Consider the following 71,689-nt stretch of genomic DNA (forward strand, 5'->3'; position numbering starts at 1 on the left):
TACCAACCAGAGCACAAAATTCCTGCCATACCCATATCCTTCTGAAACTCTTGCTTCCACTGTACCAGCTGAGTCCACTACCTCCGTCTTCCTCCTGTGCCTCCTATTCTTATTGGAGAGGATCTAGGGGCCAAGGCTTCCAGGCCCAGTCTAGCACAACATTTAGTGAATATAAACCATGCGTAAGGCAATGAACTGGGGGACAGGCAAAACCCATGGTCCTTTGGTTTACAATCCACTATTCCTGTGTTAGTCAGCTAGGGCTGCCATAGTAAAATACTACAGACTGGGTGGCTTGAACAGAGATTTATTTTGTCGCCATTCTGGAGGCTGGGACTCCAAGGTCAAGGTGCTGGCAGGGCTGGTTTGTTCTGAGACTTCTGTCCTTGACTTGCCTTCTTGCTGTGTCTTCCTGTGGTCTTTACTCTGTGTATGCACTTGTCTGTATCTAAATTTCCTCTTCTTATAAGGACACCAGTCATATTAAATTAGGACCCACCCTAACCCAATTTCATTTGACCTTAATTACTTCTTTCAACAGCCTGCCTCCAAATACAGTCACATTTTGAGGTACTGGGGGTGAGGGTTTTAACATGTGAATTTCGGTGGGAAACAAATCAGCCCATAACACACATAATTGTGAAGATTTGGCAAGTCCAAAATCTGCAGGGGAGGCTGGCAGCCTGGCGATCCAGGCAAGCATCCGAAGGTGGTCCGCTGGAAGCATTCCCTCTTCTTAAAGGGATTTCACCCTTTTTCTATTAAGGCCTTCAACAGGTTGGATAAGGCCCACCCATGTTATGGAGGAAAATCTGTTCTTCTCAAAGTCTACTGATTTAAATATTAATCTCATCTAAAATATACCTTCATAGAAACACCAAAACTAATGTTTGACCAAATTATCTGGGTAGCAGGACCTTGCCAAGTTGATGTATAAAATTATTAAACATAATTGATTGTGTAGAGCACTGAATGTCAATACCTGTGTGCAATATGAGATGCTCAACTCAGGATAATTAGTATATTCAGCATTGCATAATGTAATCATTTTTTGTGACATAAAATTAACCATCATAGTCCCAATGGCTCCTTAGTGTCGTATCTGTGCCCACAGTCTCTCATTCAGAGCAGAAGAGCCCTGGTCACCTGGCATTTGGTAACTAATGACCTTCCGGCTCATACTCTCCAGTAGCTGAATCTGTATCAATTAGCCTACCTTATGACACCTCCTGTGGCCTCATAACCTGAATCCTAAGATTAGAATTCAGGTCTTCCACAAAAGATCTTTCCCCTTGTGGGTGACTTTCTTCACATCGTTTCTGGCTACAGAGTCTTCAACCCAGCCAAGGCAATCCACTTGCCATGCTTCTCAGGTAGGGATTTATTTCCACCTAAGCCTCTGGTTCTATCTGGCATGTTCTTCTTTTGTTTTGCCAGTCTGTATGTCAACCATCTCAGAGCCCTACTCAAAAAAACCTCTTTTCCCCACTCTTTTGATCCAATCACCCTGTGACTCTGTCCCTTCCTCTCTTTAGTCTTCTTTCCCCTTATATCCTCCCTCTGAATGTGTTGTAACCTCTATCATCTATGCATGTGTACATATGTGTGATTTGTCACATAGACCACACACTCCTAGAATAGCTACCTTGTTTTCTCTTTCTAGTCTATCCCCCATCTACACCCAGGTCCATACAGAGTTTTACACATGGAGATTCTGCAATGACTGCTGCAGAGCAGCTCACTGGAGCTTACTGCTGATGGTGGACACACATTTAGTGTGTTTCCACAAGTCGGAGAGACAAAATCTACTCAAGGTCAGATGCTCAGTCCCTGGGCATTGCTCTACATCCAGAGCAGTCGTCAGAAGGTTGGTGGGTAGAAGAAAGAATACGGTGGGTTGTGCAATATCAAGTCATCAGTCCTAACGCTGCCGGCAGAGCACACGAGAGTCCAAAGCTATTTGCTCTAGGAACTTTTTCCAGCACTAAAATTGCCTTTTAAAAAAAATCTGCCCCCCTCCTTCCCCCGAAGAAAAAGAATTTAAATTCAAACAGCCTTTACCTGCATCTTCCCTCTCTCATTACCTCCCAGTTAGTGCTCAATGCCAATTGTCCATGAAATTCCACTGCTGCTGTTAATGAAATGAGGAACATAAGAAGTTTGTGAACAGGAAGTGTCCATGCAAACCTCCACCTGTTTCCTTTCTCAGTTCCTACTTTCTGCTACTGGCCTCTGCCTCGATGTGCTCACTTAGCCTCTGTATTGATTCCAGCTCTCTCTACCTTCTCCCCCAGTTATGAGAGGAGAAAAAGAGGAAAAGGCCTGCAGTGAGCTCCTCACTGTGGGGTCTCCCTCCTTCCCAACAACGTCTTGGTGAAAGTGCCAGCTTAAGAGGCAGAAGAACTGATTTTGGTGCTGGCTCCATCACTATCTAGCCAGGGGACCTCGAGATTAACTTTTCAGACTTCAATTTACCTTATTTGAGATTGGGGCTGTTTATACCCATATCACAGAGTTATGAGGATCAAAATGAAGCTATGTACTGAACACCACTTTGAAAAGTAAATAACACATCACAAAATAAAGACCTGCCTTCTATCTTCAGGTGGATTTCAGTTTTGGCTCTTTGGTGTGGGGTCTGATTTCCAGCTACCTATGTCAGAGTCCAGTCATGGGCTTTGGTTTTACCCAGTAGTACTTTTATTACAGGATCCAAAGGCCATGGGCTGAAGCTATTGCATGCCTCTTTGCAGAGGGACTTGAGTGGTGGAGGGTATCGCCATTCCACTTCCCACACTAACCTTCATTCCACTCCCGTGTTGCATCACCCAGGCCCTTTCTGTCAGCCTCTAAGTAACAGCCCGTTAGGAATGAGACCTGGCCACTGAGCTAGTCCCCAGTGTAGACTTTCTCTGTCTAGTGCCAAGTGGCCCTGATCTCAACTGGCAGCCAGGCACTCCTTCTAAGCCCCAGGGTCAGGTCTGCATCCTGAAGCAATGGTGTTATTAACACATGGCACTACAGACCTCCTCTTGGAATAGTGTCCCTCTGCAGTGGAGAAACATGGGGTGCCAGCTCTCCTAATTTACAGAGCATCCTTAGCTCAACCCTTGCAAATGTTCATAAGTTTTATGATTCCTGTTTCATAGAGGAAGGAAACTGGGGAACAGAGCAAAAATGGGATTCTCCCAGCTGTGAATGCTCCTACCATCTGCTGTTTCCCAGAATCTAAAGTAGTTTCAGCACCCACTAAGAAAACTCCAGTGCTGGGGACTTCACTGATGTCTAGAACAATGAGTTAGTTAAACACAATCCCAGGTTGGCCAGGCAGCCCTCAACTTATCATTTGTGTCTCAAGGTAAATTCTGAGTGCTGCTATGATGACCTGCCTGGGCCTCCGCAGTCAGGTGGCCGAGGGTCTTCCTTTCCTCTGCAGTTGTCCTGGAGGAGTAGGCACCGTCCTGGTAAAGAAAGCTGGGCCTCTCACATCTTAAATCTCTATGCCACAGCAAGTCTCCTGTAGTCTGACTGTCAGCCTGGAGGGGTCAGAGCCAGGAAGCAAAGGAAAGAGCCGCCATAAGGGGAAGCAGTGTGACATGTGACCCTGATAGAATTAGTCCTTTCAACTGAGCCTCAGGGTTCCCCAGATCCTCTCACTTCTCAGGGATCTAACTATACATCTAAAGGCAAGGTTAGTAAACGTGGGTGGAGCTTACATTTTGCTTTAGCCTGTGGCTCTGAGGCTTCTAGAAAACTTCAGAGCTGGAGTTCCTCCACTAATTCCTGGATGGCGGATGGTCACTCCAGGGTAGAGACCCCAGTTCCCGTGTTCCCTCTGGAAGGCTGGCCCTTCCTCCCTGCAGCCCCATCTGTGCCCCCAGGCCCCATCTCAGTCAAGATCACCTCAGGGAGATCCCTGTCAAGCTTAGTCTACCTTCTCCTGTTCCCCGGCTCAGATTCCATGTCAGCAGCTGGAACAGCTCAGTCCCGAGTTACTTACCTGCCGAGACAGTAAGAGCTTCATAATTAGCTGATCAACAGCATGGAGCCATTTATGAGCAGCCACGCCCCCCACCACACTCTGGAGTCCATAATTGAAATGACCCATGCCAGTGAGTAGATTAGGGGCTGAGGACGCCCAGCACGCCACCCCCAGCTCCTCCCCAGTCCTGTCGGGAAGGCGATGTAGTTAAGTTTGTGCTTCATTTGGCAGAGGCTATAAAGCAGGAACGCTTTCTGCAGGGGCTAAAAGGCACTGCTGGGCCACAGGCGGGCTCTGTGTCAGGCAACAGACTCCAGGTCTGAAGGGGAGGGAGGCCCTTCCTCAGCCTTTACGTCATCCTCTCTGTCTCTCTACCTCTCCCCTGATCTAGTGCTGGGCTACGAAGACCTGCAGCCCACACCAGCCTAGTGGGATTATCAGTCCCCCTCAGTATCCCTGGGGACCAGTACTGCATGGGGACAGCCAGCCCTTGATCAGACCCTGTTCCTGTGCCCCCTGCTCATCCTCTTGGAGAACTCCAGGCCAAGAGCAAAGGGAATCAGGTGCTGTTGGCAGTTCTTTTTCTCCCCATCTCCCTGCCTATTCTGGGCTTCTCAGCTCTTCCCTGCAAAAGCCTCCTCCTCTACCCCAGCCCCATCCTCCTGCTGCCTCCTCCCAGCACCTGGTCCTCTGAGCACCCACAGTGAATTTGTACAAGAGCTGAGGATGGTCTAAATTTCTTCTTGCTCCTTCCTCCTCCCCAGCCACATCTACTCCAGGCGCCTATGTCACCACAGTGCACAAAAGCTCCCTCACTGCTGTGTTCTTCCCACATCTGCCTTCCTGGACATTATGCACAGAACTGATCTGAATCCTTCCACTTGTGCCAGCTCCTAGACAGTTGTTTGAAATTTATCTTCATGTACAGATTGGTGACACGAGTTGTGAAGGTTAATTCTAGGTGTCAACTTGGTTAGATGAAGGAATGCTGAGAAACCTGGTAAAGCTATCTTTTTAGATATGTCCGTGAGGGTGTTTCCAGCAGAGATTAGTGTGAGAGTCTGAGTGGCCTGGGTGGGAAAGACCCACCCTCAATGTGGGCAGGAACCATCCAATCCACTGGGGGCCCAGAGAAAAAAAAAGAAAGAGAAAAAAGGTGAATCTCTCTGTATCCACTGCAGCTGGGATACACACTTCTCTCCTGTCATGGACATCAAAACTCGAGACTCAGGCCGACCCCGTGGCGCACTCGGGAGAGTGCGGCGCTGGGAGCGCAGCGACGCTCCTGCCACGGGTTTGGATCCTATATAGGAATGGCCAGTGCACTCACTGGCTGAGTGCCGGTCACGAAAAAGACAAAAAAAAAAACAAAAAAACAAAAAAAAACTCGAGACTCTTCAGCTTTTGGGTTCTAGTACTTACATCAAGGACACTATTGGCTTCCCTGGTTTTGAGGCCTTTGGACTTGGACTGAGCCACGCTACTGGCATCCAACTTGCAGATGGCCTATCATGAGACCCCTCAGCCTTCACAATCATGTGAGCTAATTCCCCTAATAAATCCCCTCTAATATATTTATAACATATCCTATTCTGTCTATCTGGAGAACCCTAATACATCAGTTTATGCCAAATTTTCAATCTTGGGTCCTTAGAGGGGTTCAGCAGTGTGCCAGGTGTACTCAAAGCCCCCAAATGAATATGGCTCCTCTTCCAGAGCATTCATTTTACTCAATGGTGTGTTGTTAGGAAAATTATTTACTTTCCTATGAAAATAAATACTGATATATCTTGGTGAAGAAGCAAAAATTTAGAATAAAACTTTAAAGATAAAACTTTAGACTTCATGGGGTTGGGGGCCACTCTTTGTCTCTACCCCTGCTTTAAAATATAATGCACTAATAGAAAATTTGAGGTATAGGAAAGCTAACGGATCTGGAGATGACTGCCAGAAAAAATAATTTATTACTCACACTTCCCAAGGGAGGCAGCAAAAGCCACACCATAGGAAGGGGGGCTGTACACCAGAAAACACCAAGGTTGATCACAGGGCTGGGGTGTCACGGGAGGACTGTGAGCGAGAGCCTTGACTGTGGTTTCTGTGGGAGCAGGTGAGGCAGGGTAAGCAGGCATAGGGTTGGATAGTTTGAATAATTTCAGTGGGATCCAGGGCACAGAGGTTCTCCCTAGTTGTCTGGTACCTGGCCCTGGGATTAGGGCAGATAGTTAGTGGCCTGAAGTATGAGAACCTGATAAAAGGAGGTTGTTGGGGGTGTAGGCTTGGGACTGGTTGATTTCTATTTGAAAACTGTGCTTGCAGGCAAGTTGTTTACTGTCTCTAGGAGGTAATAATAATACTACGGTTATTATGAGGATTATATATATTATGAGGATATATATATAATGAAATCTCATAACTTATATAATCCTAAAAACAACCCTAGTATTATCTTTTCCATTTCACAGTTAAAAAAACTGAGGCATGGAGAGGTTTGGTAAGTTACCCATGATCACTGAACTAGCAAGTGACAAAACTAGGATTCAAATCGAATTGTTCTGGGTTCAGACTTCATGATCCTGAACAGTCTGCCATACTCAGGCACACTCTGACTCCAGAACTTCAACCCTTTACCTTTACTTCTTGAAAGCATCTCATATTTACCATCTTTACATGTCAGGAGAGGAAGGGACTAGTATTAGGATACGTGAGTTTGATTTCCAACTTCACCATTCATTAGGTTTGTGACCCTGGGCATGTTGTTTAACTATCTCAGAACCTCAGTTTTTTCCATCTGGAAATTCTAGAAAAAGCTCTTTTGCTGGGGTGTTAAGAAAATTGAATGAGTTAAGATTTACTGAGTGGCAAGCATAGTGCTTTACATCAGAGGCATTGAGAATGAAAGCAATCATTATTTCCCACCACCTTATCGCCGGGCTGCCGGGCTGTTATGAGAGATTGTGGAGATTATACACACGAAAAAGCTTTGCTAACTCTAAAGGTTTGCTACTCAAAGGGTGGTCCCTGGATTAGCAGCATCAGCATCACCTGTGGACTTGTTAGAATTGCAGAATCTCAGGCCCTCTCAAGCCTCCAGAATCAGAATCTGAAGTCTTACCAGACCCCCAGGGGGTTCATTTGCAATTGCCTTTGCAGAAGCAGGGATCCAAGGAACAACGGAGGTAAAGGGTGACAGTGGAGCTGGGGGCGGGGGGGCAGGGTGTTCAGGGGCAGCATACGGTCCCACAGAGCCCGCCCTTGCTTCCAGGGCAGCTGGGTCCACAGGGCAGCTGCCAATCACTGTGCTGCACTCACAATCTCCCCTCCTCACAATCAGAGCAGTCAAGCCCCCAGTGCAGCTGGGTGGCTCAATTACAGGCTGTGGGCAGATGGCGGAGATGGCTCTGTGTGTGCCATTCAAGGAGAGAGCGAGTGAAGGGTACAGGAGGCCTCTTCTATCAGCCTCCTTCCCCTGACAGCAAACACCCTTTTCTGGAGAATGAGGCTGGCTGCCAGCACCAGCGATCAGGCACCCTCTTCCCCCAGAATCCCCGACTGCCCTGGGTCCTCCTGCCTGCTGAGTCATGGCCATAGTGTCTTGAGGGTCCCTCTGCCAGTGCCCTCAGTTGTGTTAGTTCCTCTCCTTGAGGCAAAGCTTCCTTTCACTGACTGGCGCTGGCAAATGTAGCCCCTTTGTTCATCCAATCCCTCCTCTGTCACCAGAGCTTGAAACACCAGAGCATCGGGTGGAGGTAGAGCTGAGATGGGAGGGACCATGTGGCAGTCCTCCTTCCAGCATTTGATACAAAGGCTGGCATGGAGCAGGGCACAGAGTGTTAGCTGAGGGATTCCCATGCCAGCTTCCCTGAAAGGCACAGGATGGGCTGCAGTGGGTGAAGTGCCTCGAGCCATCTCACATCAGGGCATTGGGTGCTGGGAGTGAGCGGGAAGAATCCCAGGTGACAATTAGGCTGTGCTGCTGTCACTGCTCATTCCCCTGCCTCCCAGAGGTGCCACCCTGGGACAAGGCATCACCCAAGTGGAACTGATGCTCTGTCTTCCCTCCCAGGTCCCCCAGGTGCTGAGTGGCCTGTTCTCCCCGCCACCGTGTCTCAGCCCTGGTCCCCGGGAGGGATGAAAGCACTCTCCATCTCCCAGACTTTCTCCTGTGGGTGATATTTCAAACACCCATTAGGTTTTATGGGGTGCTGCTTCCAGGGCTACAGGAGATGGCTCTGGGGCTGCACTCCCTGAGGTCTCCCGACTGCCTGCTGATCCTTCCTGCCATTTGGCCCTCTCCCCCTCACTGTCTGCCCCTTTTCCTTCAGCCTCTACGCTGCCACTCTCCTGCCACCCTGACCTTGACTCAGAGGGCACTGGGCAGAGCCCAGGCTTGTCATAGTGGCTTTCCAGGCCTGGGGTCCCCTGCTCTCCTCTTTGTGCAGCAGAATGTTTGTGTGTGTGTGTGTGTGTGTGTGTGTGTGTGTGTAATTGAGGCAGTCGGGTGACAATCTAGACCAGCTTGTGGAAAGCTCTCGTTCTGCAGATGAGGCTGGGAGAAAATAACAATATACCCAAGATAATGATAAAGATGATGATAATGGTGCTGATTACTGACAGCTGCTACCTATGGGACACTTACTATGTGTCATGCATTGCATGAGAACTTTCCATATTGTATCTAATCCAATCCTCATGCTGATCTTACATGGAAGGGTAAATTTACAAGTACAGAAACTGAGGCCCAGATGATTAAGAAACCTGGTTGTCTTCACACAATGAGTAAGTGAAAGAGAAGGATTTGATCTCAGGATCATCTGCTTTAACATGTGATGGTGTTAGTATCTTCAGCCGGAAAGAGGGGTGACAGGGATGATAGCCCATGCCCTTCCTCTCCCAGGGAGCTGCAGAGGCATTAAATGAGCCACAGAGACATTAAATGGGAGTGAAGCTGCAGAGGTAGGGAACTGTTTTTCCCTGCAGTGTTTCCTGCTGGGACAGGGGCCCCTGCTCCAGGTGTGAACATGCACACTCTGCCTTGGGCTAGAATTCTGAGGATCCCATGTTCTTGCCTGTTTGGTTGGTTTGTATTTGGAAAATGTGCTTGCAGGCAAGTTGTTTACTATCTCTAGGAATTGGCTCACTCTGGGAGGGGCAGTCGCTCCAGGACCAGCAAGGCCCCTGATGTCAAAGCATCAGAATACAGAAAATAAGAGACGTGGATATGACAGCCCCTGTGAGAATCCCAGCAGTATGAAATCACCTTCTTCTGTGTTTCTGGGTACTTCTGGGGAAACAGGCAACATAACCCAAAGGACCGACTCTAAAGGTGAGAATGTCGGGTACTGCGGCAAGCATGCAGGGAAGATATTTGAGGAAGACCGCTCCTGGGAAAGACATACTCCTTGCTGCATCTGTTCACCTGCCCACTCCCTCCCACACTGAAGAGAAGCAAGTGGGAAAGGCAGGAGAAGCATCAAAAATGGGGTCGGGCCACTGCAGGTCAAGTTGGGATGGGAAGGTCCTGTAAGGAGCAGGCCAGAGAAGGCTGGCATTTTGGAGCCCTGGGAAAGCAATGTGGCTGGTTGGAGGGTGGGGTAGAGGAGGCAGGGGTTCAGGAGGGGATTATGTGCCCAGCACTGGGGAATTCACTTCCAAGGAAGATAAAGAAGATGATGGAGAGAAAGTCATCCAGTCCTAAATTCAAATCCTAGTGCACCATTTAATAGTTTCATGACCCTGGACAAGTTAAATAACTTCCCCGAGCCTCAGTTTACTCATCTGTAAAACAGAGATAATGATGGCCAATACCCAGAATGAAGACTCTCTGAGTATATAGTATAAGACATATAATAGTTACTCAAAAATTCAGTCTCCTTTCCCTTCCTGGACCCTGCCAATCACTTCTAACTAGAGGGACTTTGGGCAATTTACTTAATATCCTTTATAATAATAACAATAATAACAACAGTAACCACAGCTTCCATTTACTGGGCACTTACTATGTGACAGACATAACACTAAGACCCTTACTCATATCATCTCATTAAATCCCCCTCAAAACTCCATGGTGGGTGCCATGCTTCCACCCTCCCAAGCCCAGAGAGGTTGACTGACTTGTCCAAGGCCATGCGGCTAAAAGTGGCAGAGATGACATTTGAACAAGGTTAGTCAGGACAGACAAGATTATACTCTGGTAACACACGACCCCCAAGTCTCAGTGGCTTCCAACAGCGTGCTGTGTGCCCACCGCAGGTCAGCTCCAGCTCTGGTCTATGTCCTCACTCCGAGATCCAGGCCAATGGACCAGCCTCCATCTAGAACATCGCCAGTCATCAAGGCAGAAAAAGAGACCTTGTAAGGGTCTCGCCTGGCCTGGAAGGCACAGTCATCCCTTCTGTTCTCCACTCATTGTCTCATTGTCCTTGTCGTGCAACCCACCCAACTACGACGAGGCCAGGAGTTACGATCCTTACACATGCCCAGAAAAGGGGAGAACTGGAATTTTTGGAGCACAGCACTCATGGTTATCACTGTGCTCAGCTGATTCCCTCAGCATACTGAGCCTCAGTCTTCTCATCTGCAAGGTGGGAATAATAATTCTACCTTTCAGGATTGTCGTGGTGAATAAACAATACAATATACAAAAATCTCAAGTCTAGGAACACTGAATTGCAGCAATCCGTGTTCACGTGTGAAGTTCAGGAATACTACAGGGCTGGTCAGGGCAGCCTTTGATCAGCGGGATGACAAATCAAGCTATAGGATTCAGAAAATTCCTGTGAAACAGGAGAACACGCTTTGGAAAGAACCGCTGCTCTCAGTGCATGTGAAACCACCTTGTGGGAAGCCAGAGGGGAAAGAAAGTTTCCAGGACGACAAGTCATCGACGACAGCAAATGTGCAAATGTGATTATGTCAGCAAATGTGTAAAGTGCTTTGCACTTTTGGAGGACTCTTCATTTAGGACTAATTAAATGCTTGGAACAGGAAGATTGAGAGGGCCCTCTTGGGGAAGCTACTTCAGGCCAGCAAGACACTTCAGGGTCTGTTTCTCCAGAGAAAGAGGAGGAAGAAGAGGATGGTTCAACTCAGAACACTCCGATTTGTGTTCTGTCATCATGTGGCCTTCTCCTCTCCCGTCATCAGATATCCCTCTGCCCCCACTTGTGATTATATATAGGGCTGACCCTGACAACCCAGGATAATCTTCTCATCTCAAGATCCTTAATTAATCCTTAATGTAGTGACATCTGCAAATTCCCTTTTGCCATATAAGGTGACATTCATAGGTTCCAGGATTAGGACCCGGGTATCATGGAGCCTCTGTGGTGGGCTGAATAGCAACAGAGGCAACTGTGAGCCCAACTTATCCAGGATTTCCCACTGAGGCCTGGTTTAGGGGGCACTCTCCAGGCCATGGCCATGGGTGGGACCTCTGTGGTGACCCCAGAGAGCCTGTGTATACTCCTCTCCCTTCAGCCATATAGCCAGTGCCCAATACACAGTGCTACAGGCCAGCAAAGACATGTCATGTAGTCAAACAATCTATTAACAAATATGGATTCAGCATCTATTGCATCCTCTGGGTAATGATTCAGACCCGGGGCCCTGCTGGGTTCCCTGAGTAGGAGATCCATTCATCAAATATTTATTGAGCCTCTCCTATGTGTCAGGCACTGTTCTAGGCACTTGGGATATATACATCAGTGAGCAAACCACACAGAGATCCCTGCCCTCAGGGAGCTAACATTCCATTGGTGGAGATGGACAGTAAGGAATCAACTTATGTCAAAATAAGCCATTCATGTAGAATGTCAGGAGATGATGAGGCTGTGGGAAAGCAGGGGAAGGAAGATCAGGTGTGCCAGGGCAGGTGAGGGTATTAAGTGGAGAAGTCAGGGTAGGTCTCATAGAGTGGATGAGGCTTAGGCAAAGACTTGAAGGAGGGGAAGATATCCACCAGGTAGACATTCCAGGGGAGGGAACTCCAGGCAGAGGGAAGATCAAGATCAAAGGCTCTGAGGTGGAGCACACCTGGTGTGGCTAAGGAACAGGAAGGAGGCCAGTGAGGCTGGGGCAGAGCCATGGGAAAAGTCGTGCAAGTGAGGACAGAGAGATATCAGGGCCCAGACAAACTAGGAAGAAGCCCTTTTGTGCAGCCTTTTGTGCAGCCAACCAGGGCAAACCCAAAAAGAAAAGCAAAGACAAAGCCAAACAAGTCTCCAACCACTCTGGTAGGAAACTGGAAAATCCTCTGAACTGGGAGCTAGTTCCTGTGTTAGGAGTTGGGTGACCTTGCTCAAGTCACTTTCCTCTCTTATAGACTGAGAAGCTTGCACCAGATTCTTTCACTCATCCATCCATCCAATGCACTCTGTCAAGCACTTATGAGGGCCCAGGCACACGGCGCGACACTGCAGATGCCAAAGTGTGTCTCTATTCTCCCTGTCCCGAGTGCTTCCAGCTCTAACCCCTGGTGCTGAAGGAATTGAGAAGAGAAGCCCTGACGTTGTAAGGACTTTAGTATCAAAAAGGAATTAGCTCCAAGGGATAGGATTGGGTGGGTGGAAGTTTTAGAGAAACATCTTTTGGTATCAATATAAGAAAGAGTTCTCCAAAAATGAAATGGGCTATTGTGGGAGGTCTCCCCATCACTGGAGGTCTGCGGCAAAGGCTGAAGATCATTTGCTGGGAATGTCATGGAGATTTGAGTGCTGATGGAGGCTGGACTAGATGCTTTTTTTTTTTTTCTTTTTTTAACAGAGGTACAGGATTTTCTTTCTCTATCATGCATGCAAGCTTACAAATATTTGCACTGTTTAAGAACAGAGAAATAATAGCATTATTACCAGGGTGTCAAATTGTCGATATGACAACCAGTTGCTGATTACTTTGGGGAAGTTACTTTCACAGAACACAACAACAACTTCCAAATTATACTTCTAAGATCAGAGTTAGAGACCAGGACAAGCTGATAATACTGAGTCATACAAGTCTCCAGTTACATAGGAAAAAAAGATTGATATTCTGGTGCAGGGTCTCATTTAAGTACCTTATCATATCATAGTCTTTGAAAGAGTTTTACAGCAGAACAGTCTCTCTGTCCTTTTGTGGATGCAGGGGAAAAAGAGTATCTACTTCATCTCTTTTTGAGACTCGTTATTAATTCAGAAGACTTTATTCCTAAGGCCTATCTCTGGAACTTCATTAGTTAACATTAAAAGCAAAAAGCAGAGTTGCTGTGATAATGATAGTGCACCCCACTACTATCATCACCAAAAGAGAGTATCAGTCTCCCAAAGTATATATTGGCATACGGTTGCATCAGCTTAGAGCCTTGGTCTTTTGATAAACAATACAGGTGGACAGAAGGAGATACAACTGAAAGGAAGTTGATCATAATTGATAATTAATGTAACTAGATGATGGGCACACGGGGTCCAGGGACCATCCTTTTGACTTCTGTGCATATCTGAAAATTGGACTAGATGCTTTTAAGGCCCAAGGAAGTTTTCTCTTGTATCTCTATCTCTGGAGGACTTTGATACAAAGTCAGGTTTGTGTCTGTTGGAATGTGTTGAGAGTCTTGACCTGGGCTGGGAGACAAACTGCTCTCCCATAATCCCAAGGTGAATGATACAGTGCACCCTGGGGCAGGAGGGTCACGTGACCTCCCCAGCGAGTCCTGCCTCTCCACTGGGTGGTCCAGGCAGAACCCTCCTCAGCTGAGTCCTCCTGCGGGGCCTCACTGACCCCTCTCTGTCTCCCATGGCTGCCCTCTTCCTATTGTCCAATTTCTCTGTCTCCTCACCCAGAATTTTAGGCTCTATCCCAAAGTATTTCTTCTCTTCAAGTAATAGCAGCTTGGAGGCCCAAATGCTCCTCATTCCAAGAAATGCATTACTGCACAGGCTACCCAGTGGCCAGTGAGTCCCATCATGTCACTACCCAAGAGACAGCAGACCAGAATCAAGGAGTAGTGGGACCATGATTGGCTGCTCAGTGCATTGCCAGAACCAGTGGAGGCAGCCAAGGAGCCCAGCTCTGGGGTTGATGGCATCCTTCCTAACTCAGTTGTCAGGCCTCCCGAGGAGGTGTGGAGAGCCCCAGACACAGCACAGGTGGATTCCTCTAGATCCCCCCATTTATCTTCCCTTCTGCTAATGTCGTTCATTCATTCACTCATTCATCCATGCATGGATACATCCAACAAATATTTATTGAGCATCTACTATGTGACAGATGCTCTTCTAGGTTCTGAGAATTCAACAACCATCAAAATAGATAAAAATTCCTGCCTCGTGGAGCTTACATTTTACTGGGGGCTGGACAGGGGGCTGGGGGGGGTGCACAGATAATAAACAAGATAAATAAGCCAAATATATAGCAGAATATATAGATCATGGTGACAAGTGCTATGGAGAAGGAATATAGAGAGTATTAGGGGCATAATTTAGGTAAGGTGGTCAGAGAAATTCTCACTCAGAAGCTGACCTTTGGGGAAGATGATGGCCATTTGGGTCACACATAGCTGTTGAATCAGATGATGCTGATATTGCTTTTCCCACTCCAGATTAATAATTAGTGAACTGTATTGTATTACTCTCAGAAATTCTGCTGAATTTGGAAGACAAGTGAATCTAGTAGGCAGGGTGATTATTCCCATTTGATAGGTGTTGAAACCAAGGCACAGACAGTTTAGTTGGTGTGCCAAGGTCACACAGATAGTCTATGATGGAACCAGGACTAGGACCAGTCTGTATTCCCTTCTTCCCATTGCTTCTTTTAGAAACTTATTTAATTTTTTTGAAGAGGTAATATATTTACAATTTAAAGGCATTACAGGGTGGAGAGTGAAAAATAAGTCTCCCTTCCTGCCATGTTCCCCAGACACCTTCCCACCCCCTGGAGGTGACAACCATTACAGTTTGCTGTGTTTCCTTCCTCTTTGCCTCTTACCTCAGTGGAAAGACAGAAGACAGAATCAGATCTTCAGGAGTGCTGTTCTAGCTTGGCCTAGGGTTCTAAACCAGGCTGGGTCACCTATGAGCTGAGTGACCTTGGGCAAGGCACTTAATATCTCAGAGTCATAGTCCTCCATCTATAAAATGAAGATAAGATCACCTACCTACCTCAGAGTGTTATGATGAGTTCAAAGACAGAACATGCATGAAAGCCTCTTATAAGCCATGCAGTACGGTACAAAGATCAGTAAATGTTGTTATTCTCTGCTGTTTTCTTCTCCCTGGAAGAACCCATGAAGGACCATTATGTTTCCACTGCTCTTAGAGACTGTGGAGAGGATGGATGGGAGATGGGACTCATTTCTACAGGACGAAAGGAAATGATTCAAATTGTACCAAGTGCACTTAAAGTTAGATATTAGAAGAAACTTTGTTTTGAAATCCCAAAGGGGTTTTCGAGGTCTCTGTCTTTTGAAAATTTCTCAGAAAATACCAATAACAAGACATTAAGTCTCTATTCTTTCCAGAAGCAAGGGAATGAATAAGATGGCCTCTCCAGTCCCTTCCGCTCTAGAAATTAGGCTTCAAGTAAGAGAGACATATTTTTTAATTTAAAAAATTTATTTATTTGGCCACAAAACAAGTCTTAATACATTTATAAAGACTACGATCATAGAAAATATGTTCTCTGACCACAATAGGAGATGGAAATTTAGAAAATTAAAAAATATGTAGACATTAAACAACACTGTCCTAAATAAACAATGGGTAAAAAGAAAAATCACAGGGAAATTAGAGAGTACTTTGAGATAAATATCAAAGCACAACATATGAAAATTTATAGGATGCAGGGCTCATGCAGTACTCAGAGGAAATTTATACTTGTAAACACTTATATTAAAAATAAGAAAAAGGTCAAATCAAACTGTAAACTTCTACCTTAAGAAAATAGAAAAAGAAGAGCCAACTAAACCAAAAGCAAATACAAGTAGAAAATAACAAAGATTACGACAGAAATATATGAAACAGGAAATTAAAAAACAGCAGAGAAAGTCAACAAGACCAAAAACTGATTCTTTAAAACAATCAACAAAATTTGCAAACCTTTATCTAGACTACCAAGAAAAAAAGAGAAGACTGAAATCACTAAAATCCAAAATAAAGCAGGGGCATTATTACATTGTCATTATGGTTTTCTGTGATGGTAACATTTAGCTTCTTTCTCTTGCTCATTTGCATTTTTATTCTCCAAGTGGGTTTTGTTCTTTCTTGTGTATTTGTGGTAGAGATTATCATTCTTCAGATTCCAGATGCAGGACTTCCTTGTGGATCTCTCATAGGGCTCGTCGTGTGGTGGTGAACTCCTGCAGTTTTTGTTTGTCTGGAAAATACACTATTTTTCCCTCATTTCTGAAGGATAGCCTTGCTGGGTATAGCATTCTTGGCTGGCAGGTTTTTTCTTTTAGTATTTTGAATATATCATCCCATTTTCTTTTGGCCTGGAGAGTTTCTGTTGAGAAGTCTGCTGTTAGTCTGATAGGGGTTCCCTCACAGGGGACTCGATGCTTATAGGTGACTTGTGCTTCTTTCAAGATTCTCTCTTTGTCTTTGAGCTTTGCCAGTTTGACTATAATGTGTCTTGGAGAGGATCTTTTTGGATTGAATCTATTTGGGGGTCTTTGAGCCTCCTGGATCTGAAGGTCCATGTCTCTCCCTAGACCTGGGAAGTTTTCTGTTATTATTTTGTTGAATAGGTTTTCAATGCCTTTTCCTTTCTCCTCCCCTTCTGGAACACCCATGATTCAAATGTTTGTGTGCTGAAGGTTGTCTGCTAGCTCTCTTAGATTTTCTTCATTTTTAAAAATTCTTTCTCCCCCCCCCCCTTTTTTTTTTTTTTTGTCCACCTGGGTTATTTCAAAAAGACTGTCTTCAAGATCATAAATTCTTTCTTCTGCTTGCTCTAGCCTGCTGCTTAGGCTATTGGTTGTGTTTTTTATTTTGTTGAGTAAATCTTTCATTTCTATGAGTTCTGCTACATCTTCTTTAAGGTATTATTCTCCTTGTAAATCTCCTCCTTCATAAGCTGGATTTTTTTTTTTTCTTGTTTCATTATGTCATCTACCTGAGTATTCTTGTATCTCTATGAGTTTCCTTAAGATTGTTGCATGGAATTCCTTTTCAATCATTTCAAGGGTTTCCTTCTTTATAGGGTCTAGTATTTGAGAATTACTGTATTCTTTTGGTGGTGTCATATTTTCTTGGGTTTTCATATTTCTAATATCTCTACATTGATGTCTGGTCATCTGATAGAGCAGTTGCTGCTTCTATTACTCTGGAGTGGGCTTTGAGGAAAGAGATGTCCTCTTCTTTTTTCAGTCTTCACTGGTGACTCTCCTTGTGTCAATGCAGCTGAGTGTCTGGTGGGCTGCCTAAATGGTGGCTGTGGCTACTGCTGTGTTGAGCTGCTTTTGCAGCAGCCATGGCTGTGGCAGTGAGCATGGTGGGCACCCACATGGAAGTGGTGTTTGTGGCATGCTCTCTTGCCTGCTTCTGGGTGAAGAGGACTGCCCTCAGCTCCTGCCTAGGATGCCAGGCATTGCTGTCCAAGTAAAAGAGAAATTTAAGCCTAACTACCTCTGCCTCCAGGTCCAGTTCTGGAGTGACCAAATGGATGAATGTCCCCTCACCAGGAATAAGGTAGCTTCCCTCTGGTTCCTTTCTCTCTGGAATTTATTAATTCTCTTGAGCTGAAGAAAAATTTAAATCAAATAACCTTCTGTCCTCAGCTCTAGCTCTGGAGTGACTAGATGGACTAATGACCCATCACTGGCCCCATTAAGGCCTGTCCTTTGCTACCAGCTTGCTAATTCTAAATACACTTTCCAGGATGACCTCTACTCTGGAGGGCACCCTAGAGTTGGCTGTGTTGTCTAGGGCACAGAAGAAATCTTCCACCTTCAACAAGATGAAAAGGCTAAAATTTGATGATTTGGGAAAAGAGGTAAGGGAAAGTTTTATCTTACAAGGGACATACCCAAGAGGCTAGAAGATCCCTGTCTTGGATACCAGTAAGAACTGGAGCAAGGCCTCCATCCTTTGTGCCAGAAAAGAGGGGCAGGGGGAGGAGGAAGGATAAGATTCTACCTGCTCCGCCATTTTTCACACCCAGGATTCCCTGATGGCTTGTGTGAAGGCTTACCACCTCCTTTAAGAAAACAGGATCCCTAATCTCCAAAGCTTGGCACCAGGAAGATCTCCAGCAGGCTGGGCAGGGACAAGGCAGTCCCATGTGGTCCCTTGGGTTTCACCTTCCTCTGGTGCTTCTCTCTCCCAGACCATTGCTGCCACCTCCACCACAGCTGAATCTTTCTCTTCCCCTTAGTGTAGAGGATGAAGATTGAAAATTCCAATACGAATGCATATTAGGGGAAGAGACAGAGTAAGTAAGCATAAAGGGCAACCAGATTGAAACATGAGCTTGTAAAGCCTAGGGGCTTCAGTTCAACCAGACCTGTCCAATTCTTCTCAGTGTCCTGAAATAGCTTTGCAGAGTCATAAAGGAATGGCACAACTCTAGAAGTCCTTGCTTGGTCTCTTAATTCTTATTCCTTGCCTGTTCCCAAGATAAACACCCACCTCCTAGGAATAACCTGTCAGTCATCCGGACCTTCTGGGGCCAATATTGAGAGAAAAAAGCCCTACTGTTCCACTTACTTTATGATCTCCAACCTGTCCAGTTAGAAGTCTAGAGAAGGCCTGTTCTCTAGGTGACAGGAGACAAGAGAAATAACCCATCCTTCAGATGAAGCTCTACTCCATGCACCCAACAGAATAATAGTATACTCCAAAAACTCTAGCATCACTTCCATGCCATGAGGAGGGGCTGCAGGGGCCACCAGGCCAAATTTACTGTGAAGTCCCATACTTGACATTTGCTGAAACAGGCTTTGTGGGACCAGGATGGTAGGGTGCAGTATTTCTGAATCCACTTTGTACTGGGGAAAATAGGAAACTTCATGGTACATTAAGTTGTCATATATTCTTATGATACTCTTCAATAAAAGTATCTGTAATTAGCAGGCTCATGTAGAGCCAGCCCAGTGAGCCTGCACTTTCAACATGAGCAATCAAGGCAGAAGTAGGAACTCCATCCATTCCCAGGATCGATGGAGAGAAGGGTATAGGAGCCAGTGTCTAACCAGTCTGGGTCTAAATCTGAGAGAATGCTCTGGCACTCTGTGCAATCAGGTGGTTAAGAGCCCAGGCTTTCAAGACTAAGCCCTAATACCACACCCTCTTCTTATTAGCTATGTAACTCTGGGCAGGTTGTTTAACATCTCTTTGCCTCAGTTTTCTCACCTGCAATGTAGGTATAATAATTATAACAATTACTTCCTTGTTTTATAATTATAAAACAAAGATTAAATATGGTAAAGAGCTGAGCAGAGTGCCTGGCACATAGCATGTGCTTGATAAATGGTGGCTACTGTTGGCGGACTAGGCAGAACTGAGCATTCCAAGGTACCAGGGCCTTGGTGGAGCAAAGGTCAGAGTCACACATGATAGGACATCAAGGAAAGAAAGACAGACCGGGAAAGAAGAGACCTTTGTATGTCTGTTGAGAACATTACTGGGCCTCTCTCCTCCCTATAAAAGCCACTCCTGCCTCTTTGGGCAGGGGAACTAGAAAAATTGATCAGGCATTTTCCCATCCTGCTTGCTTCTACCCTCTCCATGAGTAGACAGCCCCTACATCTTTCAACCTCAGCGCCAGATGTGTCAGGCCCCTGGAACTGGGTGGAGGAAAGGGTGTACCCATCTGTCCTTCCTATCTGACCCCCAGCACAGAGAGAGGTGGGTGTTGTAGGTATCCTATGTGAGTAAGTGCCAGCCCTGAGTGTCCAACCAATGGGGCTCCGTGGAGCCCTCTTCCCTATGTGACGAGGAAGGATGAAGATGTATCTTCCATTTGATAGCAAACCCTAAGCCTCCCCCAGCCTCTCTCTGGCAGGTGGGCCCCTAGTGGGGCCAGATGTTACTATGGGTTGCAGAGTTTTTGTAAATTTATAGGTTTTAAAAGGTCAGGCTCTTTGGTGGTAAAAGTTTACAGACCAGTAAAAATTTACTACAGAAGATGAGAAACACAGCTGTAATGAAAAAGGCTGGAGCCAGGAGTCTGGAGGATCTTAGCTCCATCCCTAACTAGCTGTGGGAATTAAGGCAAGTCATGGAGCCTCTCTGGGCTCTGTGTTTTAATCTGGAAAAAGGGAGCAAGAAAAGTGATAAGGGATAGGACGATGTGTGACAGCATCCGTCGATGGGTGGGAAGCTCCAGGCGCATGTGCGAGCACAGTCCTCTTCCCTAGGCTGCTGAGAATCATTGCTGGACACAAAGGGAAGGCCCAGGCCTGTGGGTCCTGCAGCCTTGGAGCTTTTCATTACCCAGACTGGAGCACTGCCATCTGTGTGTCTGCCTCCACTCCCTGGGAGGAGCCTGGCCGTCTGCAGGCAGAGCTCAGGAATCAAATTAGCCAGGCCTCTGCTTTTCCCTCATCCCCACCGGCCAAGGCGAGTTCATCAAGGCCTCGCGCTAATTCTTATCTTGTTTGAAACGGGCAAAAGTGACTCCACAGTTTCATCCGAGACAATTTACACCCCGCCACTGGCCACAGCTCCCACAGCTCCCTGTCTGTTGTGCCATCGAATCCATTAATCGGAAGTTTCTCCAGGGGAAACTTGATTGCTGCTCCACTGGAAAGGCGCACAGGCAATACATCTCCATTCGAGGCCGTGGCCCGCCCGGCTCCCCCTAATCCTGTTACCTAAGGAGCTAATTCTCTAATGCACACACTGTACAGAGGACATCCTCTTTCCTCCCTAACCCAATTGGACAGTCCCAGAGGAGTCCAGGAGCTCAACGCAGTAATGAACGCTTGGGGCCCATGGGACAGACGCAGCCTCTGGATGGGTCCTAACCCACGCTGGTCCCCTCCCCAGTGTGGAGAGCCCACCGTCGAGAGGACCACAGCGGGGAGGGGTGGGCTGCACTCGGACCACCTGAGCTCATGGCTCAGACACCTCCTGCTGCTTCAGCCCCACGCTTCTCTTCCTCTCCTGCTTTCCTCCTCCATCTCCTCTCTCTGTCTTTTCCTGCTGCCTTTTCCCTGCCTTTTCCTGCTGTCTTCCTTCCCCTCCTCAGTGTCCCACTCATCTTTCCTTCTTGTCTCATCTTCCTTTTCTTGCTCCGTTTACTTTTTACTTCCCTCCCTTCTCCTTCTCTATATCCCCTGACCTCTATAATATCATTTTACCTGCTGTTTCTTCTGGCCCTCTCCCTTCCTGCTGTGCTGGTGCCCCTTTCGGAACAAGTGCAGATTCTGATGCATCTTCCTGTTCTGTCTATAAATGGCTTGGCCCTCGGAAGGAATGGGCCCCAGGCCACGTGGGCCTAGACTCGGAGCAAAGGAGAGGGGAGGGCCTCATGGATAAATGAGGGGTCTTCAAAGAATTCTTGGGAGCATCGGGGTATAGTGGCTAGTGTGTGTGTCAGGGGGAGCAGTTAGGTGTCTGATTGTTCTTTAATGATGAAATGACTGTAATGATAATTCCAAGTGGGTTTGTCACTGCTAAAGTCCAAACCCTGGCTTGTGGCAATATGAAGGGACCCCATCACTGAAAGGTATAATGTTATATGCAGATCTCATAATGCACAAAAATAAGAACTGAAGAAGTGTGGTTTTTAAAAACTTAATTACAATTAGAAAATTCTTCCTTTCTGCAATGTTCCCAGCCTATTCTGCACTTAGATTCAGCTGGAAAAGGGATTAAAATGAATGAAAATGTTTTATTGTTGAAGCTTGCTGTGACTGATATGGATGCATCTTGTCTTCAACACAACTGGCGTAGAAAAGTCCACATTTTCTCAAATGGTGAATTGGGATGGGGCTCCTTGAAATAGAAATTCACAGCAGTTCTTTTCTCAGGTAACTTCAGGACACACAGTTGAGTACCTGAAGGGTAGATTCTTGTCTATTTAACTTACAAAGAGAGAAGAAACACTTTTTTCAGGAAAGCCATATTTAAAAGGAAGGTATTGAAAAGGCTTATGAAATGATATTAAGTACAAAAAAAGAGAGGGATACAAAATTGCATGTAAGATATACATATTCATTGTATATATATATTATGAAAGGAAATTGTAGAAGAATAAACACCAAATATTAACAGTGGCTGTCCCTGGGTAGTAAGCTTATGGATGATTTTAATTTTTCTTCATATTTTCCTACAATGAGCATGTTTTGCTATTGTCTTTACTACACATATTTACTGTGTATAGTAAAATTGTAAAAAAATAAATATATATAGTAAAAATATGTTTTTCTCTAGATATGTATATTTTACTATTTTTAAATATATATTTTACTATTTTAAGTATGAGTATGACTATTTAAATGAGGACAAAAGGGCAGACCTGGGGTGGCTCTAGGTTTTCTTCTTCTGTCTACAGAGGTCTTTGCTCAGTCACCTGCTTGGCTAAGGGAACCATATCACCCTGCAGAGTGAGAGAATGGCTCCTGCTCCTGCCTGATTCACTCGACTCTGCCTCAGACCAGTGCCACCAAAACATACTTGCCAAGGGACATAAACCGAAGCAGCACTGATCACCTCCCAGCAGACAGACTGCACCCTTGCTCCACTGGCTCCTGCAGCCCCTGTCACCAAGTCACTCCTTGGGGAAGCATGGCCAAGCCACCTGGTTGAACGGGTGGACCGAGCTCCTTTCTCATGACATGACATCAGCCGGGCGGGTTCCCCTCAGCGCTTCCCTCCCCTCCCCTCCCGCCCCGAAACCTGATCCAGCTGAAGGACTTGAAGGACTGATTGCATGAAGACTTGGCTGCTTCCCAACCCTAGTAGCTGGGGGAGCGCAAAGCTGCAGACTCAGAAGGTGCGGGCAGCGGCTGAGAGAGGCAGGCTGGTCTGGTCATGAAGTTGGCAGAGGGCCGGCAGGCTGGCCCTTGGGGGGACTCGCCCTGAGCGGCCACTCAGAGGCACTCCCACGGTGGGACGCTCGCCATGCTGCTGGGGGTCTGGCAGGCACTGCTCGCCCTGCTCCTCCCCATGCTGCTGGCACGGGGAGAAGGTAAGGAGCTGCGGGAACACGCAGGTGGGGCAGGGGACGCCTCAGTCCTCGAGGGCTGGGGGAAGGAGGGTTTGGAGCAGAGCAGCTGCAGAAAAGTCAGCTATCTTCCTACATATGAGCGTGAGAGCATTGTGAGGCATCGGGGTCAAGCTAGAGAGCTGGAAAGTTGAGTCTGTGGCGAGAGTGGGGCTTGCTGAGAGGGAGCAGAGCAGTAGCCTGGTGAATCGAAAATACGCAGGTGGGTGCCATGAGAGGGGCTCCTCTCCTCTTTGCCCTGCCCCTAAACTCATTGAATGACAGCTGCAAGGGACCTTCGAGCTCATTTGGTCCACCCCTTCCTGATATCAGTGGGAATGCCATGGTCCAGAGACGGAGAGTAATTCACCTAAGGTTACACAGCTGGTTAGCAGCAGAACAGAGACCAGACTCATCTAGTAATTTTTCCTCAAGTTCACTAGTTTTGTTGCATGGGTTCTCTGGGCCTTCATTTTTAAGTTCCCTTCCGGGACTAAACTCCAACAGTAGCAATCTTCTCTCTACACTCCTTACCCCTATCCTGATTCTCCTTATCCCTTTCCTGACTCTCTTGAACACAGTGTGTATTCATCACAAAGGGATCTGTTTTCTTTTGCTGCAGACCATGTTCATGTCCCATTGGAAGGTTTTTCCCCCTACTGAGTCAGGTTGGAGCACACTGGGAAACGATCAAAAGGAGGTCATCCAGGGTCTGGGCAGATGTGAAGGACTAGGGGCAGGAGGATTTTCCCCCTTGAGCTGTCATCTGGGGATGCTTCATGGGTTAAGTAAGCACAAGCTGCAAGCGATGACTGGTCTGGGGCTTTCTTGACTGGGAAGAAGCTCTGTCCCTCCCAGCAATGGTCCTTTGCTCTGAGGCCTGCTGGGATCAGTCTGGCTCTCTCCAAGCTGGTCAGAGTCCCAGCCAGTAGGATCGGGGCTGTTGCTGGCATAGTAAAAACACACAGGGATCTGGATTTGAATTTCAGTCTCTCCACTAGCAGGGCACAACTCACCTTTTTGAGTCTTGAGGATCCTTGCCTGTAAAATGGGTTATCATGACAGCCACCCTGGTGGGTTGAATTGAAGAACATGCTAACTGATGTTATTCCGAAGGGGACACTCAAACAGTCTTTTGGCTTCCCTCTCTCTCTGCTCTTCTCTGTCCTTGAGGGAAGCTGACCACTTATCAGGGAGAGGTGGGCGAGAGGGGAGATCTGCAGGCCTGATCTGCCATACAGGTTGCACATGTGCTGGACAGGATGCAGGAAGAGGCCGTCTGGTTTAGTGAAAGCCAGGCCCGCTGTCATCTGGCTGGCCCTGCCAGTCCTGCCTCCTCCTTCTGCCTGTACCCTGGTCCTCTGGGTTATACTCCCTTCCCTGCCCATCCATTGTCACCTTCATATTTCATGCCTCTCTTTAGCAAGTGCTCCCACTGTTTCCCAGAGGAAAAATCGAGGTGCTCATGGAGTTCCCACAGAATAGGACTAGGGCCTAGGCATTGGACTTTCTCATTCCTGTTTTGTCCCTGTAGGCCACCTGCCCTGACAGCAATGTGGTTTCTCCACGCACCTTCCACACTTCACTCTGATCTTCTTCTCACCCTCCAGCCTCCCCATCCAGCAACCCTGCCTCTGCAGCTGTGTGCCTGTGGAGGGAGGGCGGGGTCCTCTGGGGATGGCTTTTGCAGGAGGGAGAGGGAACATTCACTGACACCCACCCTCCCTTCTTTCTTTGAGAGTCGTGGGCTGGGTCAGGAAGGAGACAGTGAGCAGATGCTGCGGTCTGTCCTGGGCTGAGGAACACCCTGATGCAGGCCGCGGCGCTTCGGAGCTGTGCGTCCTTGCACCCTTCTCGCATCTCAGCATCACACACCGAAGGCGGTTCCCCATTGGCTCCCCAAGGCCCCCACTCTCGGGGCAGGCACCTGCTTTCCACTTCCCTCAGCCCAAGGCTTGCCTCGCACCTCATCTGTCAAGTGTCACCTGCCCTCACAAGCCGCATCGCTGCTCTCATGTAAATGAGTGCATAGGCCACTCCTATGAGACAGTCTACTTGAATTTGGCAGGAATCTCCACAGACAAAATGCTCTAGTGATGGGAATGTCAGTCTGTGGGGAAGATCTGGGAATTTCGTGAGATGCGGCTGGTGGAGACACTTTCCTTCTAATAGCTTACAAACCAGTACAAGAGAACTGGGAAAGACTCAGGGCTCTGGTGTCCACTTTGAACTGTTCTTCTTCCCAGCCAGGGTGAGGGGGCGTCTCCAGGCCCGCAATGCCACCAGGCCCGCTCTGCTGAGGCTGTCAGATTACCTCCTGGCCAACTACAGGAAGGGTGTGCGACCCGTGAGGGACTGGAGGAAGCCAACTACCGTGGCTGTGGACGTCATGGTCTATGCCATCCTCAACGTGGTGAGCACTTGCCCATCTGTCCCTGCTGAGATGTGGACCTTTTGAGGGTGGGAAAAGGCCATATGAGACCAAGTCACCCTTTGGGCAGCAACGTGGGCATTCAAGAACCCATAGTACCTATGGTCTGGCTCCATGGCTCATGTAGCTGCATAGCTACCCAAACCAGAAACCTGGGTTGACCTGTGTGGCTGCCTCTCCCACAACCCTACAGCCAGCAGGTCCCTCCTGCAATGCGGCTCTTCATGCACTGCACGATAGCACCCATCCCTCTACGTCAGCTGTGCAGGCTTAGGACGGTCCTGCTCGTCTCACGCTCTTAGTGCCTTACGCAGGTCATTAGTGCCTTCCGTGACAGGTGCCTGTAAATGGTTGTTGAAGAATCAACCAATGGATCAATTAATTAATCAATTCCTTCATCAATTACCATGGTAGGGTGGAGAACACTGCCCAGAACAGGAGGTCTGACACAGTGGGGAGATGAGTAAGAAGGCAACTGCAGAGATCAGAGACACAGCACTCTCTGGAAAGAGGCACGATAAACTGGTTCCCGTGCTGATTCGGGAGAGAGGGGAAAAGTGATGAATTTTTCACTCCATGTGATTTTGTACCTCTTGATTTTAAAGGCAGGGCATACGCACACACACGCGCGCATGCACGCACACACACACACACACACACACACAGTCATGTGCCACATAACGAGGTTTCAGTCAACAACAGACCTCGTCTACGATAGTGGTCAGAGCCATAGGCTGTACCATACAGCCTAGGTGTGCAGAGGGCTATCCCACCTGAGCTTGTGTAAGTGCACTCCATGATGTTCACACAGCGATGAAACTGCCTAACAATGCAGGTCTCAGAATGTATCCCCGTCGTTAAGTGACACATGACTATGTGCAGATATATAATACATAATATATGTTATATAATTACATAATGTGATAATATATATTATATATAGTATATATTACATTAGTATATACAGTACTATATATAATATATAGCGATATATAGAAGGTATATTTATATACACCTTCTATTATCTATAGAAAATAATAGTAGAAGGTATACATAATTTATATATATACACATATGTGTATATATACAGCATTTAAAGTTGAAAGAGAAATAATCATATTTCCTTTCAGGTGTGCCCTAGTAAAAGACCAACTTTTCCTGGCTGGCTGGAAGCTCCAGCTTGTCTACTTCCCCCGCCCCCTTTTCTTCACTCTTAGTTCCCAAGGGAACAGAGACACAAGAAAGCGGCTCCTTTTGGGGGTGGTGTGTGCGGGGTGGCCCTCCAGCCCACAGGGCCACCGGGCGAGTTCCCTTTCCTTTCCCAGGATGAGAAGAATCAGGTCCTGACCACCTACATCTGGTACCGGCAGGTGAGCAGACCACCCCCATTTCCTGGGATGGGGACTTATCTTCCCTGGGGGAAGTCAGGAATCTCCTAGACCTTGGCGAGGGAAGATGGGGGGCGAGGTTTGGAGGGACACTTAGTGTGAGATCCAGTAGTCTGGGATCCTCTCATCTCAGGACTGGGAGTCGAAGAGAAATCCTCCAAACCCCTCTGGTTTCTGAAGTGCTTCATAGCATCCCAAACAAGCGCTTGTCCAACCTCTGCTGAAGGAACACCTCCAGTGCCTGGGAACTCACAAGACAGCCACTTCACTTTCGAACAGCTCTAATTGCTAGAAAGGTCTTCCTTCTACTAAGCCAAATTGGATGACCACCAAACTAGGTGATGGAAACAGGATCGTTTCATTCACATAGCCCTCACATCCTGGCCCATTTCCCCACTCTTTCAGCTGGTGGTGGGCATGTGTTGGGCACTGGGGTGTGGATGTCCCTGAGGCCTTGGCAGGAGTCTGGCTTTGGGCTGGTGGGGGAGGGGAGGCCAACAGGGGAAACTGATGCCCACAGACACGTCCTGCTCTGGCAGCCCCTGGGGTTGTGGGGAAGAGATCAGAGCAGAAGGGGAAACAGAAGCGGCTGGAGAGAGGTGGCAGCAGTATGAGGACCGGCACAGAGGGCAAGCCCAAGGGAGGCTCTGGGAACAGGCCTGGTGCATGTCTATCTCTGTGAAATCCTTCCCCACTGCTCATGGGCACATTCTACCACCACCTCCAGCTCATGGGACAGGGGTGGGGTGGAGGAAGAAGCCAGAATGCTGGCCCTGAGCTAACACTCCACTTTTCCCTCCCAGAGGGATCCCTTAATACAGAGCACACCTGCTTCAAGGGAAGGGACCCAGACAAGGATAGGAGCTCTCCTCCCTGGGACATCTGGCCTAGGCCCCACTTCTAGGTCTCTAGGGTCACTTGCCTGTCCCAGCTGTTTGCAGTCAGCAATGAGGGAATGTCCATCTGTTAGGTACCAGTGACTATGCTAAGGGACTGGAATTAGAGACACTAACTATGCTCAGGCCTTCCTTCAATGAGCTCACAGACTAGTGGAAGCAACAGGCATGTGGACAGACCATTGAAATGCAACAAGACAGCCACTCCAACTTGGCAAGGATAAGATGCTAACCACAGGGGCACAGAGGAGCCACATACAACCCAGCCTGGGGGGTGGGGGTCACAGAAGCTGTCCTGGAGAAGGGAGCAGACAGATGCCTTGACTAAGTTTGGAAGGATGAGAAAAACTTCTGTAAAGAAGGCAGGGATTGCAGTATGGGAGAGGGAGCAGGGTTTGCAGAGTTGTGGAGGTTTTAACAGTGTTTAATTCTGTATGGCTAAAGTGTAGAATTCACTGAAAGTCATGGTCAAAAATTGAGGCTAGAAAAAGATAGGTGGAGATTTGACTTTATCCTAAGGGCACTGGGGCACTATTGAAGAATTTTAGGTAAGAAAGTAACATGATCAAATTTGCACTTTAGACCTGCCATTCTGGCAGGAGAGTAGAGAATGCATTGATTAAAACTTAACAATAACCATCTCTACCTTATGAAGTGGGAGTTATTATCCCCATTTATGTATGTACAAAGTCCCAAGAAGTTATTTTTTTGAGATCCTGCAGCTGGTTGACAGGGGACACATAGCATTAGACATGACTGAATGACTTCCCTGGGAGAGGCTGCATCTGTCCGTGTGTTACACATGCAGCGTGACTGTGAGTGCAGACGTGGGAGGCCTCTCAGTTACTGCTGAGAAATTGGGGTGCTACCGACACCCAGATTTTCCCAAGAAGATGCCCACCTATTGCCTGGGTACGGAGGGTGAGGTCTGCGTGAGTTGCGGACAACCCCCCACCTGAGATAGAGGGGTCTGCCTATGGCTATTTCTGCTCCTCCCCTAGTTCTGGATTGATGAGTTCCTCCAGTGGAACCCTGAGGACTTTGACAACATCACCAGGTTTTCCATCCCCAAGGACAGCATCTGGGTCCCGGACATTCTCATCAATGAGTTGTGAGTGCTGTCATCAGATGCTCAGTGGCCGGGTGGCTTAGGGGCTGGAGAAGCCACGGGGCTGGGAGACAAGTTCACTGTTGTCACGTGTGAGATGTCTCCTCAGGCTGGCAGACTGTGAGTAAAGTGGGCTTCAGCCCCAATTCCACTTTGTCTTTTCTTTTCTAAAACTCCTTTTTCTGTGCCTGCTGTTGAAACTCTGCACTTCTTAGTCCAAGGGCCTTTCACAGGGAAAGAAGCCAGTGAATAAATTCACACTGAGTTATAATAGCCTAATGGGAACAGCTGCATTTTTAAAGGGTGTCAGTAAGGTATTTGAAAGGAATGGAGCACCGATGGTGGCTACTGCTTATGGTCACAGGGAAGATTCGGAGGATGGGCTCAAACTTCCCAAGTCACACATGTGCTTGACAGTTAACAAATGCACCTCTGATATGATGTGGGTCCCATCAGCCAATCACTGTCCCATCTGGCCCCAGCCAACATACCTTCTCCCTATCCTGCAGGTTCATTCAGGGTCCACCAGCTGGGCCTCTGACTCAAGAACAGGGAAGATGGCTGTGGGAGACGGATAGAAAGGGAAAGGTGACAGGCAAGGGTGGGGGGTCCTTGCCCTCCACCCACTACCCACTGCATTGCCCAACTCCAGGGAGAACCACTGATATTTTTCTAAAGAAGGCAGTTGACCTTGGCCCCTACTGCCCCACGCCCTGCATGGCTCAGGCTGGAGGAGTTTTGCGAAACCCCAGTTTCTGACTGGATCTCCAGTTTCCACAGTGAAGTAGACAGCCTTGAATCCTCATCTCTCAGTTTAATCCCACAGGAGAATGCAGGCTCAGGACCCTGGCTCAGCCCGCTCCATGCCACAGTGGTCACTCAGGAGAGCCCATGGGTTCAGGATCAGCCAAGAGGGTAGGACAAGGTCTCACAGGGCTTTCTTGGTTTCCCCCAGTTCTTATCCATGATTTCTCTAGTTCCTTTTCCTCCAGAGATAACTATTCTCACTTTAAAGGGCTTCTAGGGATGGGCAGCAAAGAGAAGCCAGAGTCAGCATAGAACTCAAGGTTCTGTTCTAACCAAGCCTACCGGTCACCACGGGACTGGGGTCCTGGGAGCCAAGCTCTGCCCAACCCAGGTGGGGACAGGGTAGGGGCAGCCGGGCAAGCACCCTGCAGCTCGTGGCTTTAGGGTCCACCGATTCCTTCCCTTCCTTTGTGGCTAGGTTGCTATGGGAATAAAGGAGAAATGCCATTTACTGCTTGGAAAGTAGCCTTGACAATGGCAGTCAGGAAGCCTAAGATAAAAGGTTGAAAGACAGAGGCCAGACACAGCTGTCCAGGTGGCCCTGCTGCCTGCACTCTCCCTGGGTTTCTGTCCCTACTGGCTTGCTCAGAGACCCTCAGACTACCAGGGCTTGACCTGCCTTGTGAGCCCTCAAACTGACCCCTCTTCCCTGGCCAGTGTGGACGTGGGGAAGTCTCCAGACATCCCGTACGTGTATGTTCGACATGACGGTCAGGTGCGGAACTACAAGCCCCTCCAGGTGGTGACTGCCTGCAGCCTCGACATCTATAACTTCCCCTTCGACGTGCAGAACTGCTCGCTGACCTTCACCAGCTGGCTGCATACCAGTGAGATGTGGGCTTCGGGGGGCGGGGGCGGAGGCTGGGGGGCCCCAGGGACACCTGAGCGAGAAGCACTCCCTAGCATGAATTCTCCCTCATCCAGCTTACTTCCCTCTATTTCCTTCCTGTCGCCAAGCCTCTGTCTCCTTGTCCCCCACGTGGGGTGAATAGTGCCGCCCTTGCTGCCTCTCTCAGTTGTCATAAGGATGTAAGGAGACAGTGTGAATGACTGCAAGATGCTCAGTAAGGCACAAACAGGATCTGGTGCTCAGTGTCTCTTGAATCCACCCACTCGTCTTCACCCCCCCACCCAGCGACCCTCGTCTCCTGCCTAGGTTTCTGCGTTCTCCTGCTGATGGTCTTGCCCCCTCCGGTTCATGCTCCTCACTGCAGCCAGTGAGATCTAATTAAAAGCAAATCTAATCGTGTCACTTAAAACCCTCAATGGCTTCCCAGCAGTCCTGGGACACAATCCAAATCCTTGGGCTGGCCCTGCCCACGGCCCACCACTTCAGCCTCGTCTGGTGCATGCTCCCCTGAGCCCTGCCCAGCCCAGCTGCCTTCCTTTCTAGGCCCAAAGCCCTTTGCTCTTTCCCTTTATCCCATGCTGTTTCCTCTCCTAGGCTACGTGACCCCTCCTGCTCCCTCTCCTCTCCTGCACCTGCCACCCAGCCACACCTAGCCTGGCCAACCCTCTTTTCACCCTTCTGATCACAGCATAAGCATCAGCTCTTCAGTTTCCCCTCTAATCCCCCAGACTAGGCTGTCGCTGTTGCCCAATATCACAGCACCCTGGTCTTCTCCCCACCTCTATCACACTCCTGGATATGAACTTAGGGAGGGCAGGGACATGATTTCTTGCCCACCATTAGATCCCTAGCACAGTGCCTGGCACAAAGGAAGGTGCTTGGCACATTTTACTGGGTGGATGAATGCTACATGCTCACCAGACGCCAGTGAAGTGGACCCTGCCCTACTGTAAGAAATGTCTTCATGTTTCTATTCTGATTTATTAATTATATTAACCTTAAATTTGATGGTAATGCATAGCCTTCTTAACCAAAAACTGATCTACAGATAAGGCAAAAGTCTCCCGTGACATCTACCTTCAGTCCCAAACTCTTCACCAACAACTCCCTACAAAAAGTTAACCACTTTTATCAGTATAAACATCACATAGTATGTTCTTCCAGATTCTTCTCTACGCATTTATATCCACACATGCATGTGTGCATATATACACACATGTACACACTATGGAAAATACATGGAAATTGTTTAATGAGTTTTTATTTTACATGAATGTATCATATTGTATATACTTTCATGTACTGCTACTTGATTCTTTTTACTTATTGAAATCTTTCCCATACATTTAAACTGTTATAGAATAATTTGGAATGTATCCTGGTTTATTAAGCATTTTCCTGACTGTTGGACATTTAGATCTTTTCCAGTATTTTGTCTTAATGGATTCTCCTGGACTTCTCGGTGTGTATATGTACCTGTATAGATTCAGAGAAGTGGGGCTGCTGTTCTATAAGTGAGGATTTTTCTTATTTCCTAATTCACCTTTAAAGACAGGTAGTTCTATGTATTAAGGCAAAGGTGAAGAATCTTGACTTTTGTTCATTTCCTAAATGGATAATTCTAACAGGAAAACCAAGAAAGGTGTTTGGAAGGAGTGTGTGTGTGTGTGTTTGTGTGTGAGAGAGAGAGAGAGAGACAGACAGAGAGAGACAGAGACAGAGACAGACAGACAGACAGACAGACACACAGACAGACAGACACAGACAGGGACAGAGACAGAGAGAGCTTTCTGAGGAATGGTGTGTGTGTGTGGTTCTTTGCACTGCGCTGTGTGTTTTTACCCTAGCATTCACTTGCCCTCACTGCAGCCCTGTGAGACAGGTGTGAAGTGTAACATGGTCTCAGTTTATAGATGGGGAAACTAAGGCTGAAGGTGAAGAGCTGAGGTCAAGTTCTCTGAGGTCAGCTTCCCATGTTGCCGCCCACCCTGTATCCCAATGCCACAGCCTCTGGTGTGTGCTGGGCACTAGATTCCAGAGCTGGCCTGATTTCTTCTCTCTCAGTCCAGGACATCAACATCTCCCTGTGGCGCTTGCCAGAAAAGGTGAAGTCTGACAAAAGCGTCTTCATGAACCAGGGCGAGTGGGAGCTGCTGGGGGTGCTGACGCAGTATCGGGAGTTCAGTATCGAAAGCAATGACTGTTATGCAGAAATGAAGTTCTCCGTGAGTGGGAGCAGATGTGGGTAAAGTGCCACTAGAAGTACTAGACCTTCATGCCCAGGTAGACTTAAGAAGGCATGTAATGAAGAACTTCCGTAGCCCTATTCCCAACTCCAGGGTCCCACACGTCCCCTGGGACTTCAACAGAGTAGGTGGGGAAATGCAGCTGAATGTCCCTTACTTATCCCAAACAGCCACAAGCCTGGATCGAGAGGCAGGAGATGGGGTCTGTCTATTTCCCTCTCTGAGCAGCCCCAGCTGGCAGCTCCACAGTGCAAAGGGGGTCTGGCCTGGGGGTGGTGGCTCCTGGGAGCAGAGCTGTCTGCCCACAAGTTCCTCCCTCGCTCCCAGGTGGTCATCCGCCGGAGGCCCCTGTTCTATGTGGTCAGCCTGCTGCTGCCCAGTATCTTCCTCATGGTCATGGACATCATGGGCTTCTACCTGCCCCCAGACAGTGGTGAGAGGGTCTCCTTCAAGATTACACTCCTCCTGGGCTACTCCGTCTTCCTGATCATTGTGTCCGACACGTTGCCGGCCACTGCCATTGGTACTCCCCTCATCGGTAAGGCCTCTCCTGGGGGATGAGCTCAGCCTGGGGTGGAACTGGCCCCTCCCACCTCCTGTGTGTGTCTCTGCCCCCTTCCCCGGTGCACAGGTATCTACTTTGTGGTATGCATGGCTCTGCTGGTGATAAGCTTGGCCGAGACCATCCTCATCGTGCGGCTGGTGCATAAGCAGGACCTGCAGCAGCCCGTGCCTGCCTGGCTGCGGCGCCTGGTTCTGGAGAGAACAGGAACCACCCAGCTGCTGTGCCTAGGAGACTGGTCAACCTCCCAGAGGCCCCCTGCCATCCCCCAATCTACCAAGACTGATGACTGTTCAGGTGAGAGAGGGAAGGGGAGGGTCCTGCACAGGGATGTGGATGCTGGGATGTGGTAGAGTCTCTGGAACCTGCACCGGGCGTGGGAATTGGGTGCCATCCTGCCCAGGGTGCCCCAGGCCCGGACTTTTTGGGAGGGGGCAGACCTCAGCCAGAGTTGTCAGTCTGAACCCTTTCTTCACTTTTAAAGCTCTCATCAGACTGGGCGTGAACAGACAGGATAGGAGTCCCAGAGGCTGAATGTGCCAGGAGCTGAGCCCTGTGGGCTGAGGTTGGCCTCTCTCTCACATGGAGCCATGAGGGAGGTTGAATGGAAGACCCTCGTGTAGTTACTGGCCTCCCCACCTCATGTGGGTAAACTCTGCAGCTAGGATTTCTAAAATTCATTCTAGACAGCTCAAAGACCAGGTCCCTTAGAATTGCAAACATCTATAAGGCAGAGAGACAGGGTTCAAAGAGACACTGAATGGGAGCTCATACCTCCTGAGGAATTGTCACAGCTGCCATGTGTTGTTGTTGCTGGTGGGGTTGGTTTGTTGGTTTATTTACTTTGTGCCAGGCATGTGCAAAGCACTTTCTGTGCATTATCACGTGTAATACTCATGACAACCCAATTGGATTTGCATTTTCATTTCTCCAATGAGGACACAGAGGCATGGAAAAGTTCAATAGCTTGACCTAAATCACAGCCAGGAGCTGTTAATAACCATGATTTGAATGCAGACCCATCTGACTCTACTCTTGTGTTTTTAAACGTTCCTGTCCACTCCATTCCTTTTCATCCATCCGCCTGGCTAGGGCCAGGCTGTTCACGCAAGAATTTTGGTTCATCTAAGACCATCTCATCATGAGCTAGTGAACTAGTCCACCAGCCTAATGCCTGATTTCACTGGGTGAAGGGAGCCATCTCTGAAGGGGTGTTTTCTGGTTAGGAAGGACTTGGAGCTACAGAGAGGAAGACAGTGACCCTCTCTGAGTAGAACTTGTCGAGTTTCAGCACCTTGGTATAAAAAATAGCGATAGTAATCACTCCCACTCTGCCTCTCCTGAAGGGCTATTGTGAAGCTCAAATGAAATAACAGATATCGGACTGCTGGGGAAAGCCCCTAGGTTACAAAAAAATGCATGGGAAGGGTAAACACGGATTTCATGATAGCAGTGACCTGGGGAAGGGGTGGAGGACGTGGCTTAGAGCAGGTATACAAGGATCCTCAATTGTATCGGCCTTTTAATTTGCTTAAGTTGGATGGTGGGTGTACAAATATGTAAGTTATTCTCTATATCTTCTATGTCTGAAATTGTTCCTAATAAAAATTTCTGCAGTCTCTAGAAACATAATGGACGATGTGCAGGCCATCCCATGGGGCCTATCCCTTGCTAATGCTCTGCCCTTCTTCCAGCCATGGGAAACCACTGCAGCCATTTGGAAGGACCCCGGGACCTGGAGAAGACCCTGAGGGGCAGAGGCAGCCCTCCCCCACCGCCACGGGAGGCCTCGCTGGCCGTGCGCGGGCTGCTGCAGGAGCTTTCTTCCATCCGGCACTTCCTGGAGAAGCGGGATGAGATCCGAGAGGTGGCCCGGGACTGGCTGCACGTGGGCTCCGTGCTGGACAAGCTGCTCTTCCGCGTCTACGTGCTGGCGGTGCTGGCCTACAGCATCACCCTGATCATGCTCTGGTCCATCTGGCAGTATGCTTGAGTAGAGCCAGCAGGGGAGGGGTGTGGGGCTGGTTGGGATGGGGATGGAGGATTTCTCTTGGGTCCTTCAGAGCCCCAGGGATTCCAGGGACATTCTGTATCTGCAAGATACAGATACAGTCCCATCCCCTGTTTCCAATGCCAATTCATCTCAGCAACCCCAAACCAGGGTCTGAACAATTCCTCCCCAAACTAGGTGTTCAAGACCCTTATATCCTCCCCCCACTCCCAACTCCACATTATGGCTTTAACACATGCTGTCTTAGATCAGGAGAAACCAAGCATTCCCTAACTTCACTCCACTTATCCATGCATAAACCTCAGTTTCCCCATTCACACTTCCCTGAATAAGGCATTTTGGAATTCTGCTCATCTTCCCCAACCTTGTTTTCAGATTTAAGGAAAACCAGCTCTCTGCTATGGGGGCCTGGTAACTCTACACTAGGTTTTTCCAGCCCCAGTGTCTCCTCGTCGCCACTTCCCACAGATGGAAGGGGTGGGTGGAGATAATAAAATGCAATGAAGCCCTGCGCTCTCTTCGTGACCATTTGTCAGCAGTTTTGAGAAAAGGTTGAATGGTTGGAATAAGAGAAATAGAGTTACTGGTAGAAATGAGATTTGGGAATTATCTGTAGTTTCAGTTATTTGGTGTTTCCTGTCCCAGGGAACTGAGAGGTGACAAATGGTAGCTGTCATGAAGAAGGAACAATAGGAGGGGTATTTAAGATATGAAGGTCAGGACCATGAACGCTTAGCAAGGGAGAGGGGGGCAGGGGAAAGCTCAATTCTGCGACCCTCTGAAAAGATGCTGGAAGGGTCCACACAGTCCCGTTATTCTGGGCTCATGGTCTCTCACTGGAGCTGGGAGCAAGCTCTCCCCCTGCAAGAGGATCCTGCAATGGAGACCACAGCTTCAGCACCGTGGTCAGCACCCACTGGTTTGGTGTTTGGAAAACACAAAGAAAGCCGAGACTTGGATTTACCTATCTCCTTTGAGAGCTCTCAGCAGCCAGCCCCTGGTACATCCTCCAGAGAGCAGGACCACGAGGAAGACAGAGTTGGGGGGATGGTCTTTGATCTTCTTATATCCTGGGCCCCTCTCTCTGACATCAGGGTTTAAGACATGCCAAGGAACACACCAACTCCATTGCTCCATCCACCTGACAAGCATTCAGAGAAAAGAAATGCTAGACTCCACCAAGGGTGACCTGTCTTCATGCAAGCAATGTATGAATGGGGCATTCTCTGGCTCTCCCAGTCTCATTCCTGCCATGTCCCTCTCCCTGTCTTGGGCTGCTTGTCACTCAGAGGAAGGCATGAGGAAGGGGGATTAATGCTGCCCAGATAGAGGGAAAGAATTCGAGGAAAGAGTTCTTACACTTTCATTGCCTCCCCATTTGTTCCAGACCAGTCAATTATAAGAGATTCAGCATGGGACACCTGAAATTCTACATTCCCCTGATCCCAAATTCTACAATTCTAGTTCCTAAAACGTCCTGGAGGCTGGGTAGAAGGCAGGACCACGAGACCTCAGGAACTTCATGTCTAAAAAAGCCGAGAGACTAAGCAAGGGGGCTTATCTCAGCTTCTTCTCACCCCAGATTGCCCAGCATGCAGAAAGATCTCATTAAATATGGTCTAAATGGCTGATTGTTCCTACAGTGAATTGGAAGTGAGGTTTCACCTGCTACTTCCACCCCAGACATATGTGCTTTTGATATTAGTTATCAGGGATTAGTTAGGGATTTTATATTTATTTTTGTTTTGTCAAGGGGTAAGGATCAGAGCTTCCCAACAAAAAGCAGGAGCTTGTGGGGTTGGGGGTTGGCTCCCACCCACAATTTTCGTCTTGTGCTGAGCAGAGATTGGGCTAATGCTGGGAAGTGTTCATCTCTCCTCTCTCAGCCCATGTGTTGGAGCCTTGTCTTGGAACCCAAAGCTGTCCCGTGCCACTGGGCTTTTTGGGGACAGTCATACTGTTAGGTGATTCTCATGTCTCAGGCCAGAGGATAGAAAGGTGGACAGTCTGGCTCTGTCAATGCCCCACTGGTCAGTAAGTGGGTGGCTATCGACAAAGTGTCCAACCAGAGAGCTAGTACAACACTAATCAACCTATTGATTCTCCATCTCCCCCTCCCTACCCTCCACCCACGATCAATGGGGCGACAGAGCCCAGCATTGAGGCAGCCAATTAACCACCTCAAGAAGGAGCCCCTACATGTAGCATCTTCTGCTCCATTGGCCACATCCAATCAGCTCATCGATCTAGCATCTGGGCTATGCTGCCCAAGGACGGGAAACTGAGGTCAAGGGCCAGAGAATTTCCCTGTGTACCAACTTCTGTCCATGAATACTGGTCTCAGTCTCCTCCTAAGGAGACATTTGCTCCACCTGGGGTATGAGATCACCCCGAATTCCCCTCCCACCTGTTATTCCTCCAGGAACCTACTCCCCCCCCCTTCTGCCATTTCAGCCTAGGACCTCACGTTCTGTCCTGAGCAGGGAGAGAACCAGAGACTCTCGTGTCTTTACAGGTGCTTCTGAGAACTTGCCAGTTCTCTCTCTCATCTCCACTCCTCTCCTGCAGCCTTCTTGATTCACCTACAGATCCTCCCAGTTCTCATCTTTTCCCTCCCACCCTGCTTGCTGAAGCTGTCATTTCTACCCAAAAGATTCCATTAAAGGTGCTGAAAGTGCCCAGCCTGCAGCCCTCCGGGCCTCTGTGAATTCCTGCCAGGCACTGCTCCTCCAAAGCCCTAGAGCCTGCTGCTCCCCTCCGTCCATCCGTCCGTCTGTCCGTCTGGGAGGGAGGGAGGGAGGCTGCCCTTCCTCCTGCACGATCTCAAGGGCACCCTCCAAGAGTGGACACTCAGTGGCGTTCAGGATGGCCCGGGCAGAGTGGCTGAGCTCAGAGGCCAGGATGTGAGCCCAGGGGAGGTTTCCTTGAGAGAAATACAGGAGGTAAAGGTTGCCTGGTTGGGAGGAGGCGGAGGGAGGGCATGTGGAGAGGTGTGGTTCCGCATTCACGGAGCCAGATTCGCCTCCTCCTCCCCCCAGCCTCGAAATCAATACATTTTGAATCTAATCTAATAACAGAGATTTAACGAGGGGATAATGCGAGTGCAGCCGCCAGGCGCTTTGTCTCCTCTTTCATGCGGCAGCTGGGGCCCATTACCCGGGGACAATGCCCCATGCTAATCACTCCCTCTCCCCTCCCTCCCAAGTGCTCGGGAAGGGGTGGTGGGTAACGCAGGGCAGCTCCTGCCTGATCGCAGGGAAGTGGGGAGGTGGGGGGGTGGGGCAAAGTCAACAAGGGTCTGGACGGCCCCCACGCAATTTTCTTGACCTGACACCAACTCCTTGGCCTTCTCGCCCGGCCGCACTGCACACCCTGACCAGCGAGAGCCAGGGGAGCCCTCCCAGCGCGTACAAACAGCAGACAATTAATTATGGGCTGCAGTACCAGTGCTGGGTGGATTTTTTTTTTTTTTCTTTTTTCTAACTCGGTCCTCTGTAATTTAAGCTATCCACTGAGGCCTGTGATTGGCCAGTCCTGACTGTCATGGTTAGAGAATTAAATCCTGGTTTTAGGGACCAAGAATACCCCTCTCTGAAACCACCTGCTCCACATCCTCATGCTCTTCTATCTGGAGGTGTGGAGGTTAGACAATAGGAAGAACTTCCTGAGCGTGATATTCCTAACATGAATCAGAATGGGAGTCTGAAAGGGAAGGAATGGAATCTCATTGCCTAGAAAACTTTACAGAGAGTCCTTTATCTACTAGGTTGGGAAGGGGCAGGCCAGGGAGGAGAGATCTGCCTCCATTTCCTACCAGAGTCCTAGTTGGAAGGGAAACCAGAACTAGCGCACCTGAAGCCTGGCCGCTTCCATTCTTTTTTGCAACACATCTACTGGGGACAATGTAAGAGTGCCCTGTGGAGTGGAAGACCCCAAATTTGAAATTTGTCCCCAACACAGGCTAGCCGTGAAACCTCAGACGAGCACTTGACTTCCCTGTGCTTCAGTCTTCTCATCTGAGCAATGGGGATCATGTTAGTCCCTGGCTCACAGGTGTTGCGGGGCACTGTGTGCCCAATATGGGCAAAAGCCCTGGGAAGTCATGAAGCTGTGGTGAGAGACGTCTAGTGGCATATCAGCCCTTCTCAGACCACTCACACCACATTCTGAACGGGTAAGCACTGCCCTTAGGGACAGTGGAGGAGAGGTCTTCATCTTCCTTGTCCGCATTTTACAGATAGGCAGGGCGAAATGAGCTGGTCACTCACCATAAGGCCAGAGGGGCTAGAGTTCTTGTCCCCACCAGGCTGAGTCAGACCTTTGCATGCTATACCTGTGTGGCCTTTTTTCTCCCATTACTGCCTCCTCTCCTTGACCCTGCACATTCAGAGCTTCTTTGCACAGAGTTCTTCCCTGAAATCATGGCTATGAGTTCCTGCTCTGGGAAAGTATCTGGGATACTGGCACGCTTTGGATGGCACATCCTGACCCTGACTGGGTCTCTCCTGTGCAATGCCACCTCCTGTGTCCCTGTGTCTGCAAAGAGACTAAAGTCTTGGCAGAGGGACACATTATGAGTATGACAGCTGGGACTATGGGAGCCTGGGAGTTCATTTCCATGTGCCTGGGAGAACCCCCGACTCAAGACTCAGAAAGAGGTATCTGTCCTAAGGCACCCCGACGAGAGGTCAATCTTTGGCCAAGGGCCACAACAACCCTGCCTTCTAGATTCTGTCCACAAGGTGGCAGCAAAGTCCAGAAGTTCTATGGAGGGGCCTCTGTGAACCATTTTATCCTGCCCCCCTCAACCCCCTAAAGACCCCCACCCGCTGCCCTGAGCAACTAAGCCTCCTGCGTTATGTGCCCAGGCCTTGACCTCACACTTGGCCACGTGCTTAGTTGCTCCAGCTTTTCCCCTTTCTTCTGATGTAATGAAGATATTGATGCTGGATGGAGAAGAAAGCAGTTTTACCCAAAACCCATACATACACAGGTCCGGGGAAAACTCTGCCTTAGAGACCCTTCTGCCCTAGTCGCTAAGGCCCCCTACTCCAGCCCGTCCCACACTGACTCTGAGATGGTCTTCAATGGTCCTAGGATAAGAAGGGTGAGGGTGGGGTGCTGCCTGGAGCAGGAGCAGGGGGTAGGCAGGACACTGGGAGATACTCACTCGTCCAGCAGCTGCAGGACAAGGACCAAGGGATGAAGTCGGTCCTAAGTAGGATTTTAATGGCACGATTTCTTTACCCATCCCAGGGCAACACCCATAACTTTGCTGTTACCATCTGCTAGCTTGTGTATTAGTTTCCTGCAGCTGCTGTAACAAATCACCAACTTAAAACACAAATTTGTTATTTTACAGTTCTGGAGGTCAGAAGTCCAAAATGAATTGACAGGGCTGTGTTTCTTCTGGAAGTTCTTCGAGAGAGTCTGTGTCCTTTCCTTTTTCATATTCTAGAGGCCGCCTGTATTCCTTGGCTCATGGTCCCTTTCCCCATCTTCAAAGCCAGGATTGCAACACTTTCACGTCTCTCTCTCTCTCTCTCACCTCTGCTTTGCTTTGTCACATCTCCACTGACTCTCCTGACTCCTTCTTTCCTTTATAAAGACCTTTGTGATTATAGCGGGTGCACCTGGATAATCTAAAATAATCTCCTCATCTCAAGAGCCTTAAATTATTCACATCAGCAAAGTCCCTTTTATCTTGTAACATAACATCAAAGGTTCTGGCTTTTAGAAAGTGGATATATTTGGGGAATCATCATTCTTTCTACTACTCTGTGAGATCCTGCGCAAGTTGCTTACTTCTCTGTGCCTCGGTTTCCTCACCAGTAAAATGAACATCATAACAGCACCTTCCTTATGGGATTGTGAGGATTAAAAGAGACAATGCAAGTAGGTCTAGTTGATTAATTTTAACTATGGTTATGATTTATGCTTTTATGCATAAATCTAGAAGCTTCCTGCACAGCAAAGTTGTGGTGTGATCCATCACAGACCCATTTAATTAATGTTGTAAAAGAAATAATACTTTCTATTAGGCAACGTTTGTTGGTGTAATGGTTTTATGGTGATGAACACTGAGCTACTTTATAACTTAGGAGAAGGGGATAGAAAAGCAGAATCATGGAGGCAATGATTCCAGGACACCAGCCTGGGAGAGGACAGAAGATCAGACCAGGGACAGCCTCGGTCTCTCCCCACCTGCCCCCAGTCCCAGCGTCTGCTCATCTTCCTAGGGGAAGAGGTGTCTGGGTGGTGGTAAGGGCTTCTTGAGGAGAGAGGAATTAAACACAGAATGGGGTGTAGAATTATTCCCTTGGAAGTCTTTAACAAAGACACCTTCTCTTGATCATCTTCTTTGTCTGAGATAGTGCACAGAGGCAGGAGATGGATAGATAACCTCTAGAGGACCTTCCCAGCGTCGGGTCCAGGAAACCCTGCCTTTCCATCGAGGTGACACTCAATCATGGGATGAGGCTCTTGTGCTCCATCCTTTCCTCTTGGCCGATGTGTCCACCCCCTGCCCTTCTCACCCAAGGACTCATTTTTCTGGTTCTCGCTAATGACCCCCAAGTCTATCTGCCATGTGGGTTTTTCACTGGGCTTAAAATTCCCACTAGGGATCACTTCTAAAAGCCTTCTGAAGGTGAGTAAAGCATCTGTCCTCTGACTTTAGCCTCACCCAGCAGATGCTCTTTGAACGCCCTCCCCAATTTCTCTACTCTTGCAATCATTGTAATTCAAGTATTGATTGTCAGATGGTTTGTTTAGCATTTATCCATCTCCCAGCGTGTGAGTTCCTGAAGGCGGATATTTCTCACCTTCTCACCCCTCACACAGTGCCTGGCTCAGAGCCACATTTAGTGAGTGAATCAGCAAATGAACTGGGGTTGGGGAGAGAGACACTGACCACGTGGAGGGAAGACCTTATCTGAAATCCTTCACTGATCTGCTCTTCAGATCTCACCGTCACTGCCAGTTGGGTTGGGAGCAGGTAGTAGAGGCATAAGAGAGATTTGGGCAGTAGAATCTGGGGGGAGGTGGCCTTGAAGGAGGCTGGGGCCATTGGAAGCTTTGATGTCACTTCCTCTGTGAGCCTTCTCTGAGATCCTTTAAGAGAATGAATTACTTTCCCCTGGAACTTCCACACTGTACTATAGCTGGTTTGGGCCTGTGTCTCCCTGAATTGTGAGCTCCTACAGCAGGGACCTGACTAGACTTTATTTAGCTTTGTATCCAGGACCAGACACTGTACCTACTGTAGGGCAAAGACTCAACATTTGGTGAATTAATGAAGGGGAGTGGTCGTGTGCATTCTGTTGGAGTCCCTTTTCTGTTAGGATGACCATAAAGTTTATCATCTAAACCAGGACAGTTCTGTCCTGGAAATTCAGGCACTATTAATAATTGCACGTGGACAACATGCCGTAAAGTGAGGCTGTCCTGGGCAAGCAGGGTGTGCAGTCATCCTACATCTTTTGGGTCTCTCTGGCCCCCTTCCTGGGCTGAGACCCGAGCCCCCTGGGCTGGTTGGGTTGTGAGCTTCTGACCTGGCAGATTCTCTGACCTGCCCCCTAGAGTCATGAGATCTTGGGCTGGGAGAGGGGAGGAGCGGCCTCAGCACTGCCCTTTGTCCAGTGTGGGGTCACGGTTTTCCTCCTGAGGTTTGCATCAGAGGTCGGAAGGATTTCCTGTGGGGTCGCAGGTTAAATGCCGCATGTCCTCAGCAGAGCTGCAGGGAGACCTAGCCTGGTCCCTCCCTCCCCTCCCCCAGGAAGAAGGATGGGCTGATTCTGGAGCAGGAAGCAGCAGAGCTAGGCAGGCTGAGGGTCAGGAGCTCCGGCCTGCAGGCAGGGAGGGGCTCTGGGGGCATCCACCCCCCGCCATCAGGAGGACGAGGTTCTGGAAACTCTCCCCACCCTTAACCAGGAGATGTCTTTGTACGTGTGGTGGGGTTGGGTGCAGTGTGGAGGGGGCACTGCTGGCAGAGAGGACATGCCCACGGGATTGAAACTTGAGCTGGTTTGAAAGAGATCCCCAGATAAGTCACTGTCTTAAAAGTCTACTTTTCAACAATAATCCCTTTTGTGGAGGAGAAACTCATATGCTCCCCTGAAGAGTAAAGAGAAAATACAACTGTTTTTGCTAAAGGAGGAAATGGATGTGGGTCTCTCCTGAGCTTTCTGACAGTTCCGGGGGTGGGGGGGTGTGTGGAACAGAAATCTCCCTGAGTCCAGGCCATATCTAAGCAGCAGCCCTAAGGTCCTGCTGCCAGAGAGATGGTGGGAAATAGGGGTGGAGTTATAAGTGTTCCCCTGAAGGTCTACTATGGTGTATGCTGAGATTTTGAATCAGCCTCACCATTTCCTGCATGTATCTGGGGCCCCAGCTTTAAAGGGCTGTTGTATAGGTCACAAAGGTTGTATACTGTACAACCCCAGGACCACCATTTACAGGGACTCTGATGTGAATGGAGTCCCTGTTGTGCCACTCAGGAACCTCTTGTCATGTCCCCTTATACATGATAGTGCCTCTACCTAGAATGTCATTCTGGTAAGTTCCTACTCAACCTACAAGATCCAACTCAGGTATCATCTGCTTCGTGAAGTCTTAGTGTCTCCTTCTCTAAATACCTATCATACCCACACGTCTATGTCTTATTATGTCTCACTTTCCAATGCTGGGTATTTTAAAGGCTACTTTGACTCTCTCTGTTGTAAGAAGAAACTAGCAATTAACTATTATAAAGCTGTTTTACAATCACATGGAAGCCCCTTTCATCCACTTTGCTTTAAATGGTTATATCTTTTATCCCTAGTTTTCAGGAATGTAAAACTTTACAGCGTTTGCTGCAAACCTTCATACTTCCCTCTGCAGTTTATTGCTCCCTCTGCAGGTATATCTTCCACATAAATAAGACTTTCATCTGTACAGTACTGGGCTTGGGCCACTGTGGCTCTCCATGATTTCATCAGTGGGACTCGGTCTTGAAGCACAAGGGCGATTCACACAGAGCCACTGGCCTGGTCAGCTGCCCTCGATTGCTTGTCCTCTGATCAGGGTTGGAGCAGCAGCCCTGCCTGGAAGGAGGTCATGGACCCCAGGGAGAGGAAGACAAAGCGAGGAGTCCTGGAGGGGGTGCTCCCACTGACCCTGTGCCCGATCTGAGGATTGGGTCCCCACAGACACCACCCAAGAGCATCCTGGCTTCTTCCATCCTTGGGTAGGGAAATCTTCCCTGAAAGTGGCTAGGGAGCAGCAGCCATCACTAAGCCAGAGCTCCCAGAAGTGTGCCTGAGGCAAAGCACAAGCCAGCCTCGTGGCAGCATCGCCCTGGCCTTCCTGAGGGACCGTCTGAGCAGCAGCACCAGCTAGCACAGCCATGGGGGCAGAGAGGACCACACAGACAATCCGCTCCAGGTGAATTCTTGGAGTTTGAACTGATCTGTTATTTAATCTGAAGTATTGGGATCAAACGCAAAAATGGATGGCATCTCATATTATGGCCATGAGAATGTGCCTCCTCTGGGCCCCCAACTACAGCGAGCATAACTGATCAAGGACTCCAGCCGCTGCTCTGAAATCCACGGCAGCCCAGGGCAGCCTTTGTGCCGAGGACACACCTCCCATGGGCTGCTGTTAGCCAGTGACAGAGTGGGGCAGGGACACTAAGAGAGACCCAGTCCTGGGAGGCAGGGGACTCCTCTGATGGCTGATTGGCTGGAGGACTCCCCCACGGCCTCGCCAAACCTTCCTCATCTGCACAGCAGTCTCAAAGATTCCACCCAACCTTCCTTCCCTGCCTCCTTCTCTCACGTCAGCCTTGCAACGCAGTGTGCCGGCTCTTCTGGCCTTCCTTGGCTCCCTCCCTATTTCCCTCATAGGCATTTCCCCTGATAAAATCCTTGCACATTTAATCCCATCTTGGCATCTGATTCTCAGAGGAATAGCACACCTTTCCTTCACATGAGGAGAGGGAGTTGTATACACGAGTGTCGCTGACAGACATTCTGGTCTCTATATTGTTTGTGTAGATAGCTGTTAGAAAGACAGGTAGGATAGGTGTGCAAATGTTTTGTGCAATGCTGAAAGCAGATACCTGTATCTCTAGGTATAGACATACATAGGTGAGTATAAGTCAATCACTGTAAATATACTTTTAAAGTTACACTCATCCAGCACTTGGAAGTCAATTGCTAATTAGCTGGTGAAGTTATGTGTGGAAAGAGTAATGGATGTGTAGCCATAAGAACGTACACATCTAACCTAAACATCTTTATACACATGATTTTATTTAATCCTTATAACAACTCTATGACAGATACAATTGTTACCTCTATTTCCAGATGCAAAAATGGAGGCCAAGAGAGATATTCCAGTAGTGAGTAGCAGAAGCTGGACTTGTCTGCAGATAACTACCTGTATATGTAAAACTAGGCAATAAATGTGACAGGTAGGGAGGAGGAGGTGGGATAGATGGGAAGTGGACATATCTGAACACATGTGGAGGTGGACATGTTGAAAAGGACCAGTCGTGGGCCGGCCCGTGGCTCACTCGGTAGAGTGCGGTGCTGATAACACCAAGGCCACGGGTTCGGATCCTATATAGGGATGGCCAGTTTGCTCACTGGCTGAGCGTGGTGCTGACAACACCAAGCCAAGGGTTGAGATCCCCTTACCGGTCATCTTTTAAAAAAAAAAAAAAGAAAAGGACCAGTCGACACCAGTTGTCGATCCACCGGAGAGAGCCCGTTTATTAGGCAGCACACACACATATATATAGGGCTTTAAGGGAAAGCTGATTGGTTTAAAATACAATCCCTATTTAGCATACCGCATGGGGCTTGGGGGGAGCTGATTGGCATGCGATTCGCGCCGGCGGGAAGGAGAATGCGGAAGAGAAGGGCAACCAGCGCCGTGATGGGGTGCGGCCGAGAAGGGCTTATGTGATCAGGGTGTGATCACTTGGGGCATTTGGGTTCTTACACATGTGGACTGACGAATAGCTGAGGGTGTGCAAACCTTGCCCCACAATCACGACCTCTTGTCTGCAACTCAGCGCTCAGCACGTGGCTGTGTTGGAAGCTCAGCTTGACCCTGGGTCTGTCTCAGCAAGCTCCTTTCACTGCTCACCATTGCCTCTACTCACTCATCTCCTCACCTGGATTCCAGGAAAACCAGTCTCAACTCTGAAAATCAACTCTAGCACTTGGCATCTGTAGCAGGTAATGATGTATACTTTGTATTTTGTATAATTGTTTTGTCTTGTTTTCAGAATAAAACTGCTCTTGCTAAGATCAATAAAGACCTCCTGATTGTCCAATCCAATGGTCACTCTTCAGTGCTCACCTTCCTGGCCTGTGTGTGACATTAACAGTGTAGGCCACACTCTCCTGAATCTCTTCCCTGTGGTTCCCTGGACATCACTGTGTTCTGACTTGCTTCTTGCCTGTCTGGACTCCTTCCTCTCAGCCTCTTGGCTCTTCGTCTACTCTATAGCAGACACTATTGGTGGCTTAACTGATGGTTTTCTCCCCTTGCTCCTTTCTGATGGAATCCTGATTTAGTTCAGGCACCCTCCTTCCTCTGAGTAGCACCGCATTTCCCAGGAGTTGAGCCCAGTCCTCTGAGATGAATCCTGATTAGTCTAAACCACTGGTTCTCCAAGTGTGGTCCCAAGACCAGCAGCATCCGCCTCAACTGCAAAGTCGATAAAAATTCAGATTCTCAGGTCTCACTCCAGACCTACTGAACTGCAAGCTCTGGGGCTGGAGCCCAGCAGTCTGTGTTTTAATAAGTCCTCCAGGTGATCCTGATGCCTGTTCAAATTTGAGAACCACTGGTCTAAGGTAATCGTAAGTGGCCTTGTTCTCCTTTCCAGTGACCGGATTAGGCATGGATATGTGATGAAATTTTTGCTAATAAGAAATGAGAAGTCTTCTAAGGGAGAAAGTCTTGCAAAGGTTTCTTTCCCTCTAAGAGAGACACAAGGAAGACATGATCCTTTTTCACTTGATGGCCTCTGTTGTGCTGGGTGTGAAGCCTGGGACTTCTGTAGCCAGGCTGGACCACGAGGAGGCAGCCTAAAAGCAGGACAGCATGTTGAAAATGACAGAGCAGAAACATGGACACGGTCCTTTAGGGGGTGGACTGAGTCCCCCCCAAAGATAGGAAGAGCTCAGCTCCAGTACGTCAGAATGTGACCTTATTTGGAAATAGGGTGGGTGAAACTATAATCAGTTACACTAAGGTCCTACTGGAATAAGGTGGGCTCTAAAAAATGACCTTCTTTATAAGAAGAGGAGAGAAACTCATAGGAAGAAGAGAGCCATATGATAACCGAGGCAGGGATCGTAGCAACTCATCTACACACCAAGGAATGCCAAGGACGGCTGGCAGCCACCAGAACACAGAAAAGTCAAGGAGGGACTCTCCTCTGCAGGTGGTGGAGGGAGCACAGCCCTGCTGACACCTCGATTTTGACTTCTAGCCTTCAGAACTGTGAGAATAAATTTCTGTCGTTTAAGCCATCTGTAACTTAACAAAATTGTGGGGCTTTGTTAGTGGCAACCTAGAAACTAATATAGGGTCCTTGTGATCTGTAAACCTACTCAACAGGTACCCTCCCTTGAGACCACTTGCTAAGTGAAATATCAACTTTCCGTATCATTTAAGCCAGTCGAGTCGGGTTTTTTTGTTTTGTTTTTGTTTCTGTATTATCTTCTTGCAATAGTTTCCTGACTGATAAACCCTAGGTCTTCATGTTCCTCAGGGTCTGTCCTTGGCCATCCTCTCTTCCGACTTTACACCTAAGGAGATCTCATCCACTTTCATAGCTTCCTATAGCACTCAGTGGGCTCCTAACTCTTAAATCTGTACCCCCAGCCCAGGCTGCGCTCCTGCACTACATAGCCAGTAACCCCCTAACATCCCCACGTGGAGATCCCTCAAACTCAGCATTTCTAATGTCAATTCACTATCAACCCCCTCCTTCAGGCTGTAATTTCCATGTTCCTCTTTCAATGAATGTGACAACTATTGACTCGGGTATCCCAGCAGGACACCCAGGAGTCATTCTGTCTTCGTTTTCTCCTGTCTACAACATGGCTCTGTTGATTCTACCTTTTCTCTCCATTTCCTGTTTTATCTATTCTCTCTTTACCACATCCTATTTTCCCTGAAAGAATGTAAGTCCCCATCATTCTTGCCTGGGATATTGTGATACCTAACTCTAGCCTTAAACAATTCTCCATATTCCTGTTGATTTAAAATGCATCTCAAGGGCCGAGCCAGTGGCGCACTCGGGAGAGTGCGGCGCTGGGAGCGCGTCGACGCTCCCGCTGCAGGTTTGGATTCTATATGGGGATGGCTGGTGCACTCACTGGCTAAGTACCGGTCACGAAAAAGACAAAAAAATAAAATGCATCTCAAAGTTTTGTAACATTAGTGAGATCATCTGGGCCTATAATTGTTTTGTGTTGTGTGCAGATGTTTTTTTTAATTACAGATTCAATTTCTTTAACAGATATAGGACTTTTCAATTTCTTTTTGTGACAGTTTTTAAGTTGTACTAGGAATTTTTCCATTTCATCTAAAATTTCAAACTTACCGGAATAAAATTGTTTGTCATAACACGTTATATTACTTTCCTGAGGCTACTGTAACAAAATCCCACAAGCTGAGTGGCTTAAAACCACGGAAATGTATTGTCTTAACAATATATTTCAATAATTTCTCAATAATTATTCTAGTTCTGGAGACTAGAAGTCCAAAATCAAGGTGTCAGGAGGGCCATGCTCCCTCTGAAGGCTGTAGGGGAGGGTCCTTCACCTCTTCCTAGCTCCTGACTGTGCTCGTCAGCCCTTGGCAGTTCTCGGCTTGCAGCTGCGTCTCTCTAGTGCCTCTGTTGTCACATGGTGTTCTTCCTGTGTCTGTCATCTCTTTTTATAAGGACACTAGTAATATTGGGGTAGGGCTCACCCTACTGCAGTATAACCTCATCTTAACTTGATCATATCTGCAAGGAACCTATTTTCAAACAAGGTCACATTCTGAGGTACTGGAGGTTAGGACTTTAATATTATCCTTTTTGGACACACAGTTCAATCTATAACAATCTTATTATCCTTTTATTATCTCGTTATATTTTAATGCATTTATATCAAAATGCTAAAAGCCAAAAATTAATTGTAAGAAGAATAACAAAACTGAAGGATTTAGGTTACTGGTTATTAAGACTTGTTACATAATTACGAGCAAGCACAGATAACTATACCACTGGGACATTTGGAAGATCCAGAAATAAAACCTATATACAGTCATGCCTTGCTTAATGATGGGATATGTTCTGAGAAATGAGTCGTTAGGTGATTTTGTCATTGGGCCAACATCATACTTACACAAACCTAGATGGTATAGCCTACCACACACCTAGGCTATATGCTATGGCCTATTGATTGCTCCTACATGAGTAATGTGTTGCGATATGACGTTACAACAGCTACAATGTCACTAAGCCACCGAATTTTTCAGCTCCATTATAATCTTATGGGACCACATCATGTATGTAGTCGTCATTGACTGAAACATCATTATGTGGCACATGATTGTAGATTCTTGGTTTATGACAAAGGTGGCCCTGCGTGGCAATGGTTTTTTTTTTAAAAAACACACTGGGTATCCACGTGGGAAAAAAAAATCTTGACCCCTACTTCATATCAATTACAAACATCAGTTTTAGATGAATGATACATTTAAATAGGAAAGGTAAAACAATGAAGCTTTCAAAAGAAAATATAGAAAAATATTTTCACGTTCTTGTAGTAGGCAAATATATTTTTTAGCTGGACACAGAAAGCATTAGCCATTGTGGTGGTCTGTTACGCTGGTGGTCTTCAAGGAACCACATCTGATTGTGTTCACACTTTGTATAGTCCCTTCCCCTTGAATCTGGGCTGAGTTATGTGACTCTAATCAACAGATTGTGGCAGAAGTGATGTAATGCCAGTTCCCGGCTACAGGAGGTGCTGTCATCCAGCGCTCAGCTAAGGATTCAAAACCCTGGAGGGAACCCTTACCCACTTTCCTCTATGGCTCTTCGTGGTAAATCCCATCATACCTCACATCCCTGCTTATCTCAGGAACTCCAGAAGTCCAAGGGTTTGGGGCCGTCTATCATCAGTGGATCACTTGTCCCAACTCCTGGTCATATCTCCTAAACAGATCCATTTCCCAGACGCCCCAAACCTTTTCATCTCTCCCCTGGAGATTACAGTCTATAATCAGCTAACTGCAATATTTTCACTTCTGTCCTCTGAGGACACAGTCTCCCCTGTTGTCCTCTCATGTAGTTCTGGGGTAGGGCCCCCAAATTACATATCTAACAAGTGGCTGGGTGATGCTGTGCTGCTGGTCTGGGAATCACTCCTTGGTCCTTATTATAATTACTGCTTCACACATCCTCAACTCTCCGGCCAGCACCTTCTCTACTGTACTCACCTGGCGGAGCCACAACCCAGCTAAGTCCAATTATTCACATTCACTGCTCCCACATCTGAGTAGTTGAGTGTTCTTGGAGAAAATCAAGCCGAGTCGACTGGATTTACTATAAATTCATACCACAATGGGCACTCAATGCCCACTGGCAAACCTACACTCCTCTTTTAAGTTTGACTTCTCACTCTCCAAATAATTATTTTATTAATTTCCCCCATTTTTCGAATCTCTCACAACTGTTCTGCTCTGTTTCTGGGTTAACGACCTCATCCTTTACTCACTGAGAAAACAGGAGCCTTCGGAGAGAAACCCCTGTGTCTTCCCACCATCAAATCCACAGGTAGAGAAGCGCCTCTAGCCAGATTCTCAGAGGTTAAAAGGGAGAGAGGGGAGATCCTTTCAAAGGCAACACCATCTCTTACGCTCTGAGTCCTGCCCTTATCACCTTCTTAGGGCTTTTGCCCCACAGCTATTGCCCCTTTCCTCTGCATCATCAAGCAACCGTGTCTACTGGATCATTCTCATAAACAAACAGATTCTAGTGTCTCCTATTACTAGGAAAACACAAAGCCAATAAAACCTCCCTTGAAACCACTCCATAGGAACACTTCTCAAAATAGTGTTTATATTTGCTTTTCCCACTTCCTCGCTTTTCATTTTCTCTTTAACTTAGTCTGGCTTCAACACCCATCACTCCATGAAACTGTCCTTGTCAAATTTACCAGTAGCCATATACAAACGGCCAATAAGCACACAAAAAGATGTTCAACATCATTAATCATTAGGGAAATGCAAATCAAAACCACAATGAGATATCACTTCACAACCCCCAGGATGGCTCAACCAAAAAGAGAGACAATCACAGTGATGATGAGGATGGGGAGAAATTAGAACTCTCACACGCTGCTGCTGGGGATGCAAAAATGGTTTCCACTTTGGAAAATAGTTTGGCAGTTTCTAAAAATGTTAAACATAGAATTACCATATAACCTAGCAAGTTGACTCCAGGTATATACCCAAGAGGAATGAAAACATATGTCCATGCAAAAACTTGTACACAAATGTTCATAGCAGAATTATTCATAACAGTGGAAACAACCCAAATTTTCATCAGTGGATGCACAGATAAATAAAATGTGGCACATCCATAAATGGAATATTATTCGGTTATAAAAAGAAATGAAGTACATTCTACAACATTATCAGACTTTGAAAACATTAGCTCAGTGACAAAAGCCAGACACAAAAGGCCACATCCATTTATAGGAAATGTCCAGAATAGGCAAATCTATAGAGACAGAAAGTAGATTAGTGGTTGCCATGAGCTGGGCTGGTGGAGGAGTGGAAAGGGGAAAGAGGACTGACTGCTAATAGGTAGGAGGTTTCTTTTTAGGATAACAAAAATATTCTAAAAGTAGATTGTGGTGATGGTTGCACGACTCTGTGACTATGCTAAAAACCATTGTACCGAACACTTTGAATAGGTGCCTTAGGGGATATGTGAATTACACCTTAACAAATCTTTGTAAAAAAAAAAAAAAAAGTCATTATAAAAGTTTGCAGCAGCCTTCACATTGCCAAATTCAAAGCCCCTTTTTCCTCTCCTGTTCTTCCTTGACTTCTCAGCAGCATTTGGCAGTTTGCTTCTTCCTTCTTCTCTCTTATCCTTTTATGACACCATATTAGAGGTTCCCTCACCTCATTGGCTTCACCCTCCACCCAGCCTCCAACTATCGGAGAGCCCAAGGCTCTGGGTAGGACCTTCTTGTCATCTCTATTGACACTTTCTTACTCCAGGAGTTTATCCAATCCCATTTCATGACTTTAAATACCATCTAGATGCTGATGACCCCAAACAAATCAGGGCCTCTCCTCCTTAGTCTCAGATTAATCTATCTGACCCCTTATTCAATATCTCCCTTTAGTCATCTCACAGTCATCTTGCACTTGGTATGTTGACATCTGAGCTTTTTATTCCCAATCTCCCCAGTCCACCCCAATCCTATTTCTTCCCTAAGTTCCCAAGCCCAGTATGGCACCACCACTCACATGAGGTTGTCCACGTTAACTTTGATTTGTATATTTCCCCCCTGCCTACACTCAGCCATTCAGCATGTCCTATCTTCTATGTCCAAAATGCATCCCCGATCCATCCATTCTTTTTCACCTTTTTGCCTCTAAGTTCAAGCCACTGTCATCTTCCATCTGCAGCAGCCTCCTACCTGTTCTCCCTGTTTCCACTCATTGTGTTACTTTCCTGATTAAGATCCCTCATGGACCTCCCACGCTGTGCCATGATTCTCCTTCCTGCCTCAGGGCCTTTGAACCTGCTGTTCTTCTGCCTGAAAGGCTCTTCCCCAACTCTCCATATGGACGGTCCATCCTCTGCCTTCATCTCTTAGCTCACGTCACCTCCTCCAAGAAACTTTCCCTGATAGGTCTGTCTGCATCCTTCCCCCACCTCAGTTATTCTCTAACACAGCATGCTGTGTTTTCCTTCATCACACTTGCCACAAACTATAATTATCCTCGGCATTCTACCTTCTCCAGTTAACTAGCTCCATAAGTATCTACTATGTCTCTCTGTCCCAGGCACTGTGCTAGGTTCTAGGGGTGAAATGGCAAGCAAATAGACAAGGTCCCTGTCCTGAGGAAGCAATTAATTTAGTGGGACATACAGATAATAACCAAATAATCATACAAATTATAATATCAGCACAAACTCTGATAAGTACTCACAAGAAGCTGTTAGTGAATAAATGCCTTGTATTTACTGGGTGCTTGTCATGTTCTGGTATGGAACTAAGCTAGAGCCCAGGTGTGTCTGACTCAGAGCCAGAGTTCTGCACCACCATCAACACCGTCTCATCTTGCTGTGAGCTTTCTTGGTTTTCCTTCTGCCTTTGTGTCCCCTCTTTTCTCAGTCTCCATGACCATATGTTTCCTCTGCTCACTCCCTAGATGCAGGTGCTTTCTTAGCTTCTGTTCTCAGCCTTCTCTTCCCTGGGTGCCCCAGCTGGGCTGGAGCTGAAATCTATACACCAGTCACAAAGAGTTAGGCAAATTTTGGAGAGCAATTTGGCACTACTTACTTAGACAACAAGCCAGCAATTCTGCGCCTGAGGTCCCAAAGCAGTTCCAATTTTAGTCCTAGACGCCTGAACAAGAGAATCACTATGGCATTGCCTGTGATGGGGTGAGGCTGGGGCAACCTGGGTGCCCATCACAATTAATATATGAGGTGGCTGTACAACATGGAGTGTTATGCACCCACTAGAAGCAACAGATAAGATATAAACATGAGCAGAGCTTAGTGAAAAAGGTAAGAAACAGAAGTAGAGCTATAACAAAATACCATCTATGTACATTTAAAACACATACACCTAAGACAAAAACATACATTTTACAAGAACACATAAAAGCAAAAGTACACAAATCACACAAAACAGAACAGGGATTTAAAGGGGACACGGGAACGGATGGACAGTCCCAGCAGGGTGACCACATGTCTGGTTTGCCTGTGGCTGGTTTATACCCGTATTCCCAGCATAATAATCATTAAGGTGCCTCCTTTTCTCTTCTAAAGGGTGCTTGTTTATATGATAAACATATGACCACTCTAGGTATGAAAATAAGAGGAATAAAGAAATAAGAGGGAGATATTGCACACAGATATTACAGAGCTTACATGAACCAAGGATTTTGTTTAACTCAGCCCTCTGCATCTGACATTCCAAACAAAACAAAGTAAACAACCACAACAAGAGTAAGCAAACACAACCCCAGACCCAAACAAACCTCCACCAAGATTTAATCAGCACTCAGGTCTTTGAGTACGATTTACATGAACTGACACACTTGGGCTGAGGATTGTTTGCATGTGAGGATGGGGACTCTAAGTGTCTCCATTTGGAATCCAGGAACAAAAAGGCATGTTAGGACCCCGGGAGAGGTGGGGAGGGAGAGTGGGGGTAGCGGGCAGAGGTCAAATTACAAGAACTTCCGGGTCTCTGGGAGAGAATTCACCATAAAGGAAAACCGGTATGATGAAGATCATCTGACAACAGTGCCCGGGGTCAAAGGAGGGCAGTGACATAGGTGCTGCAGGCCAGCCGGGTCAGAGGGGCCCTCAGAACCGAGCAGATGGCGCACACGCACCCTGGGAACACAGGCTCTCCCTCTGTCCTCCCACAGTCTTCCTTCTGTGTGTGTCTGTGTCCTAACCTTGTTTTATAAGGGCCTTGGTTATATTGGATCAGGGTCTACCCCTCTGACCTCATTTTACCTCTTTGAAGGCTCTATCTTCAATACAGTCACGTCTTGAAGATACCGGGGGTTAGAGCTTGGACATATAAATTTGGGGGAGACAGAGTTTAGCGCATAACGTAGGTATCATCCCCATTTTGTATGTGGGGAAATTGAGACCCAAAGTGGTTGAGTAACTTGGCCATAGTCAACTCAGGCAATAGATTGAGGAGCTTGGTCTTCTGATTCCAAGTCCTGGTGGCTTCTGCTACATCCAGTTTCCAGAATCATAGCCTTGTCCTCTGGTCCTTTCTAAGAGCTCTCTGTCCCCACTGTCATCTACCTGCCATTTTATTCCACAAAATAACACATCTACACATGCCATATGGGCACTGGGGAACATGGCCACGTAATTGAAGTGTATGGAATTAGGAGCTCCTAAGTCAGCCCAGGAAGCTGCAGTGGAAGGTGGAAGGGGGTGGGCTGCAGTAGAGAGGGGAGGTCAAGGGCACATACTCTGAAGCCTAAACCACCCTGTTCAAGTCGTGGTTCACTCACTCTCTAGCTGTGTGGTCTTGGTCAAGTTAATCAACCCCTCAGTGCCCCAGTTTTCCCACCTGTAAAATGGAGACAATAATAGTATCTAAGTCATTGTCGAGTGAGATGATTAAATGAAGCAGTACGTGAATAGTGTCCCTAGCACTTACATGCCCTGAATGAGTGATAGCAATAATTATTATTATTACTATCATTCTCTCTAGGGATAAAGTTTCCCCAATCTCATGTTCCCATGGTTGAGTTGGATTAAATTACTTTGAGGCAGGAGTAGTCCTGAGTTTCTATTGGGGGCTTATAGCAGGGAAAGAACCAGCAAAGATAGATGCATATCTGGACTATGTCCAGATCTCAGGGAAAGAAGATACCTGTCTTCACCTTTGGGCAATGAGCCTCAAGGAGACAAGACACAAGATCCTCAGGATCTCAGGCTGGCAAGGCCCTGGAGAGGTCTTTGTGGCCATCTGCCTGCCTCCAGGCAGCTGCTTTGGAGATGCTTTGCTAGCACAAGGCTCTGAAGAGCCAGGTGACAGTGTGTGGCTGCCAAGAAGCTTTATGGTGCTGTATGCTAGCTCTGACTTCTATTTCAGGACCCACAAAGGTCAAAGTCAGTCCCTGCTGCAGGAACAGTGAGACACGTGAGTGAGCAGCTGGGTTCCCCAGCCTCCTGGGTCCCACTAACCAGGAGGTATGAACCTCGAGCCCATCAAGTACAAGGGCTGACATAAACTCCAGCGCTGAGCCCCGAGGGGCTGCTTTGAACAGTATCCCAAGTGAGCCAAAAATGGAGAGAAATATGTCTCACAGCTCATTCCTGGAGCTTGCCTGCCTCCCCTTCCCCCATTTCCACTACCAATGAGGTAGCTTGGTTAACGATTAAATACAGTAGCAATTTTAAACTGCCCTGCAGTGGGGGCCCCCACTGGTGGGACAGGCTGCTGTTTACTCTGGCAGGGCTGAGTTCTTCACCCCGCCCTGATTCTGGCACTGACAGCTCTCCCATAAAACACCCTGTAAAAGAAGCTCTGGGGACCAGTAAGCCAGGCTTGTGACCTTCTCCCCTGGTGCTGGAGCCCAGGGCACTTGGTGCTTGGTTTACCCTATTTCCCAGGAGCCCTACGGATTGACAGCAGACCCCAGCCCGTCTATGCGACTTCCAGGTGGATAGATTCCAGGGCATTGACAGAGATCTTACCGGGGCACTCTGAGGAGGGAAGCCGGCTGTGGTGGAGAAGGAAGAGAAGCTTCAGGGTTCAATCCTTGGCCTTCCACTTACTAGCCATGACCCATGAAGTCTGTGGTCCTCAAAGCCTGGTCCCTGAGCAGCAGCATCCATAGCACTCAGGAACTTGAAATGTTCCTGAGCCAGCCCTACACCAGACCTAGCGAAACAGAAACTCAGATGGAGCCTGCAGTCTGCGTCTTAATAAGCCCACCGGGTGAGTCTGACAACACTCAGGTTCTAGACCACTGCCTTCAGGTCATTTCCTTCATCTGGAAAATGGGGAGAAAGTATCTGTATTGCAGGGCTGTCACATTAAATGAAATTACAGCATGTGAAAGTGCCCAGGACAGCACCTTGTCCCACAAAGTGCTTTACAGCACTTGTTGCACTCCAGGGCCCAGGGCCCAGGGCAGACCTGGCACCTTAGCCCTCACTCCCACTCCATGGTGGGGGGAGGTCTCTCATCTGGCTCTGGCTCTGGATGGTTCTAAAGCCAGACCTCATCTCACCAACCATCGTAGAGGCTGAGCGAGCAGATGTCCCCCAAGGTCCTACTAAGCTATAGTCTGGAAAGGAATAGAAAGCAGAAGGGGAAATGAAAGGGCATGGGAGCTGGCTGGTTAGCTCAGTTGGATAGAGCACAGTGCTGATAGCACAAAGGTCTGGGGTTTGGTCCCTGTACTGGCCAGCTGCCAAAAAAACAAAAAAGGACGGGGGAGTGGGAGATCAAAAGGCAGGGGTAGGTGAGAGTGAGAAGAAGTTGTGGTGGTAAGCAGAAGCTGTCGCAGACATTTACTTACTTGGCTTTGGTGCCAATGATCACCCTCTCCTGAAAGCCCTTGTGGCCAGGGAGTTGTAAGGAGGTAGAAAGGCCTCTTGTCCGTGTTGCTGCTTCCAAGCAGCATGGCATCTGACCCAGCCTGCCGCAGCCTCCCCATCTTGCCTGCCCTTGTGTTGAAACACCCTTGGTCCTCATCCTCATCATCAATGTGTTTATTAGGCACCTACTGTGCTCAGGGTGTCAGCAATGGTAAAACACATGGCTCACCCTCTAAGGTATTACAATCAGGTAACTAGGGGAGAAAAGCATGTCTGGCACCTAAGATAGCCCATAGCCCTCACCAGAAGGTGCACTGGTTGCTAAGCGACTGTTGGGTTTGGGTGTGGCCCTGTGGGAACATCTTTAGGTGTTTGTGAAAAAGAGAAAGAGAAAATGAAAGAGAGAGAGGAAGGAGAAGTGGGTGGCCATGTGCACCCTGGTGGGCTGCAGACCCCGGACTCCTAGAAGACCGTGTGACACATCTGCTTATTCTTGCTTCAGCATCTGGCTCTCCCTGGGCACTTGAAAATGACAACATCTCACAGGCAATGGGCACCCACAGTCCTAGAATCCCAAGGCAGGCTTGGGCCATAAATCTCCTTAAGTAGCCATTCTTCTTCCTCTGGGCAGGACTGTCCTCAAATAACCCCAAGTCAGCTCAATTTGCTCATGTTCTCTGGAACCTTCTCAGTCTGAGTGATTCTAACTATTAAAAACAATCATAAAAGTAGGTACTATTTATTATCTACCTCCTGCCAGACACTCCGCTATGCATGCTGTTTAGCACACCCACTATTTATTTAATTCTCATCATAGCACTGAGGAAGGGAGCTATATGTCTTTGCTTTGATAAGTGAGAAAGTGAGGCTGAGAGGTCAAGTGACTTGCTCAAGGGCACCTGGAAAGGAGCATGTCCAGAATTGGAACTTGGTTCCCTCCAGCTCCAAAGCTCTTTCCACAATAAGCTAGTGAGGTTTCTTCTATATCTACCACCTGTTCATTCATTCAGTTAACATATAGTTTTGAACATATACTACGTACCAGACACTGTGCTGGGCATCATAGCTAAACTGAATTCCTTCTGCTTCAATATAAGCCAACTATTTCTTATCCTTATTAATGGGGAAAAAGATGAATGTTGACCAACGGGTGAATTCTTCCATTATTTGGGGGGTCAAATCAAATACAGGAACATGAAAAACCTGAAAAAAGTTGTTTTAGTCCTTAATTCTTTCTGGTTATTACTTGCATGTATCTGTCTACCAGTTGGAAGAAAAATCAATTATCTCTGAATAGAAGGTCTTCAAGGGGTGGGATGAAGAAGGGTCCTGCAGGCCCACTCCTGGAGGTGTCTGGAGCTATGTGAGATGTAATTTTATCCAAGTTTATCTAAACACTGTACCCCTCAACTAATAGGTGTTTCCAGTCCCTTCCCTTCCCCCATTCTGTGTGTGCACACACGTCTCTTCTGAGATGACTTAGGAGTTCCACCAAGGGCAATCTATGTTGACCTGGAATCATTGGTCCTGTGGCACAAGGGACACGTCTCAGCTTTGCCCTACTGTCTGCCGCTAGTCAAATCTTTACATTCCCTTTCCTTTGGTACCACCCCATAAGGGCTGTCATTGACCGTCAATAGACTCCAGGGTCTTCCCAGCCACTTGGAGTAAAAAATCAGGAAGTCAAGAGGGGACAAAATGGCAGATTTGTCACCCTTAATGCAACAAGGAACTACAGTAAATGGGCCTCATTAAAGAAGACTTTGAATGAGTCGCTGTTAGGGAAGCAGACTGGTGTGGGCATGGGCTGTGTTACGGGCTTTTGGAGTCGGCCTGAGAAGGGGGCATGGTGAGCCTCAGCTGGATTGCCACTTCCCGCACCTGCTTTCTGCCTGGACTGGCTGCCCTGCATGCAGTATGGGCCTGGGGGGTGGAGCTAATGAACCTTCTGGTGATTGACAGTCTACCCAACCCTAGGCTGCCTGGTTCCCACATTAAGGAGACAAGGCAGCTCAGGACCCAGTGATGGGTACAAAGCCTCCTTTCCTTCCTGCACCACAGTGATAAACTCCCCCCTAGGCCTCTAAATTATAAATTCAAAGGGAGCCAGACTGAGATCCTGGCTGCAATGCCGGTACCCCGAAGAGAGGCATGCAAGGAGAAAGGCTCAGCAAAGAACATTTATAGAAGAACCTCCCTCCAGAGGCTGAAGCTGAGAACTGAACATAGAAGAAGCTCTCAGCTTTGGGCCCCTCGGAAATGTTGATTGGTGTAAGCCACAGATCCTGGATGTGACAGAAACTTAGAAAAGACAAAGGACGGTGGGTTGGCTGTGTGTGGACACTGTCATAATGCCTTTGGCTCTGTATCTGGAGCACTTGACTTCATTCATTCATGAAATAGCCACATATGAGGCACCTAACTTATGGCACCTGCCAAAAAGAGAGCCCATGCCCTCAGCCTTGGATGGGTCAACTGTCTGGGAACTTTTCCTAGGAGAAGGGCCTTGGGGACTTTGTCTAACCTTGGTCTTCCTCTCTGGTTCTCTGTGTCTGTTTCTCCCTCTCCAGATCTCACTAGGAAACTGATGAGATTCAAATAAAGTCTGTTTTTTAGTAACACTATTAATGTTAACGTACTGCATTTGATAACTGTGCTGTGGTCACGTAAGATGTGAACTTCGGGGGAAGCTGGGTAAGCGGTATGTGGGCATTCTCTGTACTATTTTTTCAATGTTTCTGTAGGTCTAAAATCAGTTCCAAATAAGAAGCTAAAAAAAGAAAAGTGAGTCTCACCAGGAGTTTCATCGACTCTCTAACTGCTTCTTTTTCATCTCTCTTGGTCCCTGTCATTCTGTCATCCTTTCTATCACCCGTGTCTTTCTATCATCCTTTTAGTATCTCTTTACCCCTCCTCTCCGCCCTTCTCCCTGTCTCAGCCTCTGTTCTTCATTTCTCCTTCCGGCAAAAATCTGCTCTCCTCTCAGATTTAACGTTCTCACATATAAACATCTAATCAGTCACCAAATTCTGTTAATTAAACTTCCGGAATAGCTGCCAGCTCTTCCTCCTCTCCAGTGCAACTTCAAAGGGTCACACCATCATCGCCCATATCATGCAATCATCTGGATCATTCCAAGGGCCCCCTTGTTGGACTTCCCACCTCTGGTAGGGGCTCAGCCAGTTCACTCTCCACCCTGCTGCAGCTCTGATTAGGCCTCCTCTTGGACTGACATCATCACTGGCTCTGCACTGCCCAACTGAGCTTTGTCAAAATCTATTCCCTATTTCCTTGTTTCAACTCTCTCTACCAGGGACATAAGTAGTTTGACTGAGCCCCAAAGCAAAGTCTAACAGGGGCCTCTGCACATAAAAGAAGGAAGAGTGCTTCTCTCGCCTGAAGGCAAGAAGGTGGGTTTGTATACAGAAAAGTGAGGTTCTTGGGCTGAGTGTGGAGGAGAGAAGAGGGAAAGACAGAGGGAGTGGAGAGAGGTTTTTATTTCTGTATATGTGGGGGGAGCCTAGTGAAGAAAAGAAGAGAGGAGTCTTAAGCCATCTCAGTAACACAGTCTTTACAGGGTCCTGGTCGCTGCTGTGCAGAGACTTCAAGAGATGCCAGAACAGCCCGTGTCTTCCAGGTGGATGGAAAATAGACTTGGGTCAGAGCAGGAACTGTGGCCTCATCCTCCACTCTCACACGTTGTTCCTTCAGCTGCCGGCTGTCAGCAATGCCACCTCTAGCCCTGCCATTAGAATGAGTTCAATGCACACCTTTAAAAGCCCACAGACCCTGTGCAATGCAGTGGTTTCATATTCCTAGTTTTGTAACTGCCTACCCTCTCCTCAACATTTTATGTTTCAAAGATACAAAATACATTGCAATGTTATGGCCACTGGGGGCAAGGGAGCTGGAGTGTTGATAAGCCTGTACATATCAATGATTGGTTAAGGGTGTTGGGAGTCCAATTATGCATTCCCAGTCACTTCCAGCAAAGTAGGTTCCAGCAGCTTGTAGGCAGTTCACCAACAAAGAAACACAGGTGCTGGCTATTGGGGGTGAACACACGCTGGGAGTCCGTGCACATGAAAATGGCAAAGGGATCCGAGAGGATCCTGGCAGAGCAGGACAGCATCTGCTACAAAAACGGGGTCGTTGCAATTTTAGATAAGGGGGCCCAGGGAAGGCCTCTTTGAGAAGGTAAGCAAGCTATGCAGGAATCCCTAATTTCTCTCACAGTGCCTGGTACGTAGCAAACACTCCGTATTGATTGTTGAATAGATAAATGAATGGATGAACTGTGAATGATGTCCCATGTTCCATTTCACTTGCATGGGAAAGATTCCTGGCTCCTGGTTCCTACCCTGAGGTGAAGGTGTGATGCTGCAGCAGGTGGCCCATGCCAACCAGGAAGTCCAGCTGCAGGCCTCTTCCAGCTCCTCTCCTGCTGACCCGGCAGAGCTGATTGAGAAATTAGCATCCCAAGTCCCACAGCATCCTTGTGAAGAAAACACTCCAAGTGTTGGAGAGTTGCAAACTTGCTGGGTGCGTGTGGGCTGCCTCAGGAGCAACAAATGAGCCTGTGCAGATGGTGCTGAGATAAACGGCGCCATCTTTTTACTGTAGCAGTACAGTCGTAATTTTCCAGAGACATTTATTAGGCGGCGTCTCCCTTCTGCGGGACTGTGCTGTGGCTGGCGCTGCAAGCAAGGTGGAGTGTGAAACCCAGTGCTAATGGCATGATGGGCACCCAAATCTCTCCCATTCCTTTCCCCCCATTCTCGCTTCTGACAATTTATAGGTTAGTCTGATGTTTGCATAGCTGTGTCTCTCTAGTAATATGTATTCTTTGTAAGTATTCCCTGCTGTGGCATATCCTAAGAGAACTCCATCAAATAATTATCTTCCCTTTTATTTATTCTCCTTCTTTTCACTTGATCTGCATCACTATAAAATATTCCAATGGTCTCCTCTGAGTAGAAAGCCTTCTTCGTGATTGTAAAGTGTATTTATATATAGTATTAAATCTATACTCAGCAGCTGTTCATCTCAGCACTTGCCTGATTTGACAGGGTTCTGGGTCCATGGCAGGTTCCTACCACCTCCTGTTGGAAGAGGGAGATCTGGGATCTTTACTGTCTTGGCCACCAGCCCCAGTGGCGTGGAGAAGCCAGCTCAGGAGCCTATTTCCTCAACACATCAAGTCCTTGGGAAAGCAGCCCTTCCCCCAGGGATTCTGGGCTCTTTGCCCAGCCCCTCTCTGCCAAGGGGCGTCTTGGTTCAGTCTGGCCCAACTTCTCCCACTTCTCGAATCTAGAGGAAGTGAGGGCTCACCAAGAGACCACAGCACCTGTATCTGGGTCCCACAGCTCAGACTCAGAGACCTGCTTGCTTGAGTATCCTCCAGCCCTTTCATGTGCATATTGCTTCTGTAACTAGACTGAAAGTTCCCTGTGGGCAGGCACAATACCTTCTACCTTTCTTGATGTTCCCAAAGCCTTTAGCACAGAGCTGGATGATCAGCTCACAACAAACAGCAAATAGCTATTTCTTCAAGTCCCTTACTGGGAAGCATTGTCTGATTAGGTTTTTCTTTCCACTATGCTCATATTAACTTGAATATTTAATGTATGGCTTTGTCATTTTTGTAAAACTCTCTTCAGCTAAATAACAAGTTCCTGTAGCATCTTACAATCTCAAAACTAGAAACATCCTTGGTGTGTGTGGGGGGGTCCCTATGTCTTCCTCACATCCAATATATGAGCATGAATCCTGGACTTTCTCTTGCTCTTGTTTTATTCTCTCAGTGCCTAGATTATACAATTTAAAGGAAGAAGACTCCAAATGTTCCAGAAAGAGAATATAGGGCTGACCCCGTGGCGCACTCGGGAGAGTGCGGCGCTGGGAGCGCAGCGACGCTCCCGCCACGGGTTCGGATCCTATATAGGAATGGCCAGTGTGCTCACTGGCTGAGTGCCGGTCACGAAAAAGACAAAAAAAAAAAAAAAAAAGAAAGACAATATAAGAAGAGTCAGTACTCCTGGGTTCTAGTCAAATTCTGACAGTGCCCTTTGGAGAGTCACAAACTGGCCTTCATTTTCCTCATCTATAAAATATGGAAATAATTAAAAGTTTACAAAAGCCAAAGATATAAAGGTCATTTGACTCAATCCTCTGCCTCCAGATGTGTATCTAACCTGTAAAGGCCACCAGGGTAGAAATTCAACAACCTCATCTGTGACCTTGACCCTGGGTTTATACACCCTGTAGTTAAGAATGTCTTCCTTTTGCTTCTACATCTAGCTTGCAGTTTAAGCAGAATCTCTTTGTTCCTCAGTTGCTTACCAGAGAGAGTGTAGGAATTTCTCCTTCCACAGTATGGAGCGGAGCGGGGAGGTTAAAGTGAGGGCAGGGTGTGGAACTCCCCAGGGAAGTATTTCTCCACCAAGCTCTGCATCAACAACACCTGTGGAACTTTAAGCCCCTGCACAAGCCAGATGCACATCTTGGATCTGCTGGGTGGGAACCTCTGGGGGTTGGGTTCCTGCATCTGTGTCGTTCAAGAGCTACCCAATAGATTCTGAAGCTCCATCAGGGTTAGAGAAGGAATGTGGGGGGTATATGGCCCTTCTTCTTTACTCCTTACTCCTGTAGGCAGGGGCTGGAAAATCTTTGAGGGCTCAGCTTCTCCTATCACTGGGTTCCGGTGACAAGACCTATAGACAAGCCAGCTGATAGCATCCACTTCAGGAGTACAACAATGGTCCTGTGCTGTGGCTTAGAACCACAGCCTTGAGATAAGCGCAGGGCAGCAGGGATGGGGTCCTGTACCAAGATGGGGCCGAATGGAAGGTTGGCCCCTTCCCTTCCTAGCAGACCACAATGATACTATACACTGCCAGTGCTGCCTGAAAGAACTGTCTCCTATACTGACTGCCTGGCAAGTTGGATTGACACAGGTGCTTCCTCTCCCAGTCACCCATGGAGTGTTCTCTCCTTCAAGTTTGTACAGGTTGTCTGCTAAGACAGGTTCCCTGCCTTCAAGAAGCTTAACATCTACAGCAATGCCTCATCCTCCATCCCACCCCTGTGCCTCAGACTCTACTGTATGTACAGAACCTCCCAATGTCTATGAGGCCTCTCTTCTATAAAATCTACTGCTGGGAATTCAGCATCTACCTAACATCTCGTGTCTATCCCTACTCTCAGATGAGGCTGACTATGCCCTAATCCACAGCAGGAAAGGGGCTTTGTCCTAGATCTTAGGAAGAAGCCACATAGCCACATGGTCACCTCTTGCAGGGTCCCCCATCTTGGACCAGCTCCCTCCTCTATACCTGCCTCTGTCTCCTACCTGGTCTTAAAACCTTGTCAACTCCCCTTCTGTGCATTTTTGTCTTTGCTGGTTTTTCCAGCTTGAGCTTCTCCCATGGTCTTCTTGACATACGTGCAGAGTCTTTATTTCCAATGCCTACTCCCACTTCTCAACCTGCCCCACCCATCCCTTTCTGAATGCAGGAAAGTTTATCACGAGAGCACCCAATGAGGTTTCCAGTCTCTTTCAGAGTGCTCTTCTGGAAAGAAAACTTCTGAGCTGTCCAAACCACAGCCTGGGGCATTGCTCTGGGACGCGGCCTGGTGGACGAGAGGTGCTTTAGCATAGGCACCTGTTTGGGAAAGCCACAGCCTTGAAGCATCCCCTCCTCCACACCTGGCTTGACCTGTTCCCAGGAGACTCCCTTTCTATGGCAGACCATTCTCCTCCATTTTGTCCAGGGCTGGAGGGTGAGTGAGGCCCCTCACAAGTTCCTCAAATGAGTGGGGGAGAAATGCCTTTCCCCCTGACACTGTGGTGTGCTCCTCTCACCCAGGGAACCTTCCAGACACCACTGAAAGTTCAGTGGCAGCTGTTTGGCATTTACATTTTACACAGTGCAAGGTTATTTGACTGCCGCGATTTGATCTTCTCTAGTTAATAACCTTGACTTATGGAATAATAGCCCCAATGGCTCAGTTCCTTTTTCTGCCAGGGATTCCTGCTGCTGGGAGTGGTGGGTGAGCATAGATTCCTCTCTCCAAGACCCTCTGTCTTCTTGTCCAGCAATGAAGGGGGCCCTGAAGGACTAGAGAACTGCAACAGGCTACGACTATGATCGAGTCTTCTATCAGTGTCTCCCCTAATTTCTCTCTATGCCTAACAAGACCCCTGGCTCTGGTCCACTCCTCGGGACACCACCCCTTTCCTGACTCTCATTGTCCTTTTCAGTCCAGGGCCACAAGTAGAATGGGCTACAATCTTGATCCCTCTCCTCTCTGGGAGTATTCCTGGCAAGGGTTAACTGTGTGTATAAAATTGATTGCGATTTTAGTAATTCGGTATAATCACAGTCTACCAGCAGGTTGCTTTTCCAGCAGGAGGGTTTGGAATTATTTTCTGGAGTTTGCAATATAGAACTTAAATTAAGCCTCAGAAGTCAGGGGAGCTCCACAGCATCCCTAATGTGGTGCTAAATTCTCAGCAGCACAGTCTCTGTATTAAAGCCTTTGCTGGCAATTAGGTTCATTAACTATCACAATACCTTATTTATTACTCGTCGTGCCATATGGTTTCCCAGCTAAAGAATGGCGCCCGTTCTCCTACAGACCATTTGGCATCATAAAAATGTTAACAAATAATATTATGGCTCTCGGGGGCACAAGGCCACGCTGGGTTCTGGGTCTGAGCGGCGGGAGAGAATATGAAAACATTTTTCTTCTATGGCAAAATAAAAAATTCCTCAAGACAGAAGTATTCAAAGAATATAGCACTTGCATAACATAAATGGGAGTTTCATTTACCCTCGTAATGGTTATGTCAATATTTGCATGGCTGGGACGTTCACTCGTCTTCCTCCCGCTCTCTTTTGGGGTTGTTTTCACTTTCATCCTCCCGTTCTCTACTTGGGCGGCACGAAGCCAACTACAGGCGGCACCACCCCGAGACCTAGTGGTGAGCTGCTGATGGGGTGAGGACTGCACATGGGATTCCTCCGGGATTCCCCAGCTCTCGGGCCTATCCTGGCGCAGCCTCCCAGCCCGGGCTGCTTGCTCAGCTCTAATCCCGCCACAGGGCTCCATCTCCCTGTTCTGTCTTCAGCTAGTGTTTTCAGCAGAAATCGGGAAGTGATGCGTGTGCCAGTGGTGCCCTGTGCTGAGCAGATGCATTCTGCTGCCTGAGCCTTGCCAGCCTCGCACTGCAGAGGGCGGGCATGGGGGTGGTCAGAGCAGGAAGAGAAGACCTCAGGAGGGTGGGAGAGACGTACCACAAAGGGTCAACCTGAGAAGGCCATCTCAGGAGGACAAAGCATCTCCCTGTTCTTTATCCCCTGCATGTGGAATTGCAGGGCATTTGCCTTGGGGCTACGAGCAAACAAATAGAGGAGGACCTCTCTGCCAGTTCTTTTTTATTTTTTCCTGACTGGTAGGGGGATTGCAACCCTCAGCAAGGTGTGGTCTGCACCACGCTCAGCCAGTGAGCGCACCAGCCATCCCTATATAGGATCTGAACCTGCAGCCTCGGCGCTACCAGCACCACACTCCCCTGAGTGAGCCACGGGGCCAGCCCTCTGCCAGTTCTTTTGTAAGCAGGTCCCCTAGCTGTGAGGAGCTCCCGTCATTTCCCAGCTATGGCCCTCCTCTGAAATGGAGGGTCTGTCTGGGCGGTATTCCAATGAGGTTCCAGAAAGTTCTTTGTGATTTTGGGCTGGTCTCCCATAGGGCCTAGGACAGTAACTGGCACAAAGCAAGTGCTCCACAGGGGATAGCTGTTATTAGGAAAGGTTCTGTTGGATCACCTCTTTTCATTACTGTCATGTTTCCTTTTATCCCCTTAGCCATTTGGGAAAGTGGACTACTCCCAATGCCCCAACCACACTACATCATCCAAAGTCCTGATTCTGACCCTGAGATCGAGCCATGTGGGCAGGGGCACAGCCAGGGTGACGTTTGCTCCCGTTCCACATCATTTATTTCCTCTGCCGTTCCACGTGTCATCAGGGCTCACAACTGCAATGACCTCCCCTGCACACATTGTCCCCACCTCAAACCGTGGTGACCAAGGCCTATGGAGACCTGATTAGAATCAGAAACTCAGAATGTCAGGCTGGGTGAGGCCCTGGAGGTGGCCAGAGGTGGTGGCAATGTGGCTGCAATCATATAGCCAGGAAAGGGCAGAGCGAGTCCGTAGTCTAAGTCCCTAACCCCCAGCTCCACTCAGCCAGGAAGGGAACAGAGTGCAGCAGAGGAGAACTCAGAATTGAACAAATTCCATTAGTGTCAATTACATGTGCAGTCCAGGAAAGATCAGGCCCCATGGTTGGCATCAGCACATGAGGCTTTGAGATGAGCTCAATACAGCACAGGAACGCGGAGAGAGCTGCCCCTCATGCTCCATCTGCTGGGCCCCAGTGCCTCTAGAAAGAAACAGGTTAATCTGGGCAAGAACAGTGTCAAAGGAAAGCCTGCTCCCATTCCCACGAGCCTTCGTCACAGTGTGAGGTGTGTGTGATGGACTTCCCCACCCAGTCGGCCCAGCATGTTCCTCAGGAGTCTTTCCTTCTGCCCACAGGCTCCTCTTTCTCTTCCTGCTAGTTTTCTCTTACTAGTTTCAACTGACTAGTTTTTGCCCCTTGCTTTTCCCTTGGGGAAATTCTTCTAGGAGGAAGGGTACAGGGTCTGGGGTTATGCAGTGACAATATGCAAAGGCGTGTGCATGTGTGTTCCCGCATGCACAGATACAAACAAATACTGTACTTAAGTATGTGTGCAGTCCAGTAACATGCTCTTTATTTTTTCAGGATGAGTAATTAGATTCCCAGAGCTCACTCCCAGTTTATCACCAAAGAACTGTGTCTTTGAAAATGTTCCCCAACACCTCTCTGCCTCATTTTCTCCATTTGTAAATGGTGATAATAAAAGGATCCACCTCAGGGTATTGCCGTGATGATTAAATTAAACAACATGTATTAAAGGTTTAAATCATCATCCTGTAGTGTGCACTAAATAAATGCTAGCTAGCTATTACTATAATCATTGATATTATGTATGATCATCTACAAGCGGTCATATTCTATTATCTATCTATGTTATTTATACCTGCATATATATAAATATTTCTGTATAGTATCTAATTTCGCCTTCACAACAACCTGTAAGGTAGATATCTCTTCTATATTTTACAGAAGGCAAGATTCAGAGGGGTGAGTTAATTAATGGACGCACAGGCATTTGAGCCCATATCCTTGGGCTCCTAGTCTGGTGCTCACTTTGACATAGGAGATTGGCTTTCCTCTGCTTCCTGAAAAGACAGACATGGTGAGTGCAAGGCTCCATTTCCCCTAGGACCGCCACGAGGGCTGAGGCACCGTGACAGACTGTCCTACTCCTGAGGGTCACGCGGCCCCCTGATGTTGCCCCTTCCCTGCTCCCTCAGTAAGCCTGGGAAGGGAAGGGTCAGGCCAGACAGACCTGGGGGGGATGTCTCACCAGGACTCAGCCTGCCAGCCAAGCCTAGGGGGAGGAAGGGCAGCTTGGGCTGGGCAAAGCAGTCAGGAGTGAATATACCAAAAGCTGTGACCACGAGGAAAAGAAGCAGAGGAACAGGAGATCATTTTCAGGAACATTAGACAAGAGACCAGAGAGGAGAAGTGGGTAATTTTAATCCCATGCAGCTGCTGGAAATTAATTTAATTGTGCTGGTGCTGGCTCTTCTCCCTTCTAATGCATTTCATCCAGGGCCTGATGGAGTGCTGAGACTAAAGAAGACAGCCCGGCCGCGCCAGGCAGCGGGGCTGGACTCATCGTCCCTATGGCTGCTACCAGAGCTGGCAAACTGGCACTTTTTTCAACCCAGACTTTTCTCCTCTTGAGCGGGGTCAGGATGAGACAAACGGAAGAATTTCCCAACAGCAGAGCATGAGCCATGCGAATGGGTAAAGGGGGCTGCAGACCGTCCTCTCTAACTCTCAAGGGCAGGAGAGATACTGAAAGGACACTTTGCTTCCTGAGTCTGTGCCCGAGCACGAGCTCCGTCCCAGCTCACCCCATGCAGCACGGTCAGGCTCGCCGACCCACGCGGCGCTCAGACCCCAGCATCGCGCACACGCTGTCAGGCGGCACAAAGCCCACGCGGTGTTCAGACATCACAGGCGCAGGGACACATCCGAGCAAGGACAGACATACTCAGCCATCCTCAGACGCTGACATCACGGCCACCTGCTCTCCACGCTCGCGTTAGAGGCGAGCAAATGTCAATGGCTCTCAATCCTGGGGGCACATTAGAATTCCCTGGGAGCTTTAAAAAAGATACCCTCGCTGAGGTCCCACCGCCCCAGATTCTGACTTAATTCTGATTTATTTCAAGCGGTGGAGCCTGAAATGATAGTTCTCAAAGCTCCCAGGTGATTCCAATGTGCAGATCAGGACTGAGAAGAGCCATCACTTCCCACGGGGGGCCCAGCGCCCTGTTCAGTTCTGCCTTGTGACCACTAGAGGTCAGCAGGGCTTGGAGGAAGTGGCCACAGGTGGCCCGGCACAGCCCCGCCCCGGTCTGGCCCTCCGCGGTTGGAGGTCGGGCGCAGACTCGGCCCCGGGCTGAGGGGACACCGCAAGGGGGCGGAGGCGGCCTGCTGGCAGGATCAGGCCTGTGAGCCACAGAAAGTCAACATCACTTAAAAGATTTCTAAAAAGCATCCCCGGTGAAAACCTCACAATCCCGGCCGCCCGCAGCGAGCTCCTCTCTGCACCGGGATTCTCTGATCTGGTCATTGCCTGGTTCTGTGCGCGGTGGGCGCGCGCTCAGTGTGCACACGCGGCCGTGCAGGCACACCGGGGGCCCCCAGAAATTTAACAGAAATATTTTGCCTTTTCGGTAGGAGGATCCAGTGCTTGGATTCCAAGGGTTGGTTTGTTTTGACTCACTGCTGTTTTTGCTGGAGAAGAGTAAAGCAGAAAGTTCCTTTACTTTGGCTAAGATGAAGCGCACATACTGCCCAAATATCGGATGAGCAAATAGAAGGGGGCCAGTGGTTCAATCTTCTTTCATCATCTCCAAGAAGCAAAACATCAGGCGTAGGGAGAAAGGAAACTTCCCCACAATTCAGTTTCAGAGAAATGAAAGGAAGGCTAATCTACCCCTGAAAATACCTGACCTCAAAAATGTAAAAGGGAAGGCCTCCCTGCTCAACCCTGGTTCCTCCTTCCTGGTCAGGTTTTGGGTCCTGGACACACTGCATATCTGTGCTCTCTGCTCTGCTGCCCGCAGCACAGTATTATGATTTCTCTGTACGGGTTCTACCTTTCCCTCTGAACTGCAAGTTTGCTTAATGGCGGAATGAGTTCCTGGCACATAGTAGGTGCACAATAAACGCTTGTCAAACGAAAGCGTTGTTAATCTTGTCTTGAATCTAACTTGCATAATATTTAAAATTGACCCTTTCCCCCTTTTTCTAGACTCTTTTCTGTTGAGCTCCAAAGATCCCCCACCTACCCCAGAGACAGTAATTGGGTAGATTTAGGGTGGGGTTCAGGAATTTGCATTTTTGACAAGTGCCTCGGGTGATTCGGAAATTGCCAGGGGATATAGCCCCCACCCCATCCCCAACTTTTGGCTGGGGTCTTTATCCAGCCTTGACTTCAGCTCAGTCAGGGAGACAGGCCAGGCTGGTGTTTTATGCTCCAAAGAGGCTGCAATCCTTTTGTCCTCCTGGCGGGTGAGCTGTGAATTGCTCTCATTATCTCCAGCAGAGAGGCCATCGGGGTTCTTTTCTGCTCCACCTGGTCTGGTTCCCTTTCAACAGCTAGTCTTCTCTCTTTTCTCCTCTCTCCTATTTTATGATACCCCTTTCTTTGGTTTCCATTACCAATCCTAGCAGCTGGGGCAGGGCAAACATTCTGGGTCCACACCTCACT

At 48.0% G+C, this 71,689-nt stretch overlaps 1 protein-coding gene across 1 annotated transcript; it reads left to right on the forward strand.

The window, feature by feature from the left end:
- Window positions 1-23,022: 23,022 nt before the first annotated feature.
- HTR3A (5-hydroxytryptamine receptor 3A) lies at window positions 23,023-35,385 on the forward strand. Its single transcript, XM_063095469.1, has 9 exons — window positions 23,023-23,089; window positions 25,351-25,517; window positions 26,861-26,905; window positions 28,821-28,930; window positions 30,392-30,561; window positions 32,649-32,809; window positions 33,158-33,368; window positions 33,462-33,689; window positions 35,087-35,385. Exons 1-9 carry the CDS (start codon window positions 23,023-23,025, stop codon window positions 35,383-35,385), a joined length of 1,458 nt encoding a protein of 485 aa, XP_062951539.1.
- Window positions 35,386-71,689: the final 36,304 nt, after the last annotated feature.

This window comes from Cynocephalus volans, chromosome 4, assembly GCF_027409185.1.
Source record: "Cynocephalus volans isolate mCynVol1 chromosome 4, mCynVol1.pri, whole genome shotgun sequence".
NCBI classification, from domain to species: domain Eukaryota; kingdom Metazoa; phylum Chordata; class Mammalia; order Dermoptera; family Cynocephalidae; genus Cynocephalus; species Cynocephalus volans.

Excerpts from the sequence above, each read along its gene's own strand:
- HTR3A (XM_063095469.1), top strand. The coding sequence starts at position 23,023 with ATGCTGCTGGGGGTCTGGCAGGCACTGCTCGCCCTGCTCCTCCCCATG. Across the intron at positions 26,906-28,820 it reads CCTACATCTGGTACCGGCAG|TTCTGGATTGATGAGTTCCT; the intron begins GTGAGCAGACCA and ends CTCCTCCCCTAG. Across the intron at positions 32,810-33,157 it reads ATGCAGAAATGAAGTTCTCC|GTGGTCATCCGCCGGAGGCC; the intron begins GTGAGTGGGAGC and ends CCTCGCTCCCAG.